At 38.5% G+C, this 72,089-nt stretch overlaps 2 protein-coding genes and 2 non-coding genes across 10 annotated transcripts in view; 2 read left to right on the top strand and 2 right to left on the bottom strand.

Annotated features, from left to right (window-relative positions):
- LOC145469785 (homeobox protein six1-like) overlaps positions 1-1,043 on the top strand; it is a 12,519-nt gene extending 11,476 nt beyond the window's left edge. For all 4 annotated transcript variants that reach the window (XM_081453595.1, XM_081453593.1, XM_081453594.1 and 1 more), the window contains one exon: positions 1-1,043. This exon is cut by the window's left edge. The gene's annotated coding sequence lies outside the window, so the exon portion shown is untranslated.
- A 20,717-nt stretch (positions 1,044-21,760) lies between these two features.
- Positions 21,761-21,833, bottom strand: Trnar-ucg (transfer RNA arginine (anticodon UCG)). The gene has a single exon. It is a non-coding gene; the product is annotated as a tRNA-Arg (tRNA).
- An 807-nt stretch (positions 21,834-22,640) lies between these two features.
- On the top strand, positions 22,641-22,713 carry Trnar-ucg (transfer RNA arginine (anticodon UCG)). The gene has a single exon. It is a non-coding gene; the product is annotated as a tRNA-Arg (tRNA).
- Positions 22,714-41,829: 19,116 nt separating this feature from the next.
- LOC145469360 (homeobox protein SIX6-like) lies at positions 41,830-64,116 on the bottom strand. Of its 4 annotated transcripts, none has more exons than XM_081453055.1 (3): positions 62,410-64,116; positions 45,652-46,300; positions 41,830-42,448 (listed from the first exon to the last, which is right to left on the bottom strand). In XM_081453055.1, exons 2-3 carry the CDS (start codon positions 46,224-46,226, stop codon positions 42,310-42,312), a joined length of 714 nt encoding a protein of 237 aa, XP_081309181.1. In that variant the 5' UTR covers positions 46,227-46,300; positions 62,410-64,116; the 3' UTR covers positions 41,830-42,309. The 4 variants fall into 4 exon arrangements, with proteins under 4 accessions (XP_081309181.1, XP_081309179.1, XP_081309178.1 ...); XM_081453053.1 differs by lacking the exon at positions 62,410-64,116 and adding an exon at positions 54,518-57,822; XM_081453052.1 differs by lacking the exon at positions 62,410-64,116 and adding an exon at positions 47,805-54,511.
- Between the last annotated feature and the right edge of the window lie 7,973 nt (positions 64,117-72,089).

Here is a 72,089-nt window from a genome sequence, read left to right as displayed (position 1 = left end):
GGTACACGGTTTCACTGTACTCTATAATTTTAGGGTGGAAATAAACTCCCGTCAAATCCAAGACGTGTAGTGTTTTAGCCAAGCCAGCGCGACCTCTCATGCGACAAGTTTTCGTATTTTCCGTTAAATATATTCAGTGGTTTCTCGTTTTACATGCGGGCATCTTCTCAAATATCGCCATATCACTTTGAGGAAATTGAAAACCATTAAGGAGAACCCACAATATATTCAAGTACGTTGAGTTCACTTAAAAGCGCTCGTAGTCGTAAGTTAAAAGTTTCCTCGTCGATAACAACAGGAATATATTTTGCGGAACGTCGCACGGACAACTAGCGAAGTGCGCATCAATTAATTTGCCCATTGAAAGATTACTGTAAGTTTGAATTCGAAAATACGGCTTGGGTCGATGTGTTAAGGATATTCCATTATTGTGTTATTTTTACAATAAATCACAATGAGCGGTGCTTAAGAAGGAAATTTGGGTAATAAAAAGATTGGGTTTCCCGTCCTTACGCGTTATGATTTCTGTCAGGGTTCAAGGTCTTGGGTTCGAGCACAGAGCTTTCGCGCTATTAATGGCGCCGCGAAGGAAACGGTTCAACATTTCGCCCTCTCTTTACAAACTCAACAAGCAGAGAAGAAAGGAAAGCAGCGCTATACAACAGAAGCAATCTTTTTATTGTCTGCACAAAAGGCTGATACTAGACGAGAAGTGGGAAGCCTTTCAAATGTAAACCACGCGCATTTTGAATGATCGCTCGCCCGCTTGTCCCGTGCGCGTAATTCTGTTTCGTGACTTGGGCGTGGGGGTTTGAAAGAGCTCGCTTTATCAGGCGTCAAAATCGCCGGCGACGACAGAAGATGGGCGCTAAGCCAGTGAAAATGTGGTTAGCCCCCAGGAGGTTCAAACCACAACACTTCTTTATCTCGCGCCGTTTTCTCGAAGTGTATTTATTTGTTTCGTCCATTTTAACACAAAAGCACCATAATTCACATGTATCCAGCGCTTTTGTTTGAGGCTCACATCTCTTTAAATAAAGCAATTAAATCACAAAAGATGCATTGTACGCGTTGAATAGCGTTCATCCACCAAGCACATGTCATAACACATGTTAACAGCAGCTACTATTTTAGGTTTTGATGCAAGCAAAATGGAGTGAAAAGAATTAAAAGCATCGAGCCGATTGATGCTTACACAGTTGGACGCTGTGTGACCGCGAGGTAAAATGTTTTTACAGGGCGGAAGAAAAACATACAGAAAGCCAGCTTCGAAAATAAGAGTGATCATCACGAGCGATTGATTGAAAAAGCAAAACGAACCACGTAGCTCATAGGAAGTTGTCCCCTTTTCCGTTGTGCCCACGCAAAGACAAAAATCTTCACGCCGGAAAGCTGAGTCTGTGATAAGGAAGAAACTATGCGCGTACTTTTATCTAGCGCTGACTTACTGTGAAACCTTCCCTCGTTTCCTTACAAACGAGGAAATTTATTCTTGGGAGGCCCGAGGTCTGGATTTTAAAGTTACGGTAACCCGATGCTTTTAACCAGTCAAGCTTTGTGTATTCAATTGAGTGGTAATAGCGGAAGCCTAAGAAAGCCACATGATCATATCTGTAATCCGAGTATCCTTTCTCCCCATCGCACAAACAAACAAATGTCACAAGGTGATAAGCGAAGAGCTAATACACATATGCGGTTCACGAACTCCACCGCAGCGGAACCGGCCTCCCAGGCCAATAACATAAATTAAGCCCAGAGAAAATGAAAGAAAAACATACATTTGGCGTTCATGGTCATTTGTTTATTCAAGTAAACGTTTAATGCTTTTTTGTCCTGTAAAAAGACAGTCGCCCAGTTTGCATAGTGCATCCTTTATTGACCTTGTTAAAGAGTGGTTACCAAGATGGTATTGTCTTCAAAATGCGTGCGTGGAACCCTCGAGGAGTAATGATGTCATACACTAAAACAAGTGTGGGAACTTTTTGAATTGTTTTCGACGGTGCTTTTAGGAATCCCGAAGTGAACTTTTGTCAACGAAGCGGAACTCGTCTTAAGCTCGGCTTAAAACAATAACAAATTACTGTCGGCGTAAAAAATAAATAGAGAAAAAGCGGTGAGTCCAAACACGGCTTTTTCTCATCAAGTTCGATTAATTCTTTCAAGGTATTTACTTTGAAATTCCTGTGGACAAGGTACTATTGCGACATCCGGATTGTTTCTAGGTAGATCTACAAGAAGCCGATAAAAACGCCGTGACAGGGTAAAACAAAACGCCGTTTTCATCTTCGGCCACGAACAAGTGCCATTTTCGAATTGTAAATGTTTACTTTTGTTAAACCTTTCTTCAATAAGAAATTGCTCTTTATCCTATTTTCTTTTGCCCTGACCGTCTTAGCAAACAGAATTTCAAACAGTGTCCTGTTTGTCTAAATTTTCCGCAAAGCTAACATCTCGCAGTGAATTTGTCTCGTACGATACAACGCGAAATTGCGCTCCTACGGGGAAAACAAGGAGAAAAAGCAAATCATAAAAATTCAGCACATTATTTTAAAGGCGAAAAAACATCTTATAGACCGTGCAAAATATTAAATATTAAAAGCTCACTATTTTCTTTTACATGCAAATATTAAAGCGAGCTTTAAACAATGTAAGAATTGCTAAGAAAAGACAAAGACTTACATCAATCGGCGTAATTCACTCCTAAAGTCAGGCTTTTCAGTCGTTGCTAAGAATGTTTCAGTCATTTGCAGTCTAGACTTTATCACTTTAGTCTCATTGTAGTTGACCGTTTTAAAATAAGGTGCTCGCACTGTTCACAGAAATGTCAAATGAAAAATCATTTACAGTGAAGGTGTAAGTGAGGTTATAGTGATGAGTCAGAAGATTACCGGAAGAAAATTGAGCTTAAAAGCGTGATTCTAAGGGGAATACAATTCTAAGTTTTAGACGAGCACCTCAATCGCGCACGATTGAACGGAGCAGAAGAGGACTGTAGACTGTAATTAGAGCTGTGTGATAAAAAAAAACATACTACTAGTGACAGGATTTGGGATTTTTTAAGACTTTTGTTTTCCATGCAACATAGCAGCAATGACCTCGAAAAGACAGACAACTGTTTCGTTCTAAGTGAACATATTCAAGACCAGGACGTGATTTGAATAGGGCCCACCACAGATAAACATCATCTCGGTGAGTAACACAACGAGGTGACGGCAAAAAGTTAGCGGTTCATCTCGTCGACATAAACGTCGAATCACTGTTGTCAGAAATAGCCCGACTGGATGGTATTAAAGAAAAAAAAAAAAAACAGCAAACGGGGCAACACTAAAAGGCGACAACTTCGCCAATTTTGGCGTCTACTAACCAATCACAGCACAAGAAATGAAGACATGACAGTGAAAAGTTTTTCACAATAAAACGCCGCGCAGTTTCAGGCGCAACCATTGATACAAAGACGACACCCGCATTTGGACAAACAAGCGATACAAAAAAGCCTTGAAAAGACCCATCTGACTGTCTATTGAACCAGTGACTTTCGGTACAAGTCGTGTGGGTGAGTGTGTGATAGAAAAAGAAATATGATTGCAAATACAATACGAGGGATGCTTAACTAAAAGGTTTGTTTGCAACACACTAAAGAAATCGGTTTTTAAGTAGGATAAGTTCTATTTAATACACATTTTAATAATATTATAATTAACAATGTGATCGGCAATTGGCATATTAAAAATCTTCGAACAAAAAAACTAGTAAAATTATCCAAAATGTCCTGAAACTGCATTTAAGGAAGGAAGGCCCAAGCGCGTAATGATCTTGAACACTAGACAAAAAAATAATTCATTTTGTGAGGCTTTTCAATGGCTGCTTGACGTTATAATTTGACGGGCCTTCCATTATTTATATAACAATGCAAAAACTCTTGAACGAGGAGCCCAGTGCTCAAACAGATTACCTGAAATGCATTCAGACACCCAGCCATAATATGACTGCGTAATTGATGATAGAAAAACCTCGAGATCTGTCACTTTGCACTGCTCAAAGTTCGTTATCTGGATCGTGGCAAATGTATAAAACGCTTCTTGTGATTTCAGAGCAAAAGAGAAAATCTGAATTGATGACTTAATTTTTTCGCTGTCTCATTAGAGACAAAGAACACGGCCATGCGACCTCGTATATTTTCCTTGTTGAAAAGACATGGATTAATATTTAACATCCACCCTTATTAGAACATATCTCCTAGAGAATACGTGTCACATTCGACGATTAAACTACAAGGAAAAACAAACTTTAATTTTCGAAAAGTGGAAATCCTTGTTTGTTCAGAAGCCCTCCTCCTTTCCAACGAGTACAGAAACACAATGCGAAACTGTTTCTTTTTGTAAGGTGGCACTTTAAAATTTCTTTAGGCTTTGCTCACCTTTAGTGGGCAAGCACAGACGGGAGTAGATGTCACAAGAAAGGCTTTATCAATGGCACTTCTTTAACACTGGCTCTTCACTGCTGTCAGTTAACCTGCTCAAAATTCTTGAAAATAAGAAGGGTCGCCACAACAACAAATCTGCTTTCAAAAGAAAGCTGGGCTGTCCTTTCCAAACAAGTTATCAAGTCTTGATATTCCAATATGAACAATGCTCGAGTTTACAATGGTAATGACATCGAAAATTATGTCATCTCACTATTTGCGTTATTTCTTTGAACATCATCGACTAGCACGTGGGCAGGCAAGGGGAGATACGTCTTCGCAGTCAAAAAAAGTTGTCGCTGTCACCAGCAAAACGTTTGGTAATGAAAATGTAAATTAGTAAACTACCCACAAACTGTCAAGTTAATATGACAAAACGAAAGTTTTAATTTCTGCCCTGTAAACGCTTGGACTTTGTTGTTAGCTTTGTTTATTGTTTTACCACTGGGTAAAATAAAGATAATCACAAACACCGTCAAAGTGATGTTTAAATCAAAGTCTAAAGGCCAAGACGACGGTAACATATTTACTCAAGTTTTCAGGCTTTCGTATCGCTTTGTTCGGCGGCTCTTAAATTTCTTTCCACGTCAAAGTGATTGTTTTCTGTTATTTAGCTACTCTTTTTCTGCTTCGCTTTTTCTTCTAGCTATGACTGCCACAATAACTTGTAGCACTATCATCATCTGCCGGTAGCCAAGGTGGTTTTCAGACAGACAACCACTCCAGAGTCCCGCCTCAACGACAAAACTGAATGCAAATTTAAACCAGTGTTTTTAACAAGAGGCCTTCAAATTTAAGCATACCATATTACTCAGTGAGTAAATCTAATGTTAGTTACTCGCTGCCCTTGGATCGAAAAATAAATCAAATAAACTGTATTGGTAAGAGAAAACCTGACTAACGAGGGAATATTTCGGAAAATTAAACACATATCATCACCTTTAAATACTACTTTGTTAAAAAAAAAAATTATAAAACATACAGCACAATTAACAAGAAATAAACGCCAAACTAGCCCGGAAAGCCATCAAACAAGAAAGCGAAAAACCATCGTAAGGCAAAACTGCCATGCGTTGAACATGACGGAGTGTCGTCTCGAAAACCAGAGTTAAGAAATTCAAGATTAAAAAGACCTTTAATTTCACTTTGTTTTACATTGAAAACAAACAGTCTAGCTTGAAAGTACTTCACAACAACACTTACTTGGATGGTCACGTACAGAGCCTTTATTATTGACGCCTTGAGGTCATGAAAGCATTTAATAGGAGTGAATTTTGACTTTGGGAGTAAAATTGAATAAGGAAAGTGAAAATAGGATACTTTCAGTGCCACCTTTAGTCCCATATGGTATTCCCTAAATCTATCACTCGTTCGTATTCCCTGGATACAAATATGGTGTAATTCTTCTTGTTTTGTTTAGCGCAGTTTAATTATTCCTCCCTTTCACTAAAATGTAAAGCCACTACTCACAGATACGGCTCATGTGACAGACAGTTCATTTGTTCCCGCAGAGACCAAAATTCATAGCTATCACCTACACCTCCATAATGCTGACATGAATATCATACTGTTCTATGGAGAAACAGGTGACCGTATTTATGAAACTAAACGCCTTTTCTTTAGACAGGTAGGAGTAGTGTTTCGACATTATACGTTGTGCAAAGGGCAGTGGTTCCGTTGACAAAGAAATTAGATCGTGAATAAACCTCATAAAGGGATGTATGTATTGGAGGCTATCACCCTGTCAAACGTCTTTTCCCAAAACCAATTTTGCAGCTTGAAATGAATTTCCTCTCACTCTTAGATTCAAAGCTCCAAAAAATTAATGTTTCTCGTGAGTGCATGCCTGCAACTTTTCAACATGGCCCTTCAAGTAAAAGGTGATTAGCTCTACTTTCATGTTGTATTGTCTGTGCTATACAAGGAGGCTAAGTATCAAGTCTATAGGCGAGGCCCTAGTATGTGAGGGTTCAGCTGAGCAGTGCTTTTCATATGATATTGTTTATTATGCTATACGAGAAGTTTTAACTGCCAAGTCTATAGACGAAATCCTAGTATGTGACCATTCTAATGAAAGCTATCGAGAAGTAGTTTCATGTGGCACTGTTTCACTTATTATGCTGCACAAAGTCGTTCAAATTTTGCAGTCTTTAGATGAAACCCTAGTGTGTGGCCATTTAAATGAAAGCTATTGCTTCATATCTTCATGTGGTACTGTTTATTATGCTGTACAACTTGGTTCTAAATTTGGGTGAACCCTAGTGCATGATCATTCAAATTCAAATGAAAGCTACTGAGAAGTACTTTCGCGAGGTACTTTAAAAAAAAATCAATCTTTCAAGTCGGTAGAGAGAATTCCCACGTAGTGTCAGACTGATCAAATGAAAGTTATCTTATATTGTAAAGTGATGCTTTTTAGTATTTTCTAAAAATAAAATTTGTACTTTTTTATATGCTAACTAAATGGTAGTTTTGTTTTCAACTTGGCCACTCTTGGAGTTAAAATTGATTCAAGTATTTATTGAAGAATTAGATAATACTCCAAACCTATGGTCAACTACCTTTTAATTCCGAAAAGAAAAACTTATTGATCAGTTTTCAACAATTACGTTGTGGCAATGAATCTTTCGTTCACGAAACGTGATTAAGTCTCAGTTCACAATGACCACCTTACAACAATACTGCTATGAAATCGAACACCCAGAACACGGAATATTGACTTAAAAGATACTGAACTGACGATTAATAAGAGATGAAATTTTATACTTCTCCTCTGACAAGGAAAAAATAAACAGCGCAACGGCTGATATAAACTTAATTGAAAAAATCTTGCGTTGGTTACAAAATACCAGATGAAAAGTTTCCGTTGGGTAGTGTCGCGTTTCGTAAAAGCATACTGTGACAATAATTAAAGCTACGGCTGTATGATTTATATCTGTACACAGAAATCAGTTTTAATTAATGTGCTTTTAAACACAACGTTAAGGGATGACATAAATTAAAGACTTCAGCACAGTTTGTGCTGCACTAGCACTCCCATGGGTGCCATCTTCACAGAAAAAGCCTCAAACAAAGAGCACCACGTGAAAGTATCGCAAAAGCCCGTTTTCAAATTTGACTAGCCGCATAACAGCTCCCATAAACAGATTTAAAAGCTCAGAACCACAAAAGCATAAAAACAGTAACCGCTTAAAAGTACTGCCCAACAGCTTTCATTTGATTTGTCACACACTAGGGTTCCGCTCGTGGAGTTAAAAGCACTAACCACGGTTAATAAATGGATATTTTAGTTTGGCTTTATAAGTTAAAGGGTATTGTGCCAGCTAAAATAGGATCAGTATAGTGAAGCTGCATCAAAAAGATGGCTAAAAACAACGGAAAAGAAATCATTTCGGTGGAGATTTAAAAATAGCCAAGGTAGCAATATCAGTACATTGTTGTAATATACCAACTTTGAAAGGTAAAACCCAACGGCGGTGTTAAATTCAGTTTGCTAGACGTTTCATTTTTCTCTTGGCAATGTAATATTAGTTTCAACAATGTTATACAATCAAAATAAAGATTCAAATGTCATTGATGCGTTTAGAAAGGAATAGAAACATAAACAGCTTCGAGTTTTAATCACAAAGTGGAACAGTAAAGAAGGTGAAGAGATTCTTACACAACTAGACATTTTTGACTTGAACAGCCTAGCAAGCGAGGAGTACAAAAGTTATGGCGTAAAATGAGAAGTTGTGTCATATCGAAACTCTAATAGTTCCATTGTCCAAAGATGACAAAATAAATCAATTTTCATCAGATGAGAATAGGTTTTCGTTGCCTTTTTTAAACCTATTTAAAAATCACAACTTGGACCATGCAGTCCGAAGCTCAAAGTATCACTCACCATAAGTAATTAAAGTTCATGCATTCTAGAATGTTTGACGGTACATAGAGGTCATGTCTCCAAAATGATTACTTCTTTATTTTTGTCGTCTGTGTCTTGGCTAATGCATTGATATATTACAAGGTGAAATTATCTCTCAATCACACGTCTCCAGGGGAGTTATAAATGTTATTCACCCCTCTAGGCACACAATTCTAAAAACTTTCATGAAAAGAAATCTCAGACAATCATTGAGGAGAGTAAGAATTCGAGTTTCACAGAGAAGCCCAGAGACTGAATTTAAAAACATACGAAGCTAGACGACTGTGATATGAAACACGATTTATATCATAATAACAAGAAGAATAACGTTTGTTGCCGGGACGCAACAAATCCAGAGGTACGATACAAAGTAATTTCTCTACCTTGATAAATACGTTATATCTCGATGAGTTTTTTTCAAGCATATTCTCGATATATACTGTATGGGAACCCCCGGAGGGGGGGGGGGGCATCCTTTATATGAGCCATATAGGTACGTGTGGCCCCAAAGAGTACGTTTTTTTTTACGCCGTTTTGGTCAGAAATAGGGTATCGATTTTGGCCACTTCAGGGTCTCAAATAGGGTCTGCTTTTTGTACTCTAGTCTTGAATTGAGTATGTTGTTTAGAAGCTATCCTACCTAATAAAAACATATAAACATTGCCTGTAACATTGGTCTGAACTAGGGAACAAATTATGAGGCAGTCTCAAACAGGGTATTAATTTAAGGGTCAGGTCTTAAATTGGGTATCCAAATTTTTGGTCAGGTCATAAATAGGGTGCGAAAAATCACAAATTTTAGTCTTACATAGGGTAAGGGTTTTGTGAAGCAGGCCGCACACCTCCACCCAGTTTTTCTGAGAGTAACCCCCGAGGCTAGGAACACCCAAATGGCCGCCGCATTGTTTGAAAATACTGGCAAAAAACAAGGCAATACAGAAGTTAGTCCCGGATATGGATAACAGGGACTTTTTATGAGGTCCGCCCGGTGATAATCCGCTTTATCCCGGCTATTTGGATTGAATGGTTGCCAAATAACCTTGAGCCCTTGAAAACATATATATAGATAGATATGCGTGATTATTGCCTACCAAGTGAGAAAATGTTATATTTGATACTTTTAATGCACCAAAATCTATTTAAGTCTAATAAAATAGATTGTCAATACCCAATTAGCGCTGTTTCTCCAAAAGGGAATTTTATTTGAGATCATAAAGCTGTCAAAAAAAATTCTCTAGAATTTTTCCTTAGGGGCAAAGTTCCAATAAAGGACTTCCTTCTAAAACCATTTATCCCTGCTTAGACTTCGGCGAGAAACAAATGACCCTAATTAGTTTTGGCAAAAATCCCTTGACATGGTAGACAGTTTAAGAGCTGTTTTGTTCTCACAAATTCTTAGGCCAGATCGGAAGTATCGCTGTTGTGACTCTGATGAAATACGCTTGTTTGGTTAAAAGCTTTAAGTAGCAATAGATCATATTTTCGTCTCCCAATTTTCCCTCAGTGGCATTTGAATCTTAGCCCGCCCACGAACATTCTAAGGAAATATTAATCAGAAGGCCCTTAATTTTCAAACGAATGCCAGCCGACGAAGTAATCAAATTAATGCTGACAAGACAAGCAGCATCGGGAAAAACAATTATTGTCAAAAGGAAGCGAAAAAGCCACTTCGAGACGTGAGCGATCTATTATCCTGAACATCCGGATTTTAACTGTGTTGTTTATTATAATTGCATTAAGTGAAAGACAATACGGCAATCAAACAACCCAACCTGGCATGAAATAAGACATGCTCAGAATACTTCACTGTATGCACTAGACGGTTGTAGTTAATGCGCCTCCTTTGTAAACGTTTATTTAATGATTTTTTTTATCAATTCTTCCCTTAATGTGTCTTTTATACATCGTGCGTTAATCACTATTAATATAACGATAGAAATCTTCAGAATTCATAAAGAGAAACCGAGCACTTATCAAAGTAAATAAAACTCTTAGAGTCATCCGAAATTTTCGTAAGTTTCGCTCACAAATGGTATTTTTAATTGTCTCTGAAAATAACAAAACCAGTTTGCAAACAAAAATGTTCATGCAGAGTTTTTAAACGTGTTCAATACCTCCCCCAGATTTTATAACAATAGTTTAATGCAAGCATTTTCTTCAAAACCGATAACCTGTTTAACCATTAGTGAGTCGCGTGCTATTTTAGTCATGCTCGATAAATCGATAAAACCATTCAGCTAAATGGAAACCCTACTCCGGTTTTAAAAGATTTTGAAAAAAAAAAAAAACCTGACAAACTTGACCAAAGGAGTGGAGGTGCCGCTAGATCCTTGAGCCGCGTTTTGAGCATGTGGATCTTCCCACAAGTGCTAACAATATAGACGTAAATAAAGTAAAGAATGCGTTTTTGGCCGTTCTTACGTTGGCGCAAACCGTTAATTTACACGCTTTCGTGCAGGCAGCCTATTTTCCAACACAAAATCCGTTTAGCTGAATTCTTTAATCACGCATGCGCAACCACCCTCATCATGTCTGTGTCTTTTAATCCGGGTTAGTATGGTTTACACCTGTTGTTTACTTTACAACTAATCTTCCTTTACGACCTTTGTCTAGTTAACAATCCATTTTAGTTGACAAAAACTTTAATTGGTTTTATTAATGCAGTCTTAAAGGGGCACCGTCAACAAGTGTCTTACCAGTCAAAACTGTTCTGAATTTAGGAAGCGTCCTTTCGATTCATTACGTAACGTTTTGAGTTCTCACTTATCTGACAACTTAAACCTATTCTAATGTTGCAGCATTATTTCAGAATGGACATTCACTATTAGATCTCAACTTTTTTCGAGGTTTGTCCTTTTTTCATCAGATGCTAATCTCGCTATCGTAAGTGATCTCCAATCAGCAAAATTACTCACAAGGCACAATGCCTTGGCCACAGCTTTTTTCGTCCTTTTTGTGCCTTCTGGTGCCTGGCACATGTCCACCGAAACACAACGTTTTCTAGCGAGCTGTCGGAGGGAGGGGTCGGGGGATAGTTTGAGACTATAAAGTTATTTTTGATGAGGTAAGCGAATTAATTACGCACGCACTCTTTGACTCTACTGGACTCCAGTGATCTCTTACTAATCAAAGTATCACTGCTGTTTCTCTCTATCAACTCGTTTGAGATGTTAGAAATCAACCTAACCCTGCATGACAGTATCCTGGTTTCTTCGCCGAAGACATTGACCTCGACCATGAGATTTACAGACGTATTATTTTAATATTAGCATTAATTGTTGACACGACTGAAATAGGAACTTAAACCGAGGTATTAGCACCAACGAGAAAGCCACACGACTCCCATAAACACCATTAATCTCTTTAACCAAGCGCGTCTACATTTTTCTTAAAAATAAACCTAAGCTTTCGTCTTTTAGAAATAAAAAAAATGGCGCCAAATTTTCTGATCCATTTAAAATGTTAGTATACAACGGTAGCATCTTAGATTCCATTCGGGTATACTTAAAGTCTAAGAAGAAGACAAGCCAAATCAAGAGGAAATATCACGCTCGGTAAGAAATGGTGTTAAGAGGATCTAATTGAGGCAACAAACTTGTTAAATAGCGCGGAGGATTTTGCAAGGATATTTTTTGATAGTCTGTAGCCGGTATATGCACCAAACGACATAAAACCGCACAATGGCACTTAAATTACCAAAGTGCAAAAACACGGCATGCGAAGTTCGTTTTCAATAGTATGGTTATAAAATAAGTGAAACAACCACGGTATTCTACCCGTTAAGAGACAATGCTAGTTGTTTGAAAATTTGAAGGTCGCCAGGTATTTCCTTTTCAACATAAAACGATCAAATGATTATATATTACCTTTAACCTTTTCAATTCAGCGAGTGTAAAACTTCAAAACTCGAAAGGAAAAGTATGATGCGACTTATGAAAAACAAACAGGACCCTTCGACAGCTTTCATTGGAGGGGTCATATGCTTGTCATTCACAGACATTATAAACAGTACCATATGAAAAAATACTTGCATTACGCTTTCATTTCAAGAGCAACAATCTTTTATCCAACAGTTTCATCCAAACTTAGGGGAATAAGGGTTGCAAACGTTAAGTGATAATGAAGATCAGTTATCGCATCAATAGCTGGTTCATAAACTCATAGGCGACATGAACCAATTTTAAACCGATACAATCCATTTTAATCTTTTCTAATCATAAGCTTTCTTAATGGTTTAAAGTCATTTTGGTATTTTTAAGAAGAACTCTACCTTATTATTCTATTTTTCTCTGATCAATTGGATTTTAAGATAACTGTTTACATCGTAAAATAGCATGACATACCCCTATTAAATGTTTGCGTCAATATTCAATATTTCCGAATGCAAACGAAACCTGGACCTACAACTGATGACAAGAACTGAAAGTGTAATTTAATTTCAAGTAAAAGGATGAATTCAAGTTCTCTCATCAGTACAATGTGAACTTGAGGCTATACTTGAGCTAATCAAAACATTAACTTGAATTCTTAAAAAAAAAAAAATACATATTTGGATTCCATTTATGTCAACTCTGTAAATCCAAAAACGGAAGGAGTCTTAGCCACTGCCAGTTCGATAATGAGATGTAACTTTAAAATGAGCACGCAAAAAATGCAATTTATTGAGCAACTATTAATTACTTAGCGAACAAAGGTTGGCTGAAAGCATTCGAGACCACCAGTAGAGACCACTTTTCATTTTTTGTTCAGCGAAATAAACCAATTTTAACCTAGTGCAATCCTTTTAAAAATCTTGCTCAGCTTTGATCAGTTACATTTCGTCTGGCCTTCAACATTTCTGCTCAATGTCAGCACACAAAAGGTTTGGTTCGCCTGTGGAATTGAATGGGTGAACATAGTATACCAACGTCGTTTCGTGGCTTTTATGGGTAGCACACTTCATATTTCTACTAGCCCAGAAAGAAAGTATGCGTTTTGTAGTCCGTTTTAATCTTTTCCCATGTTACCTGCATCGACGTCCACAACCACATTTTTTCTTACATTTTAATTGGATTTCAAGATAACTGTTTGCTTAGTAAAATTGCATATTATCGCCCTCAATTTTTAACATTTCCCGATTAAAAATGCCAACAGTCTCTGAAAGAAAAACAAAACTTATCATTCTATGATAGAGCCACTTCATGCAGCATAATAAACAGTATCGCATGAACATACAGCTCAGTATTGTTCAACAGAATATTCAAAACTTAAGACTTTATCCATAGACGTCTAGAGGCGAGCTTAAGTTTGGGTTATCACGCTTTCCCTATCGCTTTTCTGCAATTTTACCGTGACAATGATAAATGAATTTATTGATAAATCTCAACCGGCTACAAAACGGTCGGACATCTTTTTTAAGCAGTAAAACTCACATCAAGGAACCACGTTTCAAGGAAATTAACTTACACAGATTTCTGTTCGTCGACATAAACCGAACAAATTCGCTAAATCTTTTCTTTAAATCCCCTTCTTGACTCTTGACATTTCTTTAAAGAGCTAATTTCAGCTTCAATGCACAAAACATTGAATAAGAGAACATCATAATAGAGCGGGCTTCACTGTAGCACACATTATTTCCTCGCTTGTGCACCTCAGTAAACGTCGTTGCATGGCTTTTATGGAGAACTTGAATTTGTTTTTCTTCTGACCCAATTGAAAAGAAATATTGCGTTCTGTAATACATTTCTAATCTGCCCCAGTCTTTCCTTCTTTAGTCTCTGGTTTATCATCGTCTGCTTTGGTAATCTGAAGTCATTTTTCAGCTATTAATCTATCTTAGACACCTATTTTTCTATGCCTTCAGATTTGATTGGATTTTACAGATAATTTTCTTTCACATTCACTGTAAAAGTGCATGACAATTTTCTCTTGATTAACTACTTCAAAAATTCAACATTTCCTGAATGAAAATAATAATAGGATCTCCAAAGGAAGAGGCAAACGAGTCAGTGAAACTCTGCTTGAATTGGATAAAGTCGATGTAGTAAGGACATTAAACCTCAAAAAAGTTTATCCCATCCATCGCTAGCTGAAGGTGTCATTATAGTTCAATCTCCTGTAAAAGCCATCTCGGTGGCCACTCCCACACTAAGTTAGGATGGCCGGGGATTAAAGACAAGTTTATGCTCCGTCTGCATGATTTAAGGGGTTATCACTGAAATTGCATAGCATGGTGTTAAGTTCTGAGATGAAAGAGCAATAGATCCCGTCTAAGAAGTTAAACTTTAGCTACAATAGCACATTGGATCTTCCGCAAGTAACAAAGTTGACGGTTATTTGGCGTTTAAGCGGGAAACTGGTAAGGCAAGGTAAGGTAACGTAAGGTAAGGTAAAGCACGATAGAAATTTACAGCAACGCCGATGTCGTCGTGTCTAACAAGTAAAAAGTATCTAAAAGACTATCTTTTTGACCCTGCTCTGTGCATGAATGACGCAGCAAAGTGACATGACTCGACGTGCATGACGCAACAAAGTGGAAGTTCACGAAATAAACAGCTTAGACTGATATGAAACACCTTTAAGACTGATCAGTCTATACACCGGAGTAGTGTCGTAATACTTCATAGCCGGAAGTTTTACATCCAGCTTCTGTACTCAGCCGCTGCTGGTCGCCGGGTACAGACGGCTACCACCCACAACCTGACCAACTGTAGCTCCTTCTCTTTGAGACTCAATCTCAAATCCCTGGTTAACGTGCCAAGGAATTATTGAAAATTTTGAATACAGTTATAAGGAGTGTCGTTGACAAGCCGATTATAAGATCAGTGATAAGTCAAATTATTCTCGCATTTACCTATGATCTCTTGGACGACAAATATTAACATTTTTTGTTTTTTTTTTATCATATAAAACAGGTAAATTCCAAGCTGCCAAGCGTCTGTTCAGTAAAAGACCAAAGAAGACGTCAAAGTGTGGTAATAAAATCAATGACACATTAATGACGTCATCTGTGACATATTACTGAACAGACGCACGGCAAAATGGAACGTTGTTGTTAAGTATATAACAGTTAAGTAGGCGAGGCGAAGTGGAGGTCTCGCATGACTTGAATTCAGGGTTTTAACTTGAAGGTAGTCCAAAAGTCCTGTAGACCCCATTTTTTTACAAAATGAAAGTTTGCCTCAGATTTTAAAAGTTCGCTTATTCGGCCCAGTCTCTGCTAGCGGTAGGTCTAACACGTCAGACCTCAAGTTCGATTCCTGGTGGATTAACTACTAGCTGTCCATAGTTACTAGCAATTACCACAATAATTTCACTTCTATTTGTAGACAGAGGGTTTCAACAACAACAATAATAACAATAACAGCAGCAGCAACAAAACATAAGCATACTTTTTACGCTGTTGTTTATTATAGGGGTCCGTCCACCTTCTACATGAACGCCATTAACATCATAAGTAATTTGTGTCGTGTTTCTCAAAACCATTAAAACAATTACATAGTTTCAAATGATAAATGTTGAAAATGCTTTAACGAATTCTTAAAGTGAAAACTATTGCCAGGAAAAACATCTTACCTGTTTGCACTTGTAGTCTTCCTTGTTGTACCCTTGCAAAAAAGAGACATGTCCAACAGCTTATAAGAATTTTTCTTTGATTTCCCGTATTACTTTAATTCTTGTCGTATCCTTTACTTTGCTTTGTTCTGCTTTCTTTCTTTCCCTTCTCCTCACTTTTACTTTTTTGTAGACGCCTGTTTAGAAACATGATTTCTCCAGTAAACATTTCTTGCAGCCAAGCAGCCTATTCAGTCTCATCCCGATACTTAACAGGTCTTTCACCTCGATGTCCCGTTAACCAGTCTAGCTCATGAACCTTTCGTACTGAGTAGTACAGCCTGAATAGCCTGAATAGTAAAGCAGAAAAGGAAAGTACTAAAATAACATAAGGAGAATAAAGAAAACGATAGTGTAAACCAAGAAAAACAAATGACTAATACTACGTCCAAGTATCTTGTTATGGGATCAGAGGCAGGTTGGTGCTAACAACTGAATGAAAAGTGAGACATCGAGCACCAACCTGGTTCAACCTAGAACAATGGAAAAAGAAATTCACGAGCAGTATAGCAAACGAGAAGATAAACAACTACAACAAACATATAAACAGCAAAACTGACGCACCTTTGAAAGAAGTTGTAATCGTCACCTCCATCAAAGAAGGATTGCAATCTTGCTAGAGATGTGCAGGTCTGCAAGTCAATCATTTCAATCATTTCTTCCATCAAATCCAGAAAACAAGGACCTTTTAGGGCCAATAACAAATGAATTTCCTCACTTCTCGAAACCCAAGCGTTTCTCTCTGTAATATCTGAAAGTAAAATTCAATAAACAAAAACCTTATCAGATTGAACATCGGAATGTCTGAAAATGAGCAAAACCAGGCAAGGAAACTTACCACAGCTTCTGAAGTAGCTCTGCAAGAAATACGACGCTTGAGTAGGGACGGACGGACGGACGGAGCAGGACGCTTGAGTATAGCGACAACCGACATCTGTATAAATTCTACGGTGATTAAGTTAACGTAGACCAACAATGCGGGATACTGTAGCTCTCAAATAATCTGAGTCACTTTATCTTAGAAAAGCCAGTTGGTGATTCCGCCCATCAACATGACCGTCAAAATATTAAGCACTTTACAGAAAGGTCTAAAAAATAGAATCGGTCCAAAAATATTCTTGTTCTTTAGTTTAAAAGTAAAAAAGGTTATACTCTCTCTCGTTTTCTATGAGCGATTAGTCAACGAGGCGTGGCCGAGTTGATTATCGCTCATAGAAAACAATAGCGAGTAGTCTAATTGTTTTAGTAGACACTCTAAAGGGTCACAGCACAAAACCTATAATTTTGAGTATTTTTCTAGGCTCAAAATTAAAAACAATTTTCAGTTTCAAGAGCAGCGCACGCGATCGTTCCTTATCAGCGAATAGAAAACGACGAGAAAACGAGTCAGCTTCACGGATTTCCAATACAACACAGCTGAGTGGCTACGAATTACCTATAACAGCTGATTGACTGAGATGAGATTTAGTCTATCCATCATACGTTCTAAGACGCCGCCGCTATCTTTAAAGGAAGGCAGTTTCGTTGGATAACAATTGTCAAACTTTGCCAATATGCACATCAGGTAAGTAGACATGCTGAGTGAACAGCTTAGTGGTCTATTGTGGTGAAGTCAGATGCAAAACTACTAATGTAGACACGTCTTTGTTCTTGTCAATCGTCCAGCAGTTTATTCATCGACATTGAAGGAAGAAATATGAAGACAATTTCACAATTGCCTTTAGCTTGTTCCCATTCCATTCTCATCACAACTGCAGTCCAACAGAAGGCAATGCGATAGCAGCCCTGTTGAGAACGATGTCTCCTTTTGCTAGTGGGAAAATGTTTACCATTGTTTCTTGCCGTAATCAACGGTCTTTTACCGTCAGCGGCACCAATTAAGCAACCTAGATCCTGGAAATCTAAGCGTAATTGTTTTTCTACGGGATCCGGAAATGCAGAAACACTAACAAAAGGAGCCACCATGTTTATGTACAGCTTCTCCAACAAGTCTCACACACCTGTATTACCTCGATAGTCTACATACGCGTCCCTCGCATCCCCATTCAGAAGAGGATATTGCCGGACGAATATTAAAAAGATCATCGTGAGGTATCTATATATATTATATGTTCTTCCATGATTGAAACAAACTTCCCACTCCCCTTCCATTGTTAAGCCCCACAAAAGAGCATGAAAAGAAATAAAACGCTCAGAGGGTTAAGCTTCTAGAGTATTCTAGTCAACAGTATATACCGGCTAACCTTCAAGATATCGAAGAGTAACATTTTGCATGCAGTCAAAAGCGGCCAGTCTTCTTTTTTTTTTCATGTTTCGTCTTCATAGTTTACTTCCTGTCAAAAAATGCAAGGGATTTGTAAGGTAAGAGTTGACAATAACTTTCTGCTCCTTCACCATACACGTATCTTCCAAGGAATCCTGTGTGAACACTACCTACGCTGTGCCGTGCGCTCAGTCGTTCGTTTCTGTTATCTTTTTTTTTTTTTTTAATTTTTTTTTGTCTACTGCTTTATATTCATTCATCATTGTAATTGTTACTTATGGTGTTCTTTACAGGCTAACGACAAATAGTCAGCAGAAGCCGCGACCATATCGTTCAAGGTCGACCTTGGAGAAGCCTTGAAATGTTTACACACGGGGACAACTTGCAGGGGCACTTTAATTCCCTTTGTGACTTGCTCCACCATCAGTACACACGAGAGGACCGCACAATCAAACATTCGCTGCGACACAACATATTTTGACGAAAATGGGTAGCTCATACGAGAGGACGAGGTCCTGGTGACTTAGAGCCCTAGAGTTAGTCTTGTTTTGCAAGAGCGTTTCGACTTAACCTTAATTTGTATTTATAGTGTGCACACGTTTTGCGTATCATGCAAGGCACAGATTGCACGCCATGCGCTCGCTTGAAACTGACGAAATTAACTACGCTGCTAAGTGCATGATTTAGTAGCGGCGGCGGATCCTCCCAGCTTCCGGGGAGCCGCCGAGCATTTGATTGACGGTAGCGAAAAACGCATTTGTCGGTTGAACTTTGGATGTTAGAGTCCGCATGTTATTGAAAGGCGCAGTATTACTGCGCCTTTCAATAACATGCGGACTCTAACAGTGACCACATCAAGTTTAATGAAGCTGTACTAAAACAGAAACTCCAGAATAACAGCATATCGCTACTGTCGCTGAAAGCTAAAGGCCTAAAGCTGAAAAACTAGCTTCTATTCATAGTAAATTGTTCTGAACCTCCACCTGCAGATGGCATGGTGCACGCCCAAAACAGTTGGGAGAGACGTAAATATTTGACATACTTAGAGGTGACAGAAAAAAAAAAATGTAACGGATTCCAGAAACGATTTCACAAAAATCAAAACAACTTGTTTAACTATTAAAAACGCTGCGGTTATCCCTAATTGTCATCTTATAAATTGGAAGTGGCAAGCCTATTCAAAAGATCTCAATACGTGATTACTTTCTGTTTGTTTGCAAAGCCACTTGCCGGACTGTATTTTTGTTACACCAGAGAAGAGCTGACAGGAACGCTACACTGTAACTGCGTTGTTATTGTTTTGTTATCAAAAACATAGCAACAGTAGTTTTTATGTTTCCATTTGCTACGTATTTTAGAGATTTTTATGAATATTTTTGCCCTTTCGTGTAAAGCCCAAATCTAAGGAAATCTAAGAAGAAATTCTTTTTTTCAATTTTGACGTCAACACTTCATTCCATGCAGTCTTACGTCGGACAAAAGACCCCGATATATCAACATTCTAACATGGCTCCGAGGCTTTCAGGACAAACAAACTTCTATATTTGGTAATGTTTTCTTCGTATCCAAGTCTCTTTCAGGAATTGATGGGCAAAAAAAACTTAAAAGATTTGCAATTTTGTCCCGTAAGTCTCGGAGCCATGTGTCTCCAGTCCATCACTACACCTTCAGTGAGGGGGTGGGGGGGGGGGGGGTTAAGAAAATGTTACAGAGAATTATACAGAATTTGACCACTCATAGAATAAAAACCACGGGAAACACCTAGCAATATCAGCTTATCATAACCAAAGCAAAGATATTTTAGTTATGAGGCACCATGAACCCTTTCCAGACCCCTCGTGTAAGCTCGTGTGGACATCTCTTACTTCTCCTGTACTCCTAAGTCACTCCACATCGCCAACCTCTCTCCCCCCCCCCCCCCCCCCCCTCCACCTTCCTTACCTTGCAGGATTTCCTGTGTCTGGTTTGATTTAGGCTCGGCACTTTTCCCACTCACTTTTTCCGCTTTAGATCTTTCTCGAGTAAATCACAGAAGCCGCTTAGCACATGGCGACCACACCAGGAAATCGGCGAAAACAACAGTCAAAGCGTACGTTATCCATGTTGCAATGCTTGCTCTCACTTTTACCAATCTCAGGGCTCTCTATAGCGCGGTTGTATAGCACTCTTACAAACAGAATTATGGTTTCGCTTTGAAGCTTAGGACGTTTCCGCAATAGAGTGGTAATACAAGCGGGAAGCTTCGTACAGTTGGCAAGATACAAGCTCACTCAGTGGCATAAATAATTTTCTTGAATTTTCACACTGACCTCAGTTCCTTGCAGAAGCTTGAGCTAAAACAGAGTAATACTCAGTCGTAAAGAACAGCTCCATCCACTCTGAACACAAAGTTGACTCTAATCACTCTGTTCTTTGGCGAAATCTCAAGCGCTAACTTGCCGCCAGAATATAGACGAGTGCGCGCTGTTGACAAGCATGGTGGAACGTGACACCAAGAAATCTCGAGCGGTATTCGTTTCCAGGAAAACCAGGGTTTCTCAAATGACCACTTGGACCATGTCACGCAATATCAACCATTTTTGTTATTTTTCGTAACAAACAAAATTCCACCTCCACAGATAAACCTATCATGCCAAGTATAATTTAGTAAACATACGACGTTTCATAAGAATCCGTTACAAAATGAACCGCAAAGTTGCCGATTTTTTCTTTTTTTTTTTTTTCAAAGAAATGTATGCCAGGGGATAAGGGCCCCTTGGCATACATTTCTATGTAAAAATTGGCAAGTTTGGATTCCCATATTTTCGTGAGTTTACAACGGATTCTTATAAAACTTAGCATATTTACTAAATTCGGCATGATCAATCCAGGGTGGGGCTATTTTTTTGTTGTTCGAATGAAAACTCGGAAAAGCGTGACACGCTGAAATGGTCCGTCTCCAACTGATTTGCGGTCATCAACGTGAGTGCGAGCAGTTTTTATTATTTGCGAAATAAAGAGGACCATCGCACACCGAGCAAGCATTCCGTAATTTCTACTCCTCGGATTCATAGTTTGAAGTTCATGTGTAGCTTCATATTTGAAAAAAAAAGAAACAAAAGAAAAGGCGTTGAGAAAAAAAATAACCAAATTATTTTTCGTGAGATATATCAGTTATATTTTTCGTGAGATATATCAGACAGTTAGTTCTAAAAACACAACTGGATAATTTGTACGCGTATGCCGATCGTGTTCTCGTTTTACATGTACAGGTAAAGGATCTAATCTGCTTGTCTTCACTTCCGCTTAATGATCACCTAGAAAATGGGAAGTTTTAGGTAAGTGGCGGAACTGAAGTTGTTGTTTTTAATTTGTCTTTGACGGATTGTGTCCTGCGTTATGACAAAAAGGAATCGTAAACCAATGCAAAAATCTCTATATATTAGTTCTTCTTTTATCGTTCAGTTTTGTCACCACGCAGATAATTCATTGCGCCAATCCTAAAGGAGTTAAGATGAATTAACGACTCTTCGAGGCAAAAAAATAAAAAATGCAATGACCACGAAGGGACTCGAACCCTCAATCTTCCGATCCGAAGTCGGACGCCTTATCCATTAGGCCACGCGGCCAGACACAAACATTTTCTGATAATAATTTATTAGTCTTGCTTTGTCATAATTAAAAAAAAATGCAATCTACCTGCTTCCCTAACCACTTGAAAGAGTCTGTGATATAATATAACATAATATAAGCGCAGTTTAATTTGCTTCCGGCAGCAACCGTCATGTTATAGCAGTGACACCTGTGTTCTTATAACAACCTATCATTTTCTCTGGAAGGAGGCATGGTACGTTAATTTGGAAAATAAACAATGCTTTTTTTGTTTTTTGTTTTTTTTTTGAGTCATTTGCCTTTATTTAGCTGTCCTTTTGAAGGACTCTCTAACATAACAATCACCCTATCGAAAGCTTTTGTTCTAATATTGCCCTCTTTGCGACAGCCTGTTTCTAATTCCTGTTTCTAAAGCCAATCTTAAGCAGTTAAAAACAAGTTCCTGGAACTAAGGATAACAGGTGGGGAAAGGTTTAGGCTTATTCAATGTCGAACTTTTCTTACTATTTCAGCTTTCAAGTCAGAAACCCAGTTATTGAGAGGCTATCCGCAAGAATCATTCATTGCCGCTCACATTTTAGTTGGTTTCATGCCTGTATACTACTAAGCAAATGAAATAACCGAAATGGGAGAAGGTTCACAGCTTGTACACCCATTAAAAAATGTCAAACAATCTAACTGTCCACCTGTTGGGTATTTCGACATTTTCTCAAAACATAGATATTTGCGTGGCATGTACATGTTTTGACTATAAGTCAATTACCTGTATACGACTAGAGGAACTTGATTTAAAAATAGATGATTAGTAGAAAATTTCTGTGTTTGGCCGCGTGGCCTAATGGATAAGGCGTCCGACTTCGGATCGGAAGATTGAGGGTTCGAGTCCCTTCGTGGTCGATACCTTTTTTTTCATTTTTTGCCTCGAAGAGTCGTTAACTCATCTTTACTCCTTTAGGGTTGGCGCAATAATTTTACTGTTTGGTGACCAAATTAATCGCTAAAAGAAAACTGATATAAAACTGAAATTCATTTTGTCGGTATTATAAGCAGGGTTGATATTTTCGGTTACCTGAAAAATCCCGTTAAGTCCATTAGACAAGCGTACTATACAAATAAGAGAGTGAATGGCAAATTTTGATATTTACGAATTTATTTTGATGTGAGTTGTAAAGCAACCGATATTGGAACTCTTGAAATCGAAGATTACCTCAAAATATTTGTTTATCAGCTTCACCTAACTCCTTGCATTTGAGTAGCGCGTAAAGCCAATTGTTTATCACCGAAGCTTTAAAATGATAAGCCCAAAAGCATGAAGAACAAGGGTGACTGAAAGTGGAACAGATTCAGAGATGAAGCACAGATGATGGATTGAACAATCAGATTACGAAAAGACTCTGAAAGCCTAGTCAAGTAAAATTCCCCTCAAAATAATGTCATATTCTGTCTTCCATAGGAACTCGCAGGGGAAGGGTCTGGGGGGGGGGCGTGGCGGGGGGAGCTTTAGGCCCCCCTTTTTCAGTAAAGAGATAAATAAGTAAAACAAAAAATAAAGTAATAAAAGACCTACACCATTCTTCAGGAGTGAATTATTGTTCTTTGGGGGAAACTTCAATAAACGTGGACGATTACTGGATGCCAAGCACAAATGAACACCTTGAATTTTTTTTTTTTTTTTTTTTAGGTTTTTTCAGGCAAAATCTAGAATCCGGTACAGCGGCTTCTCCATCACCTACTACCTAAGGCAAGAATGTCAGTTGTTACTGGTAAACTGTTTCTTTGTGTCCTAGAGAAGATGAGAACGGTAAAATTTCGAATCGTCCTTCGATGCAATATTACCACTAAGAACTCGGCCGGCGGCAGAACTGACGCTATAAAGGAGAACGCGTACACCAAGGACAATGGAGAACAGTCATACTCTATGAAAAGACTGGACCTTTACAGGCAAAAATGCTTTGAATCAATTCACTCATTGGCTAATGCTTTCATTACTAGCAAAAGCAGGATTTTATGAAAGTGAACCTAAAGGCCGCCGGATAATAAAAACCTTTAAATGTCGAAAGACATCGTATTCGAGCGCTGGAAATTTGTAATTGTCTAGCAATACGCTTAGCAATTTAAAAAAAAAAAAACATTTCCTCTCATTTTACATGACTTTTAAAAAATAAAAAAAATTAAACAATTTAATGGTTTTTAACGAGAGAAAATGACAAGAGAAAATTTAATTGTTCTGCTTTCAGAATTACTGACTTCACTGTTACTTACGGGCGCTATCTTAATTCTAATTTAGAAGCGAAGAACTGGGTACAAGGTTATTCAAACTTCGCTCGTTCCCAGTTTACCCAACCTTTTTCAATCCATTCGACGATTAACATTTTTTGGGGAAGAAAGCACTTTAAAAAAACAACGCTGATATTGAGTTCTAAAAAGGAAAATATTTCTTTTCATTTTGAAGAAATAACATTTTTTTTGCTTGTTATTATATAAGTTCTAGCGATCTAAAAATATAAGCATCCTTAAATGTGCCCGCCACGCTTATCTATCTGTGGAAGTTTCTCACTTCTTTAATTTTTTTTTCCAATCCAGACTGCGTCACTTGTTGGCTTCGGAGTCAATTGTAGCAGGTGGGATAATTGTTTTTCGTGACAGTTCTTTTTTCCAATGCAACTCAAGTGGGCGAACATTGGGTACTTATAAATCCTTTCGGTGTCGAGCGAGTTCTAGTAAGAAAAAAAAAACAGAGTACTTTGGATCACGTGGCGTTGTATCACCTATACAAAGAAATGAATGTCAAAAGGTCAAAAGTTAGCACTGCCTCTTAGTTGCAACCAAATTCTCATATTCTGGCCGTCATAAGCCATATAATGCAAACCAAAAGTAGAATTCCCAAGCATCAATAAGTTGTTTTCTTGAAAGCTGAAAGCCACTTTCCAAACTGCAGCAGGGAGGAAAACATGTGCTTGATTGTTAGAAATTTACCAGCAAAGATGAAGTCACCTGAGAATGGTGATTGCAAGAAATGAAAGACTGATCAAAAGTTTGGGCAAGACTTTAAGAAGTAATAAACTCTTCCACAAAATGTACTTATCAACTGCCGTTATATAAATAGTTGTACTTACACATTAACTAAAGACTTCCATTTGAAACTGTCAAAGTTTCAAAAAAAAATTCACTGTAGCCTCATAGTATAGCACCGGTTCTTTTGATTATCGCAGGCGGGGGAACTAAATTACGAGAAAGACTTGAGGAACACTCGACTGCTGGTAAAATTATAGGTTGTATTCATTAACAACTCTCGCTGACATCAAACGGGTACTCTCATTTCAGTTTTGCGAAACTCATTGAAATCTGTACCACTGTGGGTTTTCACATCAACAGCAGAAAAATTGGCTGTTTTATTCACTTGTTTGACGCTTAATTTGAAAGAAAGATAGTTAAACGCAACATGTCTGAAGATAAATGCTGTAAACGAGGTATGGCTTGCCACCGCGTAATTCTGACAATGTTGTATCGCTAATAGTTTGCAAAAACAGCTACCTAAGTTGAACCTTAAGTGCTCCAGAAACTTCTGTTACTCCTGTATGTGTTTGCTATTTATAACGAACACTTCTCGTATACCTATTTCCGTGACATCATGGCTCGTTCTGCTAGAGTTGAGACTAAACCCTACCCCTGACCCCACCCCATCTCCCCTATGTAGACACTGGACTGACTTGCTGGGCTTTGACTGTTGGGAATTCATCGCAATACTTATACGAATGTACCACAATGCTGTCATTTTTCACACTAGTAAGAATATTTCGAAAACCTTTTCAACACTCTGATGGAACCCGTAAGACATGTGTCAAATTGGGCAGAATCCGTTCCCAGTCAAAACTTACAATAGACTCTAAGCACATGTTTTAAGGCTGCAAAGAAACGATTAAGTCTTAACAAAAGGACTATAAGCACATGGAATATGTGTTTTAAGGTTGTGAATGCACGCTGAAAACAAAGTAAATGTTTTAACAGCTGTTTGATATTTCGAGTTCAGCCACCAGCACTGGAGATCTCGTGGATTTGCGCTTTGGTCAACTTTGCATCCTTCAACGCTTTGGTGTCTGCCATTTGCGCACTACATCAAATGCAAAACGTTTATAAACATGAGTGTCGCTATATGATTAACTCAATAGTCTAAGACTAATCATTTTAAGGAAAACGCCAAAAAGAAGTGTACTGTGATAAAGAAATCAAAAAGGTGACAATAAATCAAAACGAAACAATAAGGGCTAAGACTAGAGAACATTAAAAACGGCACATTACGATGGAAAAAAACTAGCTTAATCAGTTTTGAGATCCAAAATCCATCACTTTCGTAAGGTTATCGTTCTGACAATACGATTGAAGCTAAAACTACATTTTACACCATATACAGGTAGGGCACTCCTGCTGCAAAGTTGTCCTCGGAAAACTACGGGTAACTATACTTAAATTCACAAGCATAACCTCGCTTCTTCCACATTTTCAACTGGAAAAAAAAATCAGAACTTAATTCTCTTCTTACGCCATAAATTAGAGCAGGAGAATCAGTTGCACGAAGCAAGAGATTGGACATTTTTGCCGCAAAATCCCTCGAGAAAAGCAAAAGGTAGCCGGATGCGAAAGCTGTCCGTTCAACCTACCCGTAAAATGATGTGCCAAGAAACCGGCTTTACTCGAAGAACATAAGCTAGGAGATGTGCCTGTCTGTAGAATGATTGGACTAGACATTCAACGCCAGACTGACGCCTAGGACCTTATTTTTCAACCGTAGAAGATTGACACAGCCATAAGACGATAATCTGAATTGGTTTTATCAAGATTCCAGAGTCTGATTTAAAATCTAGAGATCTCAGGGCACCAAAGCAAAACGGGATGCCTTAATTCAATATAGAAACCATTCTCCATCCGTTACGCTGGCCGACACGTGTCCCTTCTAGCGTTTAATACCGGTAAGACCACAAGAATAGAATGAAACCTTAGTAGAGAACTCAATATCGTAGTGTTCATTGTGATCTATTTAAATGCTAAGTTCCTGGCTTAAAAGACTGTCTGTGTATCATTGGTAAAATACCTTCTACCTGCTTAAATGAAACCGTATCAAATTGGCCCAGCTATTGTTGTAAGAAGATACCAAAGCAGATATCAAACCTCTGTTTTAAAGCTTCATTTTTCAGTGAAGGCATTGGCAAATCGTAATTAGCGCAAACAAAAGGTCATTGTATAAAGAAAACAAAAGAGAAATCGATGTATTTGACACGAGCTTATTGTACATCCGAAGTTGAGAATTCAGTTGAATAAACGTAGAGGTTTCTTTTGAAATCCAAACATATGCTCCTATATTAAGTTCGCTATTGCAGTCGATGATAAAATTTGGGATGCAGTCTTGAAAAATAGCATCCGGATTTAGAGAATAAGCCTTCTATCCTATTGCATATATCTTGGCAGACATCTCGCCAAAGCAAATAACAAATCAACATGTGAATTAACCAAACAGTGTTGAAAGTAATCTTCTTGAAATTCCTTTTTATGTTTACCCCCGATGCTTTTAACATAGTTCAAATCCCTTAAGAGATTTGATGTGTGAATCTAGGGCTAATCGAACACAGCTAATTTCAAGCTGCTAATTAACGCATTACATGCCTTTGTCGAAGAGTTGACACCACAATGGGCGGAGAAAGGAGGAGTCCTGAAGTGGTGGTCAAAAATTAACCCTTTCATCACCAAAAATGCAAATTTGAGAAACAAGAACGACTCAAATCATTTTTCTCAAAATATCGACTAATGAGAAGCACCACACAGAAGCACTGTTCAACAGCTTTCGTTTGAATGGTCACACGCTTGGGTTTAATTCCTAGACTTAACCTCCTTAATTGAATTGCCTGAGATTTCAGGGATTGAGCTGATTGAGCCATGGATTGAACAACATGAATGTAGAAGCTTTTAATCCTTTGTGTCGCCAAAAGAAAAGATACGACGCCATGAAGTCTCGAGAAAATTAAAATGATCTTGACGTCGAACAACATAAATATTCAGGCAGGAAACTGTTGTATTAAATGAATGGGACAATGAAAATAACCGTGATATACGTTCGACCTCTTCAGCAAGAAGCACAGACCCTTTTGTTTATTATTGTTATTGTTTTATCTCTTTTATACAATCAAATGGAAACGAAAATTAGCATTCGAGGCTTAGATTAAGCAAGTAATTAGCGTTTTAAGTTAAGTGACTTTCATTCAAATGTTAATTTATACTGTGGCTATATTTTGAAGTAAAAGTTGTCAGTTAAAAATGATGTTTACACCTATATGCATTGAACTTTGTTTACGACAAGACGCCGTTTCATTGCTAAAATACACCATAACTGATATTGACTCTGTGAGATAACTAGCTTTGTTTCATCTTATCTCAAGTCTCAAATAAAACGTCCATTTAGCACAGAATGTAATGAAGTGGTGTTTTATTTAAGGGCATGAAACTTTGTACTGATGCCATCTCAGTGTTAATATTTAAGTTCGTTGGCCCTCGGCGAAGTTGTTCTCTCTTCACGGGAGGTTGCTGGTTTGAGTAACAAAAATCTACTCGGCAAAGAAAAAAGGAAACAAAACCATATCATGATGTAACAGTCCACTTCCTACGCTTCGAATACTACCTTTAAACAAACTGCATTCCGTTCTTAAAGGGTAACATTAACCTTTGGGCAATGATTCACAATGAAAGGTACGTAGACCATTTTATTATGTCAGTAAACATCGCTTGGACCGACGTGTGCTGTTTAAATTGCTTGACAAGTCGGCGGCTGAACGCAAAGATTTTATCTCAATGAAATGACAACGAACGCTCCATATTTAATTGTGACATGAGGAGCTTTACCCTCTAAAAAAATTCTGTCCAGGAGGTCTTTTAATCTTGTACACGACTTATCATCGCATGCCAGGAAATGTAACATGAAACAGGACCCGATACATGCTTTTATTTGTCACGCAGTTTTGCCTTTGCAAACATGCTGGAAGCCAGTGATGCGTTTGTCGCATCTTTGATACGGTACTTTCCTTGCTAAATCGCCAGAATAGCTCACTGTGGGGCTTAAAAGAGATAGGTATAATTTTATGACATTTTTCTGTGTGGAAACATTGCCAACACCGTCGCGTCAAGGGAAACCGGTTTGTACCAAAATAATTATGACAATTATGGCGAAAGCCGCTTGTAGAAATTTACTGTGGTAACATATGTATGAATGCCGAACAAGATTGAAATCAGTAATTACTAGATCATTAGTCTTAATTTTGGCATAGCGAAATAGGGATACATGGCGCACGGCACTTTCGATTGAGGAACATGACTTCGAGTATATTCTATGTTTTTGTTTGAGCCACATTCTTATGTTAGCATGGTGTCAAGATATCGCAATTTACCTTCCAATATTTTTCTAGTTATATAGCCAGTATAGACGAGTGCGAATCCTTAAAGCCAGGTCTTGGAATAAATGACGTTTTCTTGGGTTAAGACAACGAGGCATGCATTTGGTGTTTTTGTGTCTCGATGATCACTGTTCATGTCGGACTAAATTATTTTTGGCGGGAAATTTCCGCACGGCATTGCCATCAATCCTCCGATCCACAATGCCATGGAACAAGGAAAAGACTGTAGTGGTAAGTTGCACTGAAATTATTAAATATGCTGATATCAGATCTGAGAGCTCTCATATTTGTGTACGTATCTAGCCTAAACCAGAAAAGAGAGTTCTGTAAAGAACGGTTGTCATATCTCGCAATGAAGCGAATTATCTGATTCACTTTGCGCTAAATACATGCTTAACTCGGCTTAACTTGTTCTGTCTTGCTTGGGTAGTCAGTTCTTTATTGAGCTGTTGTTATCTGTCGAGCAGAATATTAACCTGCCGCGCTAGCTCATTCTGTCTTGCTTGGGTAGTCAGTTCTTATTGAGCTGTTGTTATCTGTCAAGCAGAATATTAACCTCGCGCGCCAGCTTATTCTGTCTTACTTGGGTAGTCAGTTCTTATTGAGCTGTTGTTATCTGTCGAGCAGAATATTAACATCGCGCGCTAGCTTATTCTGTCTTACTTGGGTAGTCAGTTCTAGCTTATTGAGCTGTTGTTATCTGTCGGGCAGAATATTAACCTCGCGCTTTAGCTAATTCCATCTTACTTGGGTAGTCACTTCTTGATTGAACTGTTATTATCTGTCGAGCAGAATAATAATGCTAACCTTTTCTGCTTTATTTATTTTACCTGCTTGCACCCTAGCATTTCTTGCCTTCTTTGAGAGGTCCGTATTTTGAGTTGTTTCTATATTTTGAGAAAGGAATCATCTTCGTGCTTAACATAATATCTGCCTCTTTTTTTCTTTCTCCATGGGGAAGCTGGTCTGTTAGCGGTATTTGTTCCGCAAACACGAAAGTTTGGAATCTTACCTCAGTCTTATATGTTAACTTGAGATTTCAGGACATTTCATAAATACTACGGCCAGTTCATGAAACGTGACAGTATACAAAGCTGCGGACCGCATGAGAAAAATAATGCCGCTGGATGGGCTTTGTAACTAAATTAGTGTCATTATGTGTTACCGCAAATGTGACAAATAACACCTCGATCGCACAAAACTTGCGAACTTCGATCTTCAGTTACAATTAATAATAAGCCATGGGTGGATTCAACACACCCATGGCTTATTATTAACCTAATTTGCATAGATTTTTTTCGTGGCCAAAGCTCATCATGTAATGATTGAGGGCGGAGATCGCTTCTGCAAACGAAAGATTTTGCCGCAATTCTGAATTAACTGCTTAAAGCTACTCTTACAATCAGTAAATTTGTACCAATCTAAAAACAGCGATAAGATTGAATCATCGGGGACAAACCTTCAACTAACCAAATTGACAATATTCAGTCAATGTTAATGGCCTTAAGAGAACTAAACAGTTCAATTGCGCCCCTGAAAAACTAATCAGTTAGTGTTGCACAAAATATCAAGATAATTTCAGTTCCTATGGATCAGGTTAAAGCCTCTGCGTTGAGACGCAAGCGCAGCTATAAAACTAATCACGAAGATCTATTCCTTGAAATGTTAAAACCATTTTCATCCTTTGCTTTTAGTTGCACTATCACAGTTTTTATTTTTGATTTCATTAGAGACTCACTGAATTCTTTGGCACTTGGACCATTTCAAAAATCAAGTTCTTCAAAGTTATATTCCAACGCGTTCCTTTTAGAGGAGCACACCCAAGATTATCATATTACAGTTCCGTTCAGTAGCCTTTATTTGAATGAACATTTGAGTTTCATCCACAGACAAAAAATGTCCTCCAGGCACTTTTATTTGAATGGCCTTCTTGAAGGGTTTTTTCGAGAAATTAGAACATTAGAAAAACGTGGCATAGCATAATAAACACTACCACAAGGACATATTCATCAACAACTTTCGTTTTAATTGTTTCACAAAAGATTTTCAAGAAGCACCTTACACAACATTGCAAATTCGCACAATACTAATGATACCGTACTCATTAACAGCTTTCAATGGTCAAAGTTAAAAGTTTACCGTCAGACCCCATCTAAGAAACAGTATCACAATTGTGCAGTCATCAACAGCTTTAAGAATGCGAATCAGTAAACTTCGTATATATTACTTATTGTCTTACACGTCCAAATGTCATAGTTCACTAAAGAATCTTATCAGAGCCTTTAAAGCAACAGTTTTGTTTCGAACAGAAACAATTTCGAACGTTAGTACGCCTTATCCCTGTGTAACAAACGGCATGAAAATACTAATAGCCTTCATTTAATGAATAATCACACCCTAAGGTTTCCTCGGCCACAGACCCGACTGAAAGTGACAAACACCTTGCCACAGCATAATAAACAAACAGTGCTACGCAATGGCTTCCATTTAAACGATGGCCCTCTCGGGTTTCCTGCACAGAATCATGGATGAGACACAAATTGTTCCACAACATCGTAAATAATGTTACTTCGAGTATAATAGACATGACCTCGCAATCAGAGCTCTTCTAAACATAACCTTCAATTTCAATGAAAAACCAGTAAAAAGTCTAGAGCAATTTGCCAAGCAAAATCCGTAATTCTACATGAAAGTATCTTTCATCTGAATACATGTACCTGCTTTCTACGCTTTCAAATTCAAAAGCTAGAAACCCCATATACCGTCATAATGAACGTATCACCACATTGGCTTTAATGACCCCTGCAGTTACAAACTCGAACGTTAAAGCCCGACCTTAAAAAGCACTGAATAGACGATTCGACTGAGGCCTTGAGCAACTGTTGTTCTTTCATTTCCAAACTTTCGCCGATCTATGGCATCGTCAGGACTGTGAAATGTCGTAGATCGGTAAAACTTGGAATTAAAAGAACAACAGTAGCTGAAAGGACTCGGTCAAATCCTCTATTTGACCACCCACCTTGCTGCTGAAGGACAACTTCGAACGTTATAAAACGGCAGTGTTCAATAGCTTTTACGTATAACGGTAACGCAAAAGGGCTCTAACCACGCACTAAGAAAACTAAAATCAGATTAAAATTAAAACAGCTTTACGAGGCATCGGTAACAGTGCCATATAAAAGTAATGCTTGACTTCGTCTAGTTTTCATAAGTATAGTAACCTACAGCGTTTCATTCGCAGACTCAGATATTTTAAACACTTTGTAGAGTAAAGAGAAAACGAATGAAACTGACGCTCACTGGCCATGATAGGAACGTAATCGAAGCAGCACTCCAGGGATATCATGCCATATTACGATCATCATTGCGCACTAAACAGTACCACAAGAAGGAAATGACTAACGTGTTTAATTCATGGAACATGTTTAACAAAATAAGTATCTTCTAAAGTGGTATGCAGACATACAGGCTTAAAAGAACGAGTCTCCTTGCGTCGTAATAAGCTACTTATCAAAAGTTGTTGTACGATCTTTTGTCGTATGGCTGACTCTAACATGAAATCCCAAAAAATAATTTAAAGCAGTTTATATCTGAGTGATCAGACTAAAGTTTTAGTAGTCAGATATATGCAATACTTTTTAGTCCGCCTTTTTCCAATAAGACAGTGGAGGAAGATTAGGAGGAAGGCAAAACAAAACAAAACTGGCGACAAAACAAAATTAATCAAGAGAATTTTTGCACCGTACCACGAAAAAAAGGATGTATAATCAACGTATTATGTGCAGCAATAAGGTATAGCAAAGAGATTTATGATGTTAGAGCTACAACAAAAATGATCATGGAGCATGAAATTGTTAACCGGACAATTCCGACAACAAACCCGCCTCGAAAACACGTTTGCCCACCCAAATACAATACCTCCAAATCTTAGATGCGAATATCCTTCCATGCAATAATAAGGTCTCCCGAAAATACGCCCATTAGCTCTCAAAGAACAATACAACTCTCCGGCGATTACAAAGCTCCTACTGTTTTGTAAGGTTGTTTTGAATATTATGTCATTATAATATCTCAGACTTTTGATATTCACCTGGAGACTGTAGGATTTCTTTTACATGGTAACGCTTACCGAGCTATACTGTTTTCTTATGTGCATCTAGAAAGTTTCAGACGCTAAGTTCCTTCTTTGAAGCGCAAAATTCCTCAATAATAAGCCCCTACGACAATAGGCCAACCTGAAACTAATCTGTCCAAAAAAGAGCCTTTGAAAAAAATTTGAAAGGCTTCTTACCAGAAAGGTTATGTCTAGAAAATGTCTTGTTATTTGAAGGTCTCACTTATGACTTGGATGAAATAAAATGGAAGACTGGTTTAATAAATTTGCAAAACTGAAAAGCATCAATAGCCTTCTCGATGTTATAATCATCGTTGTAGCAAGTAAAAAAAGCACTGTTTTTATATCAACAGAATAAGTTATTTGCGTTTTCTAAACGTTTACCATTTTTTAAGGTTAACATGTTTCTTTTGAGTGCAATTTCGTCTTGGAACTTAGCTTTCCCGAAACTGTCGTCATTCATGAGAAAGAATCGGGAACGACGAAAATTAGCGACAGATAAAATTTCTTAAAGTTGACTCGTGTAGGTACAGAAGCTTGTTAACTTAACCGTCATCCGCGTCGCTTTTAACAGATAAGGAGATCTTATATGCGCATGTCAGACATCCGAAGAAAATCGATGAAAAGACATCTAAATATTAAGGACTGTACGTACAACCTGGCTCTTGAACACAAATAGCGAATTCTAATGACATAAAAATTACACCTTTAGAAAATCAACTTGTGAGTTTGATATCCATTTTAAAATCAACCCCATCTTAGCAATCCATGTTATGAATATAAATGATTGCTTCCCTGGCGGCTTATCTCAACGTCTCTACGATAGTATTTTGTAGTTTCCTAAAGTCGATAAGAAATTCAGGAAAAGAATGATGCACTCTGTGTTGTGCAGGTACTCAGCTACTTGAATATAAGGTTAACTTATACAGGCTTATATAGGCAACGTTGCCCATAACTTACACATATAAACAGATAATGTTAACATTCAATTACACCTCGAGATTTTACAGCTAGTATTGTCTGTTGTTTCAAAGACCAGTGATATCCAGTTCTATACTTTTATGGCAAAAATCAAGTATGTAAGTCAGTAAGTATATCCATGGCCATTGCAGCATGGAGTGCTCTCTAGTGTAAGTTATTATATTATATTGTTTTACGAACTCAATCCTCTTAGACTCTGGAGCCTCAAACTAACCGATTCCATCTTTGCTAGCAAGCGAGCCATCTTTTAACGATCAAACGGTAAGATTTTTCAAGTTCGAAAGATCGTTTGCCACGTTAATGTAACTGATTCTTGCATGATGCCAAGAATAAACCAAACTAGTTTAGACCTTATCTACAAGCAAGACCTTTTTTCGACTGGGATTCAAAGGATTAAGAGACAGGTGCAAGATCTACACATGTAAAACGAAAATGACAATAAAACAACAAAAGAAACTATTTTTACAGGAGCAGATAAATAAGGCAGCGGTAATTTTCGATGTGTGGGTTATTGAAAATAACTGTCGGCGTTTAGCCAGAAAAGACTGTAAGAGACAAAAAGAGTTTCATGAATAAGGCTGTTAGAAGCTACAATTCTACACTTTGGTTAAAACTCCCATTTGCACCTTTTCAAGACGATAAGTGAAACGGAAAAAAGTCGATAATATTGAATATCAAAGCATTAAAACTGGCGACTGCACCGGTTCTTGTCAAGCGGTATTTTATAATCTGGCAATTTATCTCATTTACCGATGGGAAGGCTTTCTGAAGCCGTGAAACGTTTCGCCATTAAATCCTGTTAGCAGAAGATTTAGTTTGCCGTTAATAGCAGAGCCAAATCTATTTGTTTCGAAAAGCGTCGGCCTGCTATGCAGCTGCTTCGAACACTAATTTCTGCAAATAACTTAAGGTTTCATTTGCAAGAAGATTCCATACACAGAAACCTTCTTAGAAGGAAAGGTCAACAAGAGAATCAAGTCAAATAATGGACTGCGTTTATGTCCCTAACTGCGAGCGAAATAAACACAATGGTAGTAATATTTACCGCATACACCGCGGTGTCAAATTAAAATCTCATATTTGAAGTGACAGCAATCCTTAGAGTAAGCCTTTAAGGACCGCCCAAATTTAAATCGACCTGAATGTTTGAAAATATTGCGCTGTAATGTATTAGGAAAGCCGCAAAACAAGCTGTACGAAGCTTACGATTACTGAAGACCCACGGAAAGTTAGAAATGCTTTTCTTCACATGGCAAACTTGAATTAAAAAATCTTGCACTTTGCGCGACAATTAATTCAACTATTTACGAATTACAGCGTCAAGCCAGAAAAGCACCCTGTTGTGCCGTTCATTTATCCTTAATCGAACAGCGTATAGATATTCTAAAGAAGGTGAAAAAACAAAAGTTGCTTGCTCTCAATTTAAATCTGTACAGATGTCAAGTACTACAGAGTAATCGAAAACAATTAACGAAAAAGCGACTTTGACAAATGTTTGACTGAGGGGCTGTAGTCGTTGTCAGGTACTTCTGGGTTCGATTTCGGTGCAGCGCAAGCTTCCTCAAAACTGACTGAAAGAACGATAAATGCAAATTTGTACATGAAAAGGAAACTGTGTTACATGAACATCCAAGTGATCTGCATTCAAATACGACATTGTTGAAACTGATACAGATTACATGCTAGATTTCAAGTACGGAAATTATCAATGACTGTTATTAAATGACTTCCTCAGCCCACGACCACCGACGTAAGCGACGCCATGTTTGTTTGGGTCAGATAACGCCACTTATCAACAGATACAGATCCCACAGCTCATATACGATAACAAAGTGTCATTTGAAGAGTCCACAAATGAAGGAAATAGTAAAAGCGATATCTCACGAAACGTCAAACATGCTTCGTTGATGGACAGACCTGGAGGCCAAGCAAGCTGACCAAACCCAAGTGCACTAAGGATTTCATCCTTGGCAAAGTTGGCTCCTTGCGCTTTGTGACATGAAAATCAAGACGACCAACCCATTATGGGCTTTCAAGGTGGTAGTCGTGTTGCAGATCATAGAAACATTCGGTATGGCATTCTACAACCATAAATGAGCCTTTAAAAGGTCAAGTAGTGGCAAATACCAGCGAAGAGGTTCATTGCCAAGTGAAATCGAGTCCAAGTTTTCATTTCAGAGTTCGTGTTTGTGTTTTTGAGTAGACGTCGTTCTGGAGAACGGCAACAACAGAGCTGCAGAAAGAACAATGTGGTAGGGAACAGTGTAGCTTCAGTCACCTCTATTTTGTATTCTTCTTAATTTCATTTCAATTCCATGCCTTGGACGTGTTGGGCGTTTTATCTCTTATTTTGCTGTTATTAGGACGTGATATAGCAAAGCAAAAGATATTAAGTTTTGATTCTTATCATAAATTGGAGACTATTGGAATTATAAGCATTGCTCAAATAAATAAATAAAAAAAACGACAACAGTGAATTAGATGAGGTTTAAGAATCAAAACGTGCAGTTTTAAGAATGTAGAAATAATAAAGGTATGACTTTTAAACATCAAATTAAGAGACTGTGCTGATGTGCAAGTTTTCTCAGTAAATCGCCAGAAAAAATCTCAAAATCCAAGGATGAGACAACTACCATCGGTTAAGTTGAGGAAAAAACATTGCATCATATAATAAGAAATTTGTATTGCCGGGTGTATTGAAGTAAAATACATCTCAAGTACAACTGAAAGTTCATGTCACTGGCAAAATTGAAAGCCGCCTATCTCGGCTAACACGATATATGGCACTGTCAAGCTACTTCCGCAGCAACACAGTGAGGGTGATGCATTGCCGGCATTGCACAGTCTGTAAAAGGGTACAACAAACTATCAACGAGATCATTTAAGGGTAACACGATACAATTCCTGCAAGCCAACTGCAAGCAAACAAACCCCTGGATTCCTAGTGGAAATAGGGGAGCTACGAGCTTCAGTCTTCGCAAATCCTGAGTGCCACGGCAAAATAGTCGAGTCATGAATATAGAACACAGACGGAAGCATTCCCTTTTAATTGGATTAAGATCGAATTGAGAGGTGTTCAACTGAAGCATATTAACTTAACTAATGAGGAGCTTGAGGATTACAAATCTGCTAAAGAGCCTTGTTTAGTTGTGTTAAAGCAAATGGACCACTGAGTACTGAGGTTTTACACTCAAATATACCATAAGTGCTGCATGCATGTATATTGATCAGTTCAGCAAGTAATTCCAAATTCCTTCTCAATTCATTTCCCCACAGATAAATGACAAATTATATGGCTATCATGATTCAGGGCTGAAAATACGACTTAGGTGAAGGCATTCATCCAAATAATTCTGTCGGCCATCCGGAGCATGTTGATCAAACATTGAAACTCGGATATTCTATCACCATGCAGTTACAAGGTATGTGTGCAAGCGAAATGCTCGGAGCATTGCAGCTCAATAGATTTGAAGCTAGATGCTGCTGCAGCAGGTTCACTCGGCCAACAGTACTGTTAATGTCAATTCGGTACTATTGATAGAAACAACGACCAGCTCATGCTCATAAGTCTGTTTGGCACTATGCAAATTCTCATCTAATACCCATACAACTGAAGGGGAGGAACAGGAGGTAAAAGAGACCTAAATTACACTCGATTTTTTATCGAGCCTACTCAAACAGAATCATCCACAATGTTTTTTTGTTTTTATCAGTATATTATGTTAGGAAGAGTCAGACTACAATGACGTGAAGACAAACCTGCTTCACCCAAAGTGAGACTGTTCAACATCTGTATGTGGCTATTCACACTGCCAAATGTTTGCCTTATCCGCTTTGACGTTATATTTACCTCACCCATTTTCATCTCATTGTGGTCAATGGGGAAAAAATGTTGAGGTCTTTTATAATCAGTATTGGAACCATCGAGATAAAAATGCACCTTTTAGGACCACAAAGGAAGGTTATCTTGTGTGGAAGTCAAGGACTAAAAATTACAACCAGGGACCAATTAATTAAAACCCTGAAGCAAATAAGGAGATAGAGTAGTAGTGTTTGCTTGTTTTCTTAAGTTACGATAGCTTCAAACATGAAAAATTCAAAAATGAAATCGCAACTACTGTCCATGCAATGCGCACTAACCTACACTTATGAGCCGAAAGGGGTTTAAGTCAATTATTACTATCGTTTATCTTTTCTCCTGAACAAGGGCATTCTATTCTTCTCTTCTACAACTTCAAATAGTAGCTATTTCTGTAAGATCGCATAACTCCCTAAGGTAACCACAATTTGTCCTCCCGGTCGACATCTGGGAGCGACAGTTGATCTCGACCTGTCCGGTCAAGCAAATGTACAAGAAGTATATATTTTACACTAGCAGTTAGCCCTTGGCAATTCTGTTCCTTACTATATTTTACTGCATGCATGCTCGTGCACATTTCCTCGGCGTGCCCGCCAGCAGTATCGCAAATTCAACTCAACCTCCATGGTCGTTTATACTGACCGTTTAGTTTTAATTTTATTCTGACTGATCGTAATTCAACGAACTTAACCTATCAAGCGCTTCCCAAAGCACACGTCAATGTTTACTAAGTAACACTTCTTGTATACACGAGTTCCATGTAAAAAAAAGTGTAGAAGTATTCAGTTGGATTGTCTGGGAAGAAAACAGTTTTCGGTAGTTTCTTAAAGCTCTCTCATTTCTTTTTGCAGGTGAACTGTCTCAATAATTCCAGCAAAAGCCATCGTACCGTAGCTGAAACTGTTACTTAAGACTGTCTGCTAACAAGAGCCAAGTACTCTACAGAAGTGGATTACACTAACACACCGTTGAGTTTAACTGAATACCTTGCCTTTTCACTTAGGCTTGCGTCTAAGTATTATTAATGGCTTGAACGAGAGACGTGCTTTGCTGATCCACGGCTGAGAATTGCGGCCAGGATTTTTGATACGTTCTGTCAACACGTGCCTTAATGGAAGGTTTAAATTGCGAAGGATTCATTAAACATAATTTCATCAGCTCAGAAAACTGCATTTTAAAAAAATCTATTGTAGCTCAAGTTTACGAAAAACAAGTAATTCCTTTCATTCGCCTTGGTAGAATTATCATGAAGACTGAGTAGATTTCCCACATTTAGATCGTCGGTAATTCTAGGGTAATATCGAAGGCGCCCTTGCCGTAATTTCACCGTGAATGGACCTGAAAAGCATCGACGACTGTGTTTCCAATAACCTTCTTGAAAGTGTCGTGTTTTAAAACTGCAAAGCCATTTTATTTTCATCGCATTCGGTGGCTTAACTAGACTCAAGACTAAGAAAAGACGGATACCAGTCCGCAATTCGTTGTATCTTAGTGAACGTTTCGTTACATTTTCAAAACAAAACGAAGTGTTCATTATATTTCATGAAGTAATGACGAGCTTTTTTTTCTCAAAATATGTGACTGAGAGTGCGCAAATTATAGTGCACGGATGTTCAGCATGCCTTTTCGTTGACTGATGGTTAATGTATCTTAGACCGTCTAAAGCTAAAGCCGGCCTATGAGACAGGAAACAATAAAAATGACCCGATTTCTTCAACAAATATCTGTAATTTACACCCATTTCTAGTTGTATTATTTTTACTATTACTTATTTTAAAGGAAGGTCTTTTTTCTACGATATTATAGTAAACCAAAAATTTCTGTGGATTCAAGGCAATTTTTCAATAGTTATCTGATCCGATCTTTAATGTTTTTCTCTGAAGTTCACACACGAACGAACTTAAAATAGGGCGCATAATAAGAACTACTAATTGCAATGCAAAAAGGCGACCATTTGGGAACCGCAACAATATCTGGCGCAAAAGCTAAAAATTCCACTTAAGTAAGTGCTCTTCTTGTTTGTTTTTGATATCTTAGTTCGAGATAAAATCAATATGAGCCTCGATTTTGCCCTGATTTCAGGTACGATACGTGATAGACAGTAATTACTGAGATTTCAACCAAATGCGACGCATCTGCTACTAGACGGTGAAATACAACTCCATATGCAAATATTGCGTGAGAATCACCAGAAAATATTTCGCTTTGCGAAGGCTAAAGGCAATTTTCAATTGATGATTGCAACTACCCTTACCAGATATGGTGTGAATTTCCTAAAATAAAATTGTTTATTCTGATATTTAAAGCGCTTTATGTTCATATCGGTTTTGTTTGGTTTCGGATGTATTACTGCAAATACCTCTTTTCCGGTGCTTTTAGGTGTCATAAAAGCTTTCAGATAGCGATAATCTACCGATACGACAGACCATCAAAAACTGAGGCTAGACATTTTCATAGCCTTGAACTCCAGGCGATTAATGGGAAATTTGCGCAAAGCTTTTTGTTCTGTTCTATTTTATTTTTATCAAGTTTTCCTCGGCAGTAGCCATTTGAGATTTCTCGGGATTTGGACGCAGATAACCTTTTAAAGATAGATATAGCTGTTTGCATTATCTGCGCTTCAGTTTGGCAAATATTTGGACGATGCCCTGTAACTGACAGATCGATAAGCTTAAAGTGTTTTCTTCTTAAATCTCCTGTCGAGAAATGTCTCCGCATTCTTCGGAGTTATTGAGCTAAACCGCACCTGACAAACTTTGACCCGAGGTTTTCTCTGAGCGTTGATAGCGTATCTTTTACAATAAGACTTTCACTCGGCTGTTATCTCCTAAAAAAACCTTTGAATCGAGATTCGAAACATCTGCTCAGCGCTGCTACCCAAAAAATAAGTTCTCAAGGCTAGATTTTAGTTTTTGGAGTTGCCGCTAATAGAACCAACGAAAAGGCCAAACGTGATTTGATTAATTCTCCGCCATCACTAAGTGATTGCAGCCATTAGAGACATTTTTGGCCCCGAACTTTTCACGATGACCGCTCTGTTTACAGTTGAGGCGTATTACACGTAGACATTATGATAATTAACCATTGTTGGGTGGCAATCATTAAGAGTGCATTTGACATAAGTTTGACATCTTTATCGATAAAGCAACCCTCACAGCAATGTAACGCAAAACGGTATTCAGTCCTTTGAGGGCACTGTTTGGACGCCATTTGTAGCAAAGAAGAATAGAAATAGTAAGCAATTAGCGCGCTTTTAACAAACCCTAAGGCCAAGTGCTAATCGTTATAACACGCTGTCACTTTCAGGCTGTTTCTACAAAGGGATCTATTAGCGAGTTTCTTTTTCTTCTTTTTTTTCAAATGCTAATCGAGTGGTTGAAAATAGTTCGAAAAGACGAGTTAGCAAGGAATAGTGTCAATGGATACGAACAAAAGATTTTCCATTAATGTAAAGGCACAACAGCTGAATGGGAGATGACACTAACGCAAAACAGCTCACTTAGCGCGGGCTGAAAAGAAAAAAAAAGCTACAGCCCCAAAAAGAAACCCCAAAACTAATATCCAGTAAACCGATCGCGTATTACTGTAATATAGATTACAAGAGAACAGTAAATACTCATTGTATTCGAACAACTTTACTATTTTCTCTGTCAATCCTTCTCTTTTAAACTGATGATAGCGACTTAAAATCCGTCGCATCATCAAAACATGAAAATGTCAGCCACGATGCGTTGCATTTCTTTTCTTTCTTTTTTTTTTTTTTCAAGTCATCCAACATCTAGTAGCCCGGTACGAAGAGATTTTATGTTACAAGAACTGCGCCCATCGCATATTATATTTATATATTTGAACATTTACAACGATATTTCTCTGTACAACAATTCAAAATTCGGCAATAAACTTTATGTAGCTTTTTCAAGTGTTCCTCTTGCATGTATTATTTTTTAAGAGAGTGTTGCGCTTCGTTTTGGCTCCACAAACCAATATTAAATATCTGCCATCCACAGCGTTCGTTATTTCTTTTTCTTTTCTTGTAGTCAGTCGTCCTCTGCTTCTCTCTTTGATTGTTCGAAAGCGTTGTTTTTAAATTTTTCTTCTGAGATTCACTCGCCTTTGCGTAGGTCGTCTGTTGAACTGGAAATTGGTGAATTTTTTAGCCCGCGAAAGTCTTCCATAGCTTTTCCCTCTGGAGAAAAACTTCCCTTGCACTGCGATAGGTGTTGACCTTGCTGTTGATTCATTCTGCCAAGGGAAGTAATGAAATAAATCGTTAGTGATTTAGGAGAAGTCATTGGATTACATAGGTTTTCACTGGGGTGAAAATTGAAAGAAATCAGCGCATAATTCCTGGTAATACAATCGCTGCAGGCAGTATACATCTGTGATTTGCCTGCCGCCTGCATCAATAGGCTTTCACTGGCTTCAAAAGGAACAAATGTATCGTGCTCGAGTGCTGAAATGAGATGCGATCCTCTGGGCGTTTCATTTATGAGAAAGCAAAACTAGACATGCGGTCGACAAAAATATATATATTATCACACAATTTATTGTGCTCTATTGTTGGTTTGCAGGAGTTTTTCTACCGAGGGGTGAATAAAAACATCAAGTTGTGTCAAGCTCAAAGGCTGTAGGATCTTCAATAGACATGAAATAAAAACTTCCAACCCCAAACAACTTTATTTGCTAAATGCGCGCTCGTAATTACTGAGGGGTGAGCAGAGTTTTCAGTTTGAATAATCCAGTTCGACCACAAGCTCAGAGTAAGTGTTTAATTGAAAGGACTCGTTATAAATTTGACACGGGATGAAGTTTGGTGCCGGATCGAATACAAACTCGAAACCCCTTCAGTCAGGATTGTACAAATACATGGAGTTTGAACACCCAGGTTGAAAACTTATATTTCCATGAAATTTCCATCCAACCGCAGAAAACCGCCATTCAAAGGCTATTTTCAAAGAATCACCTCGTTCATTAATAACCCAAACTGATTTCTTAAAGCCACTAATAAACAATGGAACTCGCGTCGAGAAAACAGCCATTGCGAAGAAGTATACTGCGTTTCCAAAACAACGTACATTTTCGAGATTGCATTTATTGTTAAAAATGGGACATCACATTATGAAAAGTAGAAATAAACTTGCAATCGAAAATAGAACTATTGCTATTGGAGATACTTTCTGACTACTCGCGCCCGGCCAATATCACAGAAAACAGATATCGCTGTTTTGTTCGCCCATTATCACTTGTTTTCAGTAGTATTCGGGGAAGTGATGTTGTTCATTGCATGTGTCTTTAACCGGAGAAATAAATTAATGACTTTTTTTTTCGCTCGACAGTTTCACAATACAATTTGAGCGCCGAAAGTGCAAACGTAACTAAAATAACAGAAAGGGATGTGAAGAAAACATTTTACACAAAGATCCTGCTCTTGGATTTGGAAATAAGTAGTCACGGACAAAAACAAATTTCAAATGAAAGTATTGCCGGGAAGGAAAAGGAAGCAAACGCAAGGTTTATCAATGAACCGGACTAAAACCATTGTCTCGGCCTACTTTTTTCTTGTTAAGTTATGAGTTTGGGCGTTAAACGCTATGCCTGAAAGGCCTAATAGTCTTAATGATACTTATCAGTACAGAGTCACTCAATTTGCTAATTCTCTATTCCTAAACTAGGTGTGAATGATTTTCACTCGTACTCAACAAAGCTATCTCGCGATTTTCGTAACTAAGGAAAAGAAGAGCGTATTTCCGTAGAAACGATCTATTTGTTAAAAACCAACTGGCGCATTGGATCCCCGCCGGATTACATAACGCTTGTGGAAGTGTACTGAGGATGTATGTTTCGCCGTTAAACTTCAACGAGTCAACAAATTAGAAAATGGAGCGCAAATTATAAACCCGCAGTGTTGCAAAAAATAAAACTTGATAGACACTTTCCTAATGAGAGGAAGGAAACTCTAGTTGAGTATCGTTGCTCGTATCGGTAAAACTGTATTCAAATAAATACTTCATTAGTTCTCAAAACAGTCTTACTGCGCGATTTGGAGATTACTATAACCTTAAACTCATTCACACTGCAAGCACACAACAGCAAAACAGGAAAACAGAAAGCTTCCAGTTGATAAAAGGTTGAGTTGAACACATCGGTTTACCTACATGTCAAGGAATGTCCAGAAGGAAAAATGAAATGTTTTTCTTTTCTCATTTTCTGTTTACAGATAATATTAGGATTTGCAAGGCAACGTTTTAAATACCGCACAATCCGCCCCGTCTGCGTTGGGCAAATGAGTTTAATTAATATTTTAAGCTTTCATGTCATTTCGTTTAATGTTTGCTTGCTAAATGCGAAACCTTGTTATCGCCTTTTCACGTTGTAAAAGTTGGTCAGTGCGAGTGCCTCCCACTTCACACTTAATATCAGTGTGTGGAAGTTGAAACGATTACAGTCCTGCTGTTCATCTTCTCCTTCTTCTCGTGGTCGGACCAATTTTTACTTTTTCGTATCTTTCGTCGTGGACGATTAAAAACAATTTAAGAAAGATAGGATTACAATTTCTGGCGAGCCATCAGCGATGTGTCCGCGCGTGAAAAAATAATACATTTGCCTTCATAATGCCTCAAAATAGTTATTAGATGAAAATACGGTAAACAAATAACCAAATGCAGCTCGTAATCCTTTCTAAGTACCTAAGAAAATTATCAAATATTCCTTGCGAAAACAAATGACGGTAGAGTGGAATTTAAGAGATGCTACACAATTCCGGAAGATCTCAAGGGAAACGGTATCTCGATCAATTTCCTTCATCAGACGAGTGTATATAGCAGGGCGATGATACGGATGAAAACCATGTGTACAATTTACATGCGAAGCGCGCGTGTTATTGTACACACATTTCTCTGGCGCCACGTCCATAGAGTACAATGGGATTGGGGCTATTTCTCGTTTAAAACAGTACGCTTCGAAATAAAGGAAAACAAATGCGACTCTTTGAAACAAATAGTGATAGGTCTGTTTCGATCTGTTGACCACATGCTTCTATAAAATATACACACTGTCACTGAGCCGGACTATCAATGGTCTTATCCGTGCGGTGTATATTTCAGGATTAAGCGTTGTTCTACCCCATCTGTTATTCTGCAAACCACCTAAACCAATTTGAGAGAAGTGCAGGGCTTTTGTGTGACGGAAGCGGCCGCGAAACCCTCATAAACGCAGTCATGGATCGCATTTTCACCGCTAAACTTTATCCTAATTTGACCGTTTCCGTTTCAAACGTGCTGAGCTGTGCTGAGATTTGAGCTTTTGGTGGCGAAAAGGGAATTTTCGTTGAGAGGATTTCCATATTTAACTTTGCGCAGTATGACAAAATCAACAAATGACCCTGGACCCAGACGGAGCGAAAGCAAAGCGAAAATTTGCAAGTAGTAAGAGTTAAAATTTGTTACCTGTTTTTAGCTGCAGCAGCACGATCTCTTTGCCGTCTATTTTTAAACCAGTTACCAACTTGTGTCGGTGTGAGGCCGGTGGCTTGCGCCAGTTCCCGCTTCTTTGTCGGATTTGGGTAGGGATCCTGAAGATACCACTCGCGAAGTAAGCTTCTTGTTCTCTCCTTGAAACAGTGCGTTTTCTGCTCTCCGTCCCAAATTGTCCTGGGAAGAGGGAACTTCTTACGAACGCGATATTTATCGACAGGTCCTAAGGGTCTCCCTCGAAGTCTCTCAGCCTCTTGGTAATGAGCTTCTAACCACATCGCTTGCAGCTTAGCATGCGAATCTTTGCCGAAGCGATGCGTCTCCAATATGTGGTACAAGTCCCGGAAATTTCCCATGTGAAACGCCACAATGGCTCGCGCTCGGAGCACGCTTTCATGTTTGCTCAAGGCTTCTAGCGTCCCAGGGGCCACTGGCAAGGACCACAGAAATCTGGCCAACCGCTCGATGTCACCGCTTTCCTCCAGAGTTTCGCAGACCTGTGCGATCTGCTGCGGCGTGAAGCTCAAGGCTGGAAGTGGGGCAAACATCACGCCGGTTGTGTACGGGTTCTTCTTCTTGCTGGTCGACTATTAAGGCTAAACGCAGGGGTGTGGTAAAGTCTCTGTAAAGTGTCAGTATTTATCAAGAGGGTTAGAAACATGGGGTATATTATCGCTAAGATCGAGTATTACGTTTGTTAAACTCTAGCTACCTGATTGGCGTGCAAAGCTCTAATTACAAGCCTGCTATGGCAACGGTGTCAATCATTACCGCAACGTGTTATTAACTCGGCCTAAACAATGTTCAGGGCAGATGCGACAGAAAATACAGCTATCGCATAACACTTCTTCAAGTTGTGAAGCCTAAAGTGTAAAAACAACCGCAAGAAAATTTCCTTTAAGCCAAAACTTTTCAATTTGCGTCAAATCTAACTTGAAGTGGGCGTTATTAAAGAACCTCTCAATTGAACCTCCATTGTATGGTAAAGTTTCTCGTTATCGTTTTCACTGACAGATGTTGGGCAGAAAATCACATATCACCGTAAAAAAGCTTTACTGAGGGATGGGCTCTGAGAGATTCGTCCCACACCGTCAGACGAATACAGAGATTCGCGGGCTGATAACACCTAGCAAAATTCCCTTACTACGACAAAGAATGGCAATACTCATCACCTTCAATAGTTGATATAATCGAAAACTAAACAATGTAAAAGGTATACAAGTTTGCCCCCGATTGAAATTTAAACGTTATGGGCCTTGAGTGACAAGATCGTTTATCTGTCGTATTGAGTTCGATGGATTATAACCAAAGTTCGTGCGAACAATACATAAGGAGGTTGTGTGTGTTAGCCCACGCCTCCACATATGAACTTCGCATTATCCGTCTTTCCGGCCAAGTCGCTTTAGCTAAAATCGTGATCTGCACGCTGTGACTACTGATCGAAATCCAGACGGTTATTCCTAATGTCTTTCTGTTTTCCCGCGAGCCAAGCTCTCGCTAATTGAGTGACTCCTAATTGCTTTTCCCCAGCATTACATGTACACAACGACAAAACACTGTTGTAAAACGCGACATTCTGGCTCGACAATACTCGATTGTTGTGAACATTGATTTTTTTCGGTGACTTTGTATAGCTTCACAAACATGGGGTTTTTCAATCAACAGAGCCATAATATGCCTAAATCTGGCGTCTCGTTGGGTGCAGTAATTATTTTTCATGTAAAGAAATATACTGTATTGATATCGAAGCTTATCTGCATGTCATTCACTCACACCGTTATAAATATAATCTCCAGAAGAGATGGTCTCCTCATGCTTCAGAACAGCGGGTTAACATGGCCACGTTTAGCGATAGTTCCTAGATAAATGGTTTTTGAAAATGTGTCACCTACGCTATTAACGTAAAATTAAGCTGTGCCCGAATAAAATCAGGTTTGAGATTTTGTCAATTGGTAACGTGCTGCGCCCGCTAAGAGGAATCAAAATCCCGACGCACAGCTTCGCCAAGGGCAAGTACACAGCTGTGAATCTGACTAGACATTAAAAATGCATCATGGCAAACAAGGAATTAAAAGTAAATTGCCTGTTGAAACTAAAAAAATACATAAAGTAAATCTTAAACTTACATCTCTTCTTGACGAGTTCGAGATCTGTTTCCCTTTAGTGGACGTCGCCAAACATATTATTATTGTTGTGTTTATTTGCGAAGTTTAACTTTCTGATATATTTGCACAAAGAAAGAAAACAAAAACGCGAAAGCTCATTAGCGGACAACCGTTCTTCGCGTCAAGACTTATGAGCTCTATCTGTTTGGTGCCACCACCTCACTTAGAGTGAAAGAAATTCTTGAGTTTCATTGTTTCCCAGTTTATAAAGTCGTGTATTGACTACGTCAGAGAGAAATGCTTTATCCTTGCTCGATATAGGTAGCAAATATAAGCAGTTTATTGTTTGCTCATTGAGAAAAGAAATATTGGCCCGACCCGCCGTGCCATTTAGAACTCGCTGTGTAACCTCCCCGGATTGCCAAAACACCATTTTATGTCTATGTAAACAAGCTCGGGAAAAAAAATTGCCCCAAAAAGTACGCTTCTCTCACGCAAGGATTATCTCGTTGGCATTCAGGGTCGTCCTAATGTCACTTAAATAACGAAGAGTTCTAGGTTCACCGAATAACAGACCTAAAAGTATAAACACCTTATTATTGTCACTAATGATTTGCCAAATGTGTCATCTGCGAATGAAAAGTAATTAATTGCGACAGCCAACCCACACGAGATGAACGCCATATTTGCATACGTGCGCCATCCACTCCACCAAAAAGGCGATTCGGTTTTTAGTGCGTGATTGGCCTTTCACGATATTCGATTCGGTGTTGGATTTCCCGGTATAACTATACTGCCAACTTTTGTCTAGCGGATCGAATTTATCGATCTAAAGTATTGCAAATACAACAGCGGACTTTGTTCCGTTGTGAGTATCGACACTAGCCGAGAGTTTGGCACTTCTTCTCACGCGGTCATAGCCCAAGATGGGTATGACAAGAACGCGTGTTATAAACGACCTGAATAGGGGTTTAGATACTAAAACCATTTGATAAAATATTGACAGAAAACTACAAATAAACGCACAGAACAGGAGCCCCTGAGCGCTCAGTGATCCACGAAACCACACCACTCACTCAATCATTCGGCTCACATGGAAATGTTGTTCTCAACCGAAATAGAACTTTCGAGCGAAAAAAAAACAACTAAAACTTGGCTTCGTATTTCTTTCAGTTGGCAATTGTAATGATTAGAGCAGGCAAAAACATTCAAGAGAATTGCAGTTGATTTGGTCAAAATGCAACAAAAATCATTCGAAATTCACGTGTTTGTGCAGAGATCATGAAGGCGCAGACCTTAAAAGAAAATCATAATTTGTTCCTGCCAAAGCGCCAAAGCACATCAAACAGTAATGAAAATGATTTAAATGAATCACAACTTTCTTTTTTTTCAATTATAATCACATACAAATGAACGGCACATTCATTCAACGCCATCAACATTACTAAGACGTTTAGATGATAAAACAATGTTTCTCCATCTGGCAATTCGCTTGCTCTTGTTATGTGGAAAGTAATTAAAAAGATACATAGGTGATGCCGAAACTCAAATAAGCTATAACGAAAGTCAAAACTTATTGCAGAGAATGAACAAATCATGTACATGGAAAACATTCAGTACAACGCCACCGCTAACAAGCAAATTTTCAAAACGCATACTGTTGTGTTGTTTTCCGCTTTCATAAATCATTCATGGCAGTGTTTTTAAATTGGAGTTTGGCTTCTGAAAGAGAACATATTGAGGCCAAAAGTCAATTGTTTAATGTCCAAATTGAACGACGAAGTAATGGAACAGATAGATCGTGTCTCACACCGAGGAAGGGTTTCACGCGTTCTGATAGCGGAAAAACGTCAGGGATGCCGACCTGAAGTGATCTTAACACGAAAGACAATTCTCGAACAGCATGCCAATAAAGATGTACCTTGAAACTAAGGTAACCACACGAAAGAAAAGCCGTGGAAATCTGTAATTGGTAACCGTCTGCGCCAAGTTGAAAAGCAAACTGAGCATGAGAAACATTTTTTCCCGAAATTAATCGAAATACCAAACGCGAATCACTGAACAATCTAGTGAAGAAGGTGAACTATATTGAGCAAGGTGAATCGAAAAAAATGTGACGACATTTACAAAGCCCTCGACAAAATGCAAAATCGCCATTTGTCTCAGGCGACAACTACAGCAGACCGACTCGGATCGAGGAGCAAAAACTAACAAATACTCTGTGACGACCTTGACAGAATTTTCGACCGTAAAATAAAGCACGAATCAGCTGGGGGCGGGGAAGCTTTGTCCAAAAGTGTTCACAAAATTCTCAAACTGATCAGCTGGCATTTAACTAATCCTAATGCATGACTTTACGACATCGCTAGAAATATCTTTCGAGCTTGCATTTCCTGCGACAACTTCTGCGAAAAATGTGGTTGACTTGTTTGCTTGAGACTTCTAAATGTTCCCATGTTTACATACTTTTCAGTTAATCGACTTCCGATTTCACTTAGCACTGTGGATTTATCCTTCTTGGCTTCGAGATGGAAATGTCCGGAGTGTAAATGCTCTCTAATCCAACGTGTACGCAACAGCACTAGAGGCGAAGCGAAACAACACGAAGCATCGAGGCTGTATGTTTAGGTGCTTGACCCGATAGCCTAATGTTTGGCCAACTATTTCAAGTAAGTCTTTGTTTGTACTCAAAACCGATGAAGCAGCCACGCGGTTACGTTTACTTTCGCTATGTTCTTACCTACATAGCGTGGAATCTAGAAAAATGTGCTGGCGTCAGAACACCAGACCATTTGCTTACCTCGCCTGATATGGGATCTATTTCACTCTCGAGAACCTCTGAACGGCAGTAGTGGCAGAGTATCGTTTCAGATAACGTTTGCTGATTAACTTGCGAGCCGTTCACTTTACTCAGTCGCTAACAATAGGCAAATGTTTTTTGGGCGTGCTATGCTACCTGGAGATAAAAGCCCCAGCTCGGGGGGTTTGCTTCTAAACAATGACTATACAAACAGACTGGGAATTAGACAAAATATCGAACACAATATCAAGCCGTTCTATTACAACTAACTACCACTTGTTACGCTCCTAATTGCTTTTACTGTCATATGTAAATGATAGGACATAATAGAGCTCCGCTTGCTATTCAGCCAGAGGATTATGCAATTCAATCAGCCCTTCAGCTTATCAAGCCCTTTGTACGGGGACAATGGCCCGTAATGTTAAACAACAAAAGGTTTAATGTTGTTAAGCATCCATCGTATCTAGAAGCTTTCCCATTTGCACGCTGTATCCCACTGGGAGCAGTAATATACTCCAATAAAGAACAATAAGGGACCCTTTTAAATCAAATGTCATAGCTGGTACTAATGACTCGAGCCGGTGTGCCAATGGGCTTGTTTGAATTAACATTTAAGAATCGATACGCCCACTGTATTATCAACCAAATTTCTCCTTCTTTTAAGCCGTTACAAGCATTTCAACGGGATTAGCTAAATTGCCGTAAAGACTTGACTACGATAAGAGTACACATGCACGACTGAGAACGCGCTGGGCAAATCAAGAACGAATTAGTGAATTGCTTGCCATTCGTTCTTCAATTTCCTTGCGGGTACGGCCTCATTCTGACATTCTTGAAAACGTCTAAGCTAAAAAAAAATTCGGTAATTATAGAGTGGTGAAGAATCTCATTAACTTTAGACTATTTTTAAGCTGGCGAAATACTCTCACAGCGTGGTCAAAGATTGATCTAAAAACGACTTTGTTTTGACAGAAAGAGGCATATTCCTCGTCTATTTCACAAGATGGTGCCTTATCGGAAGCTATCATGTCTGTGACGATAGTGAATGTATAAACGTTTTCTTTACGTGAGGACAGTCCTTAGGAAGATAAATAGCCTTATCGATGACTCCAGTCTATTAATGATACTAATAGAAACAGTTCTCCCACAACAAATAAAAGTAATTTTTTTCACGCATCACCACCGAAGCGCGCGATCACGCGAAGTATTTTTCATAGCAAATTACTCAGGACAGACCGTTAGGGCTTTAACAAGGTTTACACAGTATTAAATCAACAGATTTCTTAGGAAAGCTGAACATGTGATTTGTATTTCCATCTGACCCACATCGACTATGTGCTCAAAGATCACCTACGGGAAACCAAGTGATATGCCCAATAGCGTTATGTTGCGACACGCGAGCATTAATACAGCTTTGGCGGCTAGCTGTTTGTATTAGACCGGGTGCAAAAAAGAGTCCTTTACGCTGGGTATGACCGATGCTGGTGAAACTCGAGGGAAGGCGAGTGGTGCACAAGGTGGCCACGACCAGGTGGTTTTCCCGCAAAACGTAACGTCAAACTACGTGATCGAGTGACCTACGGCTCAGTAATTAACTCAACCGAAAATAAATCTCTTCAAGACGGTTAACTTTAATGACCGTTCTAACACGCTAACGGCTATTCATGATGTGAGTCGCCATGACGGCTTAAAAGTACGACCCTTCAACATAAACAACCATGTTTCGTGCGCAGTCTGGCGAAGACATATGATGAAGACAAAACCCTAAAAAATCGTAGTTTCGATGTTAAACATTAATTAAACTAATATCAAGGATCCTATGGCCTAGTGGCGGCTCGGCGGGAGGCGTACAGAACATCATAATAACATTTAATTCACGAAGATATATTTAACTACGTGATTAGAACATCGTAAACTGAAGAAGAGTATCATTTCCCTTCAATCCAAGGCCAAGACACAAAACGACGACCCCTGTTCTAAATCCAGCTACATCAATTAACTAAGTCGTGACTCGCTATTAACGTCAAAAAAACAGATAATTGTTGCCCGTTAGTGATCGCGACATGCAGTCCCACTAATTATATCAAGGAGAAACTGATTTCCTTCTCTTGTATTTATATTTTGACTTGTTATTATGATACATGAAATAATACTACGAATGTGATACTTTTTGTTTCCGTGATCTTACAAAATTGACTTCCCGTGGTCTTCACTTTGATGAATGGAAGATTAGACAAAACCGAGCGCTCGCTTAGCGCGCGGGTCGTCCAATTATAGTTTGTCTTCGTTATTTCTTAAGACACGTGTGCTCGAATTTTTCGCCCAGGGCAGCGTCAAAATTCTTGACGACTCCAAAACGTACACCTTGCAAAAAAAAAAAAAACACTTTTTTTAAGCCAGCGTCTTGGACAATCACGAAAATTCGACTTTAATAATCGACATTTCTGCTCGGTTAGGCCACATGGGTGGTAAATTGCTTAAAGTAGTCAAACTCATGCCTTGCCCCATGCTAGTGAAAGTAATCTCGCACAATTTGTTTCATTACTTTACAATAAATTCACATATTCGTATTTTGGTTCCGTGCAAGACAGATTATAATTTAAGTGGTCCTGGCAGTATTATGAAAGAGTCTAAAGTTTAATGAGAAAAATAAGTAATGTTATTGCATTAGGGTGCGGCAAATGGAATGGAAATTGAAGACCAGCCATATATACCAGGCCGTTATGTATAACGGAATCTCCACGCCACAGAAAGCGAGAGCGAGATTAACAGGTCGAGACAAAGGCAAGGAAATTCAAATCAAAAGTTCAAAAATGGAAATGATTACATGACTCCGCGGGTGTAAAACTTGGACAAGGAAAACACTTAAAAAGTGGTTTTCGTTGTTCGTCATCGGGAGTCATTTGAATAATTGCGGTTTAGAGTTTAATATACTTGTTCAGTGGACTTGATTTCATGAGAAACCAGCAGGGTCGGCTCTAACTTAAAAGCTAATACTTATTGTGCTAAAAGCTACGCTATTAAATATATATGATCTCGACTCCGTTTGCACTATTCTTGAATTCTGAGAACGAAACTGCAGCAGAAAGAAATCGCTCGCTCCTATCACTTTTGGCTGGATTTTCTTTGTGCTAACTCAAGAAAAGAAATGTTTATTTTAAAAACCAGATTGGCTTCTTTGACTCTAAGGAACCTAGATAACCCACGTGCGTTTCAAAAGGAAAATGATCCCGTATAATTAACTTAAAAACACAGGTGATTAACATTTTGTGCAAGAAAATTAAAGTCCTTAAGTTCTTACATACTGAAGTTGATGGCTGTTTCATTTTAATTGACAAGAATTTCTTTTTATCCGTGTTTTCCCTTCCACGTTAGGTTATTCTTAGAATGTGAAAGACGTAAAGAAGGGTGATAAATAGAAAATAGTTAATAATACCGGCCATACATCCGAACACAAAGACGTCTGCAACGTACTTAATCAATAAAATAAGCGATTTTCCATCAGCTAAATCAATACTGTGTATTGAGAAAGAGAGGGCATATTGCAGTCGGAATAAGAACTGGCATCTTCAAGCCGTTCGAGCCGATCTAACCTGCAGTGTTTTCGCCAAAGCAAACAACGGACGATAATTGGAATCAAAAAACGCACATCAACTAAGATAAGCCTAAGAATCTTAGAAGACAAAGCGAATATCTCTACCATATTTGCTAGCAAATATTGCTACCATGTCGGGCAATGATAGGATGTTTCTCAGCTATTCGGCACGCGCAACACGAACATTCTGGAAAGATAAACTGAGATTACTCTGCAATCGGACCTTTGTAGATATTTGCGTTTTTTTTTTCTTACACTGATACATCAGAGAAAATTCGTTGGTCGATCGAAGCGATAAGCTATTGCAATAAACTTTCAATATTAAAGGTTTATACTCACGGAAAAGAAGACGAAGCTCGACTGCCAGAAGCGAATACCAGTCGTAGGAAAAACCAGAAGACCAAATGAACTTAGCTGTCCGTTTGTATAGACTGAGGCACTAACGAACCAACAGCTGTTTTAAACACAAATAGTTTGTGACTGAGAAAGCAGGCCTTTTATATGAACGGAAATATCTTCTTAAATTAGGCGGTAGAGGGTGGGTTACGATACGGCTGATATTGATTCAACATGGACTTCCCTTTCAAAGGGCCATGCAAACCAGATCGCTTGAGAGGAACAACTGCACTTGTTGTTTAAGAACTGATTGTTTGGAGATTACGATGACGGTAACGATGATCTATTGCTTGAAGTTCTTAAGATAATATCATGACTGCGATAATATCGCTCGGGCTCCGCAGTATCTTGACACACAATGATGTTGTCTAAGAATGACTGAAGTTAAATGGCGTGGGAAGGAGCGCGCAGTCGGTCAATATCGTACATATCGCACGCTAACTTATACGTCACCGACCTGGTTGTTTTTCTCTCAAGGTCGAGAGGTTTTCTGTTATAACGCGTTCTCTTTCAGAAAAGGGCGCTGTATCGCTGCTAAAACGAATGGATCATTTCAATACGGGCATTTCATAGCGTTACCTGTCACTGCTTTTAAACACCGTTTCTAACAGGGACTAAGAAACTGGTTCTTTTTCGTAAGAGGCCTGCGATGGGTATGCACAAAAAGGAAACACAAAATAAAATAAAAAAATAACTAAGAAATGAGCGAAACAGCACGAAGTAAATCCTACTTCTAAGCTTAGAATAAAAAAGGGTAAAGTGCCTTGAAAAGTGAATTCCGCGGTACTGAAACTGAATGGATTTGGTTATTTGAATAGCTCCTAAATATACTATAATGGCAGAAAAACTAAAAGAACGCAGAACAAGCAAACACTATTTATATGAAAGTGAGAGAGGGGGAGCAATATTTTTACAAAATATTAGGATCACAAATTTAGCCATGACGTGGAGAACAAATTGCTTGGTAATACACTTCATGCTGTACATATTATAGCATGTTTCTTTCAAACGAAATATCGCAATTTGTGGCTCGTTTTTGACTCTTTTAAAGGACATAATTTGTTCTCTAATTTACAAGTTTGAACTGTCTAGGAACACCTTGAAATCAGCCCGAATTTACCGGAAATATGATTTCTTGATCAGTAGTCTTACTAGCGTTAGTGAATCAAGGAGAAAACCCGGGAGTTTTCCATTTTTTCAAAGAAAGGTTTTGATCAAATAGGACTGAAACGAAAATTGACGTCACCTCTTAAAATTATTTATAAAAATGACGATTTAGTTATAGTTGACATTACCCTCGAGAAGTCGGCAAATCCAAAAAACGCCTTCAGTTCTACCGGTTGTAATCAGTCCAGCCTTCAAAAGAAGCCGGTTTAATCGCCGAATCTTTAAGGCAAAGAATTGGAGGAAAAACGTCTGCTTTCACAGGCTTAAGGTGCATCTTTCCTCTAAAAATTAATCGAGGTCAGCATAATGATCAAGGTAAAAGGTGAACTTCAAAACAAACGCCACTAAGCATCTCGTCCTTGTACCAATATTTGGGCCTCTTTTTGCTCTCATCCAAAAGACAAATATATTTCACGAGAAAAAAAAAAATGGAATAAAATAGCCAGGCAGTTCAAAATTATATCTACAAAAGAATGCACGCAAGCTTCTCCAAAACCGGAAAGTTCAGTTCAATATGTGCACTGCTCTAACCTCAATTAAAGTTTTATTGACAAAATAAAGCTTGGCCCGCCCGGAACCTTCGCGAGGAACCTAGGCTATGATCACGAAAATTTTGCAATCAAGTGATGTTGACCCTACCGCGGTACTTAATACCGCGCCACAGTTCCTGTGAGAGCTCACGGAAGTGGCCCAGTTCTCACGAGCAGGGTATCTATGACGTACAAGCGATAAAAGTATACTCGAGAACACTTAATCGCCCGAAGCCGATATTTATTCCTTGACGAAACCTTCTATTTAAAAACAAAACCTGTAAACAAGAGTGAGTAAGCAAAACTAAAGAAACATATATTTAGCCTTTTGATATCAATATAACTTGCTGGTAAAAATAATTGCAACAAGGAGTAGAATTGATATTATCTAGCTTGCAAGACAATGCAACGCATTGCATCAGGAACAGTTGAAAGAATAAACATAAGAAAGAGAGACGGGGAGCAATTAACCATTGTTTTTTAGTACAAAATGCCGCGACCACCGCGACTTGAAGTTTTGAAGTTTTATGGGTTGACAGTTTCAATGCATTTCTCATTGATATTATGCCTCAGCGACTTGGCTACAACAGAATCACATGACACACTTCAAAGAGGTCATGAAACATTGAACACATGCAATCATCCACTTGGCATCATTTATTTCACGGCGCCATCACGAATCCAGGATTCGGTAATTTTTTGCGCGCAAGACTACTAAAACCATTGCTATTTGCAATGATTCAACTGCAGAATAAAACACAAGACTGTTACGGAGCGCTCCCTTATTGTTCAGGCTTAGGATCCACTTCACATATTTGTCAAGGGTGACGAAGTGGAGCCAAAATACGTTTAGAACTTGTTTTGATCACAACATGTCAAGGGCAATACTTGAAAAGCCTTTTAGCGGTCGAGCGTCTGTATTTGGTCCTCTAAAATGCCATGTAACCACGTGATGCAAAAGCAACAGAAACGACCAAGAAAAAAAGCCTTGGTGGTATTTGAGGACTTTTTGCAAACGGTTTTCCAACGTTTTCTATGATTGACATTTATTTAAAGGCGTACGTTTCGTGCAGCCTTGAACGAAGAACTCAACTCAAGGTAAATCAAGATAATTGGAGCTGACAAGTATCCAATTTTTGTCACGTTAACGGTTTATTTGATGTTTCAGAAAATACAAGTGTTCCGCAGTTCATCTGAAAAGGCTCCTTTATCTTTTACCACACGGTCTATTAGTTATAAGCCATCTACAAGGGATATATCAACCGACAATTCAAAAACTTATCACAAAGCATCTCTTTCACAGCTGTATACAACAAAATTGGTCTAAGGTTTTGCATCCTAGTTGTGGGTGTAACGGCGGGGCTAACCACTGCAAACGAAAATTTAGTGACATGTACTGAGTAGAGAAGTGAGCATAAGTCTGGATATATGTTTATATGTATGTTAAGTAGGCGCCCATTCAGTGGAAAAAAGGAAATCCCTGACATTTGTTTTAAAATTGTTGCATCTGAAAACATTTGTTGGGAATAGAGTTTATTGTGTCAAGGTGTTCAATAGTGACTGACTTTAGTTGTCCATAGCTTCAGATCAATGTAGTTCACAGCCGAAAACTCATGTTAAGTTAATTAGAAAGGAGATAAAACTTACGGCCAAAACCCAGAACCAGTAAATTATGTTTATAGGATAAAGACTTCTATTAGATTGTTCAGCAACCCAAAAGTGAACCTTTACGGCTAGAACAAACGTTTAATCTTCTCGAACAAGGTACTTAAGCTGCTTATTTGATAATTCCGCTTGAGACTGATAAGATAAAGGTAAATACTTCAGATTAATTAGAAGCTAAAAGTGTGTTATTAAAAAAGAAACATTGATAAAGTTACTTACAGACTTCCGAGAGCAAAATTATTCACAGAAAATAAAGAGTTAAATTTAAAGGGAGTCGGCGAGAAAATTTGCCTGCGAACCAGTAAGCGAAATATCAACAATATATCAACCGATTGAAATAAAAATACATAAAGAATATGTAAAATGTCTTGGATGTTTAATGCTTTGCAATTTGACAACTGCGCCCCTAAACGGCATACACATACATCAACGCTCCATAACAGTTATCACTCTGGGCATGTGTACACACGATTTCACCACCACAGGTGTTAAAGTTTAAACTTTGGTGGCCATAAACAACGGCTACTCCGTTATTTCTTGTAAGCTTATTATTTACTGATTTCAGAGCCCTTCAGAAATCGTCTCCACTTTAAAAGATTAAAAACTCGCCAAACGAACTGCAACAGCAGTCTTAAGATTTGAAAGCGACGAAAGCCCAAATTAAAACCACTCTAAGTTTCTTATCTTAGTCTTATCTGGCGCCAGCAGCGGCTATTTCAAAAAGTTCGGAACTTATAAAAAGCAAAATCTTTTTTACTGCCAGACATGTTTAATTGTTGGGACAGACAAAGGAAACAAAGAGATAGCAAAAGTTATGACAGAAAATATCGTGTTTAATGAAATATTATTGAGGGATTACCGAACCTACAGGATATTTAAAAGGTAAAGTTGAATAGCATGGAGTACTTAAACCGTTTAGGCACAAGATTTCTTTTGTTTTGTTTCTTGAAAACTACGAATGATGTCGAATATCTGATAATTCTACTCAACGAAGGCGAAGCTACAAAGGAGAAAAGAACCTAGTTTCAATTGTATTCCGCCTTGCCGGTATATACCAGAAGCCACAAATTTCTAATAACTAAAAGACATTGCTGATAAAGACTTAATGTAGCTGCTTGAACATCCAGATAAAAGCGTTAGCTCCTTTAACCCTGTACTGATAATTAATTCTAAGCGAATCATTAACCAGACCTATAAAGAGTTCAAATCTGACAAATCAGTTGCAATTTCAGGTTAGGTAAAATTGAAACGCGAAGAACGCCGCTAGAACGTCCAGCTCAATAGGACTTCATTAAATTCAATTTATGACATCACCCACGGAATTAGAAGTTGGAAGAGTTCAATATATAAGTCATGATCTGGTAGATGAACTAAGCTGATTTCTTAGCTAAGTATAATTGACTCAATTTAGGGAGACTTCACTACAGCTTGAATTCATCTCAAGCTTTTAAAAGTACCTCATGAAGTAAATGTGTTGATAAACCAAATTCTCCCAAGGAGTTAACATTATGCATAATATTGACCTACTATTTATTCCACTGCGTCTGTAGAAAGAAATTTCAAGTCATTTTTGACATGTTTATTGCTGAATAAACATCACCATATCAGGCCTCTTTAGAGCCAAAGAAAAGAAACTTACTTCGAGGATTCTGTGTTCCCGTAGTAACCATTGGATTCACGCTGACAGACCGGGAAATTAACTTTACTCTGGACTTTCGAAATATACTTCCCCCTCCCACACCCAAGCCAACGCTCGACTGACCTACCAGGAGTGAACTAACAGAACTCAGATTTGTCAAGCAGTGTAAACAATGCCTCAAGCAAGGTTTGTCTTACATGCCTTTCAAAAAAGTATCGCGTTGTTTTATCACTTCTACCCAGCACTTACAGTGAAATGCCCCTACAAACATCCCCCATCTTTGTAGCCTTTTTGAGGAAATAAAGAGATTCTTATATTCGTATGTACCACGCCCTTCTTCTTCAACTTTTCTTTAGAAGAGAACTTAAGAAAACTAAGGAAATGATTAAATCGCAGCAATGAAGAAAATGATATGATTAAATTTGTTGAACCACTACAGTTTAAATTCTCCCTAGCAGCAGAGATTCATGACCTTTATTTTGCTTTACCCATGACGACCTTTCAGGGAGTTTAGAGTTTTGTCTTAGCCAGACAAGAATCATTCTTCTTTCCCTAAGTTTGAAGACAGGAATTCTAGTTCTATATTTCTTTAACACTGAGAAGAGTACCATTAGATATGAATTCACAGACACATTTTGTTTTTGAAATGTAAGAACGCACTGCTTTTAGCTTTCATATGAATGGTTACACCTTAGGAGTTCAGATTTAGAAGTATAGGGTTTCACACATTACGCCCACATTATTTTGAGTATAATAGTAAGGCAAAAGAATTGAGCATTATGCCGGAATAATAGTCACAAAAACTGGTTGACGGTTGGGACCAGTAGAGGATTACATCTAGGAGACTCTCATTCTTCAATATCATAAGCGTTAAGGATAAATGCTAGCTTTTTATGAGCATGATGGATCATAGTAGGGAAGCCTTTTGAGGATTTTTAGCATCGAGCATTGATATAATAATAACATAACATAGCAATAACATAATGGTAAAGTCATGTGTAAATCCCTGTGTAAAAGTCGAACCACCCTGCGACGCATCACATTAAACACAATGTGCCGGAAACTCTTCCTTGATACCATTCATATGAGTGACTAAGGACTATGGTTTCATCTGCAGACAGTTTACCCCGAACATCATAATAAACAACACCACATTAATATACCGATCCATAGTTTCCTTTAAAAGGGTCACACATACAGTATAATAAACAGTAAATACTGCTCAGATGTTCTCTGTATGCTTACTGGTCGTAAGTCAGAGAATTTAATAGACAATTAAAAGTTAGGAGCACGTTAGATGATTTAAGTTCCGACAATAGGAAGGAAAGGCCGGGTGAATACGATAAATTTCGGTGTTCAAGCAAACTAGCATTAATTAAGAGTATTAAGAATATTACAATTTCGCTGTGATACGTTTCTAAATTAAGATTTTATTTTTACGGCTTATGTGAATAAGAATCGTTTCACTGGGAAACAAACATTAGTTGCAATCCGGCCATTACCAGCAGAACTATTTAAAAGTCTTTTAAAAACAGTGTTTAAGATTGAGCAAAGATATCAGTGTGATCTTGTGATCGCTAAAACATTGATTCTGCTTCGGTGTCTTGTTTCTTATAAAAGTGTATAAGATGATATAGATGTAAAACGTTTCAAGCTATATAAGCTTTTAATATGCATCAAAAAGACCATATAGGACATGTATCACTGCTGAATTGTACTTAAATACTTCCTAATAATAAGACTGTTCTTAGATTTCTATCACTTTGAGGAGCAACGTGAACAAGTATCCAAATGGGAAAAGCACTCTGAGTTTTAACACCGAGTTAAATAAACTGGTGATATTACAAATGAAGGCAATTTGAGTATAACTACATTACTTGGACATAACTAGTAAACCCACTGATTTGGGCAAAAGGAAGCTAAATTGAAACTTCTGTAAGACAGAAGACGTCAATCGTAAGAGATTGCACGCCTAAACATAGAGCTTTGAATTCTATTGCCACTAAAGATCGCTTAGTATTGAATATACCAAGGAATTAAGCAAAAGGAAGCTAAACTGAAACTTCTGTAGGATAGAAGACGAAAATCTTTAGCGATTGCACGCCTAAACATAGAACTTTGCAGTCTATTACCACTAAAGATCGCTTAGTATCGAATACACCCATGGAATCAAGCAAAAGGAAGCTAAATTAAAACTTCTGTAGGATAGAAGACGTCAATCTTAAGCAATTGCACACCTAAACATAGAGCTTTGAAGTCTGTTGCCACTAAAGATAGCTTAGTATCGAATACGCCCATGGAATCAAGCAAAAGGAAGCTAAATGAAAACTTCTCTAGGATAGAAGACGTCAATCTTAAGCGATTGCACGCCTAAACATAGAACTTCGAAGTCTGTTACCACTAAAAATCGCTTAGTATCGAATACACCCGTGGAATCAATCAATATTATGTTCATTACGAAGTATACTAAGAGGTATTCTCTACAGAAACAGTCCACTATGTTCATATACATGGAGATTATAGGTAGAGGGGTAATACAAGTCATGTGAATGATCGAGCAATGCCAATTAACAGATAAAGTCATAGGTTAAACATGCTGCATAATAGGGTGGGAAGTGGGAGTCAAAACAAAATAATTAACACTCCTTGCAAATGATGATTATTGACTTGGGTTGTAGGACAAGGAAAATCAGTGTTTTTGTAACGCGCAGCTCAAAACTTGTCTTATGTAACTGGTTATTATAGTCACCGGAAAGAGTTCACTAGGAAAGTAATTAAATGAAGGCGTTGCAGGATGTGAACATATTATGCCCTCTACTTTGTACTAATCTCACCTGAAATCGGGTAATACGAGTTTTCAAGAGAGCAGACCTGTCTATCGGACAGCTTAAAGGTGTGCAAAGAGAAAGCTCTAAAGTGTTTTCTTTTTAAATGCAAAGAAACTAAACGGAACTGCCAAAAGTCCATTTACAAGTCATAACGCATGACGCGCGAGAAAAAACATTTCGTGAGCGAACAGAAGTGCTTTTACGTTAGTTGAGTAGTGGTACTAAGGTAACAGTGGGAATAGAGCATCCGGAATAGACGAAAACACTTCAAAGGACACTGAAGTGTGAACAGAACAAAACATTTGCTGAGAGAGCAAAAGAATAGCCCGAAGTAAGTTGAAGCCAAAACAGTTTATCATCGCGTGCAGCGCCAATCATCTGTGTCATTCACTTATGGATGTCTACGCAAGGCAGTTTAATACGGGCCCATTTGAACAGTTGATCAACATTGTGGGAAGGAAATACCTCCCCTAAATTCGTCTCGGTAACCTAGACCCTTCTTTAGTGACAATAAAATGGCAAACAAGCAATGTAGGCTGTCGGTGTTTACATAACGTTGCTATATCCATTTCGTGACTTGCTGATCGCTGGTCATTAGTTACACGTGAGAGAATGGGTTAAAGACCAGGATGGGAGTAATTATGGTTCCAGAAATAGACAGTTTTAATGGCCGTGAAATCGACAAGACCATTTAGGGTGTAATCAGTGGTCAGAAAAGGGATGGTGTGCACGATGATAATGACCACGAATCACGCGATGGCGCTAGAATATTCCACACAGAAGTGTTCAAATGTTCCAAGTTAAGTTCATTAGACAACTCGAGCAACATGCAAGGCGGTCACACCCCTAGAATTCGGGTAACGTAGTTTAAAGGCAGACTCAAGAAACTGAAAATTCACAAGTCCAAATCAATAAACAAGACAGTTGATAAATTATAGAAAAAGTACTAAAAGTACTAAGACCTGAAATTTGAATCACAGCATCTATTAGCATGACAAAATTGAGAACACGTTTGAATGACCCATGCTGAATCAAAAATCTACCATTTGGTGTTTTACCCGCAAGGTTGTTGTAATTGTGTGTCAAAAAATACTGATCGGGTCATCAACAAACTCTGTTCCAGCAGAGACAGTATGCTGATGTAGGTTTAAGTATCGCTCAAAACATTTCATGTGAACGGTCACCGAGTCTAATTCATCCACCAGCTTTCACGTTACAATCCGCCCCCTTGAAGAGCATAATGAGGAGTATAGAGACATTTACCATATGTCAACTTTCAGTAAAGTGGTTTAAAGTAGGTTTTTGCCCGCGGCTCAAACGTTCAGACAATTTTAAACATGTGGCCGGCAGCGCCTTAATAGGTAAGAGAACACGAATGTACTCATAAACAACTTTCACTTGGATTGCTCGACCGTTGTGCTTTAACCTTGTTAGCTTGAAAGGCTTTTCATTATGTTCATCCGAAAGGCTCTAGAGCTAAAGTCCCGCAAAACCTCCGAACAGCAAAGGAAGATGACTGAGTCAAAGGCAAGTAAGGGAGAAGTTGGACTTTATGACTGAAATTAGCTGAATAACTGCAATAGCTTTACTGCGTCACCATTTGTAAAACGTTGCCTTGATTGCGCAAATGAAACAGAAAAAATAAAACAGAAATACAACAGAGATTACGCCTGTAAAAATTTGTCATATTTCCTGTTAGTAAGAAGACAAAAGAATAAGTACAGAAGAGTTATTATTCATTATCTTAATGCACCCGTAATTACACTTTAATTACACTTTCTACGAAGCTGTAGAATCACGCTTTGCTAAAAACTGCTTGCACCTCAAGAAAAGATATCACTTATAAAGATTTTTTATGATTTATCCCTTCTAATTCAAACGGACCAATGAAAACGTTCTATAAGAAACAACTGCAAACCGATTCCTGGGCTCTTCGACAAAGCCGACGGAAATAGAAACGTATCATTGAACAAAAGCTATTTGTTGTATAATTTATTGTTTCATGCATGGTTTCAAAGTTCCCAAGCCAGAGCATCAATAGCTGAGGTCACGAGTGAAAACGATTTTTTTTTCCTTCCCACAGGAATCTGCAAAATTCCGCGTCAGAGATATATTTCCTAGGTCAATAGCCCAAGGCGATAATTAACAATTATTCCAAGACCGCGCGTTGGATATGGATGTTTTATTATTCACTTCAAGAGCGGGGTTGATTATTCGAGCAAGACGACCGACTGCTTAAGCGATGCGATTAATTCAATTGCTAAATAGCCATTTGATGTTAAAATGGACTACGACAGTAATCCATGTGTCCTCCGGCATCACATTCCACCTTAGCGTTATTCTCCGGGTCTGAGGAGAAATCAACGATAGAGTCGTTACCCGGTGACGAAACTAGTTCCGCTTTTTCGGTTGTACATTTGGATTTAACAGGGGAGGGACCGGAGAGGGGAGGATTATACAAGGAGAGCACACTTCTATTGTGATAAACTTGTTGTCAAAAAACAGTGCTCCGGGTTTGTCTACGAGTCACAAACTCGAACGGGGTGGTTTTTAAGCGGTATAAATAGCCGTTGGTAAATTAGATTACAAAAAACGACTTAAGAGTTAAGACTCTGGTGGCGGATCAGTTGAAAGAACTTACAAAATTATTCGACATTCTATCCATTTTCAGTAGAATGTTCTGTAAGGACGTCAGTGAGATAAGGAAAAATGCCGACAGGGGAGAGAGGGGCCTAACACAGGCCTTGCATATGACCGATGCCGCTAAAACTTGTATTAATCAATCAGCACTGATTATCAGCATTCAGGAACGAGGGAATAACTATGCAGTCCTGTCAGATATGTTCACGGGCATTTAATTCGGGCCAGTTTTTTCGCTGGATAGCACTGAAAATTCGGGAAGTGGAATTTAAAATGCCCCAAACTATAAAAGATTGTTACCAATTAAAAAAAAAACTGTTCAAGTTTAAAATTTGGTGCCAAAACTGAGTTTCCTGTATTCGGCAGTTCGCGCGAAGGTAAGATACTAGCTGTGCCATTTTTAACAAAAGATTACTAAGAGGCCAAAACAACCTAAGTATCGTGAATAAAAAAAATTGTTTCCTACGAGGAAAAGACTTGCATCGTGCCGTTTCGGTTGGACATCGCGGTTTTGACAGCTGTATGTAAGGAACGGTGGATTTTAACATGCACATTTTCCCAAACAAAAGGGGTTTGCAAGCGTGGCCTCGAGGCTTGTGAAATCAACCTGACAGGCTGGGAGGCCGTTGCTGCAGATCACAGCAGCTGGAGATGAACCATCAAGGCAAGCATGCTGTGGAGCGAGAGGAAGAGAAAGGAGCAGTGGAGGGGGTGGTGGGGGTGGGGGGGGGGGGGGGAGGAGAGCGCAGGGGGTCAGAGGGCCGGCCACACCAGGACCCGCAGAGCCAGGGACGGACTTTGTTTCCAGGGAAATGCAACAGGGTCTGCCTTTCCAGGATAGGATTGTATCACGAAAGAAGGTGCGGCAGCCCCAATAGAGACTGAAACCATGGCGCACATTTCACTGTCCCTCGACTGACGGAAGCCAATAATAACATTTTTCTAGGAGACTGATGGGTTTATAACTGGGGAGGGATATAAGCAGAAGTCCTATAACCAGGCAAGTCAGCATTCGAGGAATATTTTCAGAAGAGAACATTAACGAAACACAAAGTGAACGACAATTCAGGGCCACTTGAATCTTTTATCGTTTATTTTTCAAAGGGAAGTTTATCTGAGTAAATCCTTGAAAACGTGAGCGTCAAGTCTACAGCTTTACGGATTTCTTTTAATTTCCATTTAGTCCATCGTTAGCCAGCTTCACTTTGATCCTAACTGAACGTGTCAATTGTCGAGTGCAGCTTTCCAAAATGAAGCCGTAATTGTTAGATTTCCTGTAGTTTAGGAATGTTTTTTTTTTCTAGTCACTAAAATCCATGCCAGTTATAAAAGTATCACTTTTCTAGCCTGTGTACAGCCGCCCCCTCCCGTCAAAAAAATCTCTACCCGTTTTTGGGGGGAAGGGGGCGAATGTACACAGGCTAGTACACTTTCCATCCTATCTTTGGTTGCCATCTTCATTTTCTAATGGTTTCAGCTGTTTAATTTCTTACACACCGTTCTCCCCAAAAAAGCCACTGTTGTTGGATTAAATTTTACGGGGGTTTTTGCGCGCGCCTTTGCTGCTGGATCTAAATAAACAGACATAAGTTCCGGTATTCTTTGAACCGGTTGGGAATTATCCCAGTGTAAGAAGTTTTAAAAAAACACAATAAGCAAACCTGCAAAAACAGTTCTTACTGATTAGTATACACGCCAGGCTGATCAATACAGTTGTTTGATGTTATTTTTAAGCATTGTAAGCAATGCTGAAAAGGAACAAAAACTTGTAACTACCATAGAAACAGAAGCTGCGAGTCCAGTAAAAGTTTCGCGCTTTTTCACTGAAAGTTCGCGCAGCAATTTCTATTTTTCACTAATAGGTATAACATAAGGGGAGGTCTAAAAGTCGTCGACATGGTTTGAATAACAACTGACACACCATTTTCACACAGAAATACTGAATATAAGAAGAATTATAAGAAGACATAACATGCGTTGGCTTGATGTGGCCAAAACAATGACTCATTTCAGAGACAAAACACGGAGAAAGTAAGGTTAAGTTGTCACCAGCAGAAAAAAGGTACTTTGACCTCACTGCATATCATCATATGGTAAAAGGAAGGATTAAACTATTTCTGGATCAGCCCTGTTATTACCTCAGAGGTAGTAGAAAGCAGCTGAGTAAAGGTAACACATCCTAAGCTGATTTCAATGGACGTGGGATGTCTAGTAAAAGCACACATTAAAGTGCACAAAGTTGCATCTAGCTTTTGAAACCACAAGGAAAAGCATGTGGGCTCTGTTAGAGTTACTGCACTGACCATATAACGAATTCAAGGTCTTGGAGAGTTGAAAGGCTGAAGATGTTTTAGCTAACTGGTCTGCTTCCTGTCAGTTGCCAGTTGGTATTTTAAACCATGTTATGTTCATTTGCATTATATGTTTCATCGTTTGTTTCCATTGGCCCTGAAAAGCCTCATTGAGGAAGTGATCAATTAAGATATTTATTTAGTTAGTTGTTTGTCCTTCACTTTTGAGCTAAATTGTAGAGTAATTTTAAAACTACATAAAACATAAGTAATCAAAAACTTTTTTTGGTTAACTTTTTAATTAACCCTGGGTGAGCGTTAACCGGCTTTCGAAAAGAGAATACCAACCAAGCAAGATGGATAATTCTCTTACCTTAGTCAAATTGTTAGTTAAGTTTTCAGTTTTGTTTTGTTTTAGTGCAATCAGATCGCTGTTTTAGCTTTTTCAGTTTGTAATTGACATAACTGAATTGTTTTACTTTCATTGAACATTAATGTAACAAAGTGGACAGCGTAATTGTAATTTTTTCGAAGACGTAACCTGAGTATAAGCAGCCACAAACGGATAGTTCGGCCCCATTGGGCTGAATAAGGTGTATGACAACGCTAAAAACTCAGGCTAAAAACAAAACTTAAACGAAATTAAGAAATCAATACATCTGCAATAATAATTTTTGACTAAAAATAGAAAGGGTTAGCGGGTTAATACAAACGAACGTGACGGTATGAAGAAATGTTTGTTCGTCAGAGAAATCATTTATGGTAGCCTGATTATACTGATTTGAATTACCATTACAAGAAGGTAAAGACCCAGTCAGCCATAGACAACTGATTTGTAGCGAAAACAAATAAACAGAAAAATGTTAACCACAGGATTAACAAAATAAAAAAAATGAAGTTGTAATCCGTTTCTAATGGCTAAAAATAACGCAGTCATGTAAACCAGAAAGAAACACAAAAACGTGGCCTGTGATGCAGCCTGACTTGTACTTCTGTCTGTGAACCAGGCTACTCATAAAGTAATTGCGAAGTTGACTTTAGAAACTACAGTGGTGTAAGGATATTTACAGACCCAGTAATCTACGCCTGGTATTCAGGCATTTATAATCACGTTTCTAACAAAAACATGCTAAGTAATCTGTCCTCCTCTCAATGGGTGTCTAAAGGACAGTGTACAGGTGAGCTGCCCACCTGAGTATTCACGCCTCCCACTTGAGAATACTATTATTTCAATTGATTAACAAAATGAGCCTTTTGACAGTTTATAATAAAAGGGATTATAGCACAGTAGTTTCGCGCTACCTTTAAGTTCTCCCTACCTATTCCATATATCGCTTTTTTCAAGTAAGACCAATTCTGGTCTTTATTAGATCACTGACTGTCATTATTATTAACGGACTAGCTGGATAAGACATTTCTCATTCACTATTCTCCACGGCATGGACTTCGATTACAGTAACATGTTTTGAGGAACTTCAAGTACCTGTGACTAAAGGTGCTGATTACTGATAAAATTTGAAGTGGCTTTTATATTACTATACCTTCTGTTTACTGTGAGCAACTTCCACATGTTCACCGAATTTTAGCCCTCTCTCTGTCACACAACACCGTGGCGAGTAAAGCATTGTATAACAGAAAGAAGGCCTGATCCATACTTTTAGCTTCCACTTGTGTCCTTTGTATATGACTGTGGCCGTGCACATATAGACCTTTAATCTGAAATAAGGGACAGGTGTGAAATAAATCACTGTGATTCAAACTGGTTCGACAGGTGTCATATGTCAGTTCCACAGTGAACCCTGGACATGAGGAAGCAAGGTGACTGTGATATGTCTGTCTACAAATACAGCACCATTATATCATAGGTTAAGTCTACATACGAGCCAAGTGGCCCGTCAGGCTGGAGTTTATCCCGGTTTCTGAAGCATCAGAAGCCACTAGGAATATTTCTACCCCCCTAGATGGGATGCTAATTCATCACAGGGTTACCTCCAGCATTAAATTTACTGGTACCCATAAGTAGACCTTGGTGGAGAGAGGCACTGTGAGAGCAAAGTGTCTTGCCCACAAGCACAACACAATGTCCCTGGCCAGGGCTCAAACCCAGACCAGTCAATCCGGAGACAAGAGCACTAACGATAGGGCCACTGCACCTCCACGCTATTATCTCATAAGAAGTAACTAAATGTCAGCTGTAGACACGGTGTGTTTCTTACACTAATTCCCAGCCTAAACCTACTGCATTAGCAATAAAAATATAATAATTGCAGTCATAGTGGGACATGGATTAAAAAGGCATTGAGGCTTAGCTGTTGATATTTTTCAAGCCTTTCTTTGATTTAATGCAGGCCAACCAAATCCCTTCTATGGTGTTAGCAACGATAGGAGTTGTGACTGGGTTGTCTGTTGTTGGGTAACAAAGGTAAACTAGAATCAGCAAATAGAATGTATGGCTCCCATGGCTGTCATTAAGGACTGTAACCCATAACACCTGTTACGGGTGTGTATAGTTGATGAGCCCTTCACGTTATGGGTGAGCTTACCTGTCCTTGATATAATTCACCTACAAAACAACAAGTTTGTTCCGGGTGTGAAAACCAAAGCAATAGGTAACTCAAACCTTAATAACAGCCCTGGCTCCCTTACAGTTAAAAGGGCTGGAAGTTTTTATACATTCTTGTAGCCATGTATGAACACAAAGAGGTTGTCCCAAATAAACTTAACACTACCGGTACTTGTAAATGATAACACGAGTTCAATTATGTTCGTTAGTTAATAAGTTTCCTATTTTTCTTCCAAGTAAAATTCATCAAAAAACTGGTAATTAGATGTATTTTTATTCAGTAATAATTGTTGTTGAAACCACCCATCAGTTATCAGTTATATGTGAAAAACATCTAATGGAAACATAAATTCTACATTGGGCCACCGACAAATTAAATTTTGCTGTAGCTTATCCTGGTTTCCATATTACTACACCCTACCCCCCCCCCTCCCACCCACCTCCAGCACAAGGTGATAGTCCATTGCAAAGTATCCCATCATTATATTCACTGGTACCCATGGTGGAGAGAGGCACCAAGAGGGTAAAGTGTCTTGCCCAAGAACAAAACAAAATAACCCCAGCCAGGGCTCAAACCCAGAAAGCTGGACCCAGAGTCCCACACTAACCTTAAGGCTAATGAAACTCCAAACAGAAAGACTCTTCATTTTATTTTTTATCAACATGTGATTTCTTCCTTACAGTATGTAATAAGCACATTGTCGACTAGGTAGTTGAAACCGGAACCATGGTTCCAACCCATGTGGCTTTACACTAAATCTTGATCTTTGATTAAACTTCTGCAGAAAACTATCTTTATCGCATGATCAGTAGATGGTTACTATAAATGACACCAACAGGAATCTTACTTAAATTTCCCTGGCTTTGCTAAGAACTGTAGAATTTCCCTGAGCTGATTTAACAGAATTTCCTCACTTTTACCAAACCTAGAAAAAACAAATTACCTTAATGTTGTCCTGACCTGTTGCAACTGGGTAGACTACATGTATCTGTAACAGCATGAATAAATAAAATAATTTCAGAAATATACTAGCTCATATTTAGTAAGTAAATCAATATAATAATATTATTACAATATATAAACAGGAAGCCATATCAGCCTTAGTTGGTTTTCATGTAGGTCCTCTATGGTGATTGAACTGAACTGAATAATTATTGAATGTGAGTTTTTCAGAAAGAAGGAAAACGGGAGTACCTAGAGGACAACACTCAAACCATCAACAAACTCAACTCTGATCCGCAATCAAGCCCAGCCCACATTGAAGGAAGGTAAAGGGTACTCTCATCACTGCAACATCTCTACTCCCTGAGATGACAAACACACTGAAATGAAATGTTTCAAATTATTACAATAGCAGCCAGATCACAAAGCCTAAAACAGACACTAGCGTATCTAGGTAATTTCTATTTTACCAACCTTGGACAACAAATATTGGAGATACAATCTGCCCTGGGTGTGCTGTAAAGCAATACCGATGAAATATTTCCTTTCCCATCACGCAACAGACTCAATATTTTAAAAAGCAGCACAACAACACTTTATTCATTGCTACTCATCTTTACTCATGCACTTCCTTTAAATACATCCTAAAGTGGTCCTAGCCTCTAAATCACCCTTGAAGTAAAATTTACAGAGGTGAATCCAAGAAATTCAGCAAATGGGGCAGTAGCAGTTCTGACGAGAGTGCAACATAAAAACCTAGAAGTTGTGTTGCCATGCCCTCCCAGCTTATGATCACTGCACAGTCAATCTCTCTACAACAGGGGTAGCCACCTTGGGGACAGATGAAAATGGCAGTTACAGAGAGGTGGCCATTATGGGGAGGTAGGGGTGTAATATGAGAGCTATTTTTTCTCTGGAGGGTTACAACATTTTAATCTTAAAAACATGCTTACTGTAGCATAGAAATACCTTACACAATAAAACAGAAACCAAACTGAAAATGAGACCAACGATGCACAGTACAGAGTAAGTTTCATGATCTTTTACAACATAACATGGGGTTGGGTAAACACCATTCGTCAGTAGTTGATTAACTGGCCATTGTGGAGAGGTTATCTTAGTAGTTTGGGATGCGCTTTAGTGGCCGTTCCCATCGTGGAGAGGTGGCCACTGTAGAGAAGTTGAAATAAGAGTACATAGAGGGACCATGCGCCGGGATGAAAAAAAGTGGCTGTTGTAGGGTGGTGGC

This window comes from Orbicella franksi, chromosome 15 (assembly GCF_964199315.1).
Source record: "Orbicella franksi chromosome 15, jaOrbFran1.1, whole genome shotgun sequence".
Classification (NCBI taxonomy): domain Eukaryota; kingdom Metazoa; phylum Cnidaria; class Anthozoa; order Scleractinia; family Merulinidae; genus Orbicella; species Orbicella franksi.
This window is presented reverse-complemented; position numbering and strand designations above follow the sequence as displayed.

Excerpts from the sequence above, each read along its gene's own strand:
- LOC145469360 (XM_081453055.1), bottom strand. The coding sequence starts at position 46,226 with ATGTTTGCCCCACTTCCAGCCTTGAGCTTCACGCCGCAGCAGATCGCA. Across the intron at positions 42,449-45,651 it reads GCTGCTGCAGCTAAAAACAG|AATGAATCAACAGCAAGGTC; the intron begins GTAACAAATTTT and ends TTCCCTTGGCAG.